Source organism: Triticum urartu, unplaced genomic scaffold (assembly GCF_003073215.2).
Source record: "Triticum urartu cultivar G1812 unplaced genomic scaffold, Tu2.1 TuUngrouped_contig_1676, whole genome shotgun sequence".
Lineage (NCBI taxonomy): Eukaryota > Viridiplantae > Streptophyta > Magnoliopsida > Poales > Poaceae > Triticum > Triticum urartu.
Window position 1 is genome coordinate 10,207 of NW_024112123.1, and position 65,843 is coordinate 76,049.

Genomic DNA, 65,843 nt, shown 5'->3' on the forward strand with positions numbered 1-65,843 from the left:
TGTTCCTCCGGCAAACGGGAGTTGCATAATCTCATAGTCATAGGAACATGTATAAGTCATGAAGAAAGCAATAGCAACATACTAAACAATCGTGTGCTAAGCTAATGGAATGGTTCATGTCAATCAGATCATTCTCTTAATGATGTGATCCCGTTAATCAAATAACAACTCATTGTTCATGGTTAGGAAACATAACCATCTTTGATTAACGAGCTAGTCAAGTAGAGGCATACTAGTGACACTTTGTTTGTCTATGTATTCACACATGTATTATGTTTCCGGTTAATACAATTCTAGCATGAATAATAAACATTTATCATGATTATAAGGAAATAAATAATAACTTTATTATTGCCTCTACGGCATATTTCCTTCACTAGGCACAACAGAGAGGCCAGCACGCCGGTCTAAATCCTATGGCGTAGGGGTCTGGGCCCATCGCCCTTTGCACACCTGCACGTTGCGAACGCGGCCGGAAGCAGACCTAGCCTAGCAGGCGTTCCAGTCCAATCCGGCGCGCGCCGCTCAGTCGCTGACGTCACGAAGGCTTCGGCTGATACCACGACGTCGAGTGCCCATAACTGTCCCCGCGTAGATGGTTAGTGCGTATAGGCCAGTAGCCGAACTCAGATCAAATACCAAGATCTCGTTAAACGTGTTATCTTGAAATAACCGCGAACGCCGACCAGGGCCAGGCCCACCTCTCTCCTAGGTGGTCTCAACCTACCCTGTCGCTTCGCCACAAAGATCCACTCAGAGGGCCGTCGGGACAAACGTCCTTTCGGACCCAATCCGTGAATCACTCGTGGGTACTCCTACGAGCCGACACGTCTTTAGTCATCACAAGTATCATATATTATGTATAGGTATATATCCGTGATCAACTCCCGAGTGATCACGGCCCGATAGTATAGCATGGCAAACAGACACGAATGTATGGCCATTGATGGTAAACTAGCATCCTATACTAAGCATTAGGATTGCAGGTAAGGTATCAACAGTTGTAGAAACAATGACAGGCTATGCATCAGAATAGGAGTAACGAAAAGCAGTAACAGGCTACACTACTCTAATGCAAGCAGTATAGAGGAGAGTAGGCGATATCTGGTGATCAAGGGGGGGGCTTGCCTGGTTGCTCTGGCAAGAGAGAGGGGTAGTCAACACCGTAGTCGTACTGGGTAGCAGCGGCGTCCGTCTCGGTGTCTAGCGAGAGAAGAGGGGGAAGAAACAATAAATATTTAAGCAAACAGATGCATAGCGATGCATGACATGACAAGTATCGGTGCTAGGGGTGCCCTAACGCGGTATGAGGTGATACCGGCGAAGGGGGGGAAACATCCGGGAAAGTATCCCCGGTGTTTCGCGTTTTCGGGCAAAGGAGCCGGAGGGGGAAAGTTGCGAATTCGATAGGTTAGGGATGTGTGGCGGACGAACGGGCTGCGTATCTGGGTTCGTCTCGTCGTTCTGAGCAACTTTCATGTACAAAGTTTTTCCATACGAGCTACGGTTCATTTTATATTAATTTTAAAAGGTTTAAATAGCATTTATTTAATTAACTTAATTCAACATTATCCAGAACAGTGCACGCTGACGTCAGCATGACGTCAACCTGACGTGTGGGTCCAGTGGGACCCACCTGTCATACACTGTTAGGTTGATTAGGGTTTAGGTTAAAGTAACTACTGCTTAATTAAACTAACAGGTTAATTAGATTAATTAAATATGATTAATTAACTTAATGAGTTCATTAATTAATTATTTCATTAATTATTTTATTCATTTATGTATTTATATATTCATTTATTTATTTTTATTTTTTTCTTTCATTTTCGTTCTCAAGGGGGTGGGCCCCGTTTGTCATAGGGCCAGGGGCCTTAACGGGTTCTGGCGCTCGGGTGCCGGTGTCACCCGAGCGGGCGCTGGGCAGCGGGCGCCATTGCAGGCGAGGCGCCCATCGGGCGGACGAGCGCGGGGCGGCAGTGAGCCGCAGCGGCATAGCGGCAGGGGGGGCGCCGCGGTGGGGCAGAGCGGGCCGGCGGTGTGCGCGTGAGAAGGAGGGCGCGGGCAGCGTGGTCAGAGAAGCGGGGCTGGCGCGCGACGAGGAAGATCCGGGGCGCGGGCGACGCATGAGTACGCGCGTGCGCAGTGCGGGGCGAGCGGCGGCGCTTCGGGTGGAGGACGCGGGCAGGTACGGGGCGCGGCCAGCGCGCGCAGCCGTGGCGAGGGCGCTCTCGGGCGCGGCAGCAGCGAGCAGAGGGCATGCCGCGCGCAGGGGGAGGGCGCGGTGGTGAGGGCGACCACGGCGGGGTGGGCACGCGGTCGACGTGAGGCTAGTTGAGTGGCGGCGAGCGCGGGTACGCCGGACGAGGCATGGTCCATGGCGCAGCGATTGCGAGCGTGGCCGCGGGCGACGTCGAGCAGTGCGTGGGTGAGGGACAGAGGGGAGAGGAGGAGCGGGAGGTGCTCACGACGGCCGTAGGGGATGGGCAGCGGGGCGTGGGGAGGACGACGGGGGAAGCAATCCCGCGAAGGCGTCCGGCGAGGTGGCGTTGGCGACGGCGGAGCGGTCCTCACGCGGCGACGGTGTCCTGTGGTGGCTTCAGGGAGGACTGCGCGGTGTAGGAGGGAGAGGAAGGAGACCGGGAGGGGCGGCGCCTGGTGACCAAGCTCAGCGGCGGGGCACGGGGCTGGGTGCCGGAGACGACGAGCGGCGTGGGGAAGGGGGGTTGGGGCCCTCTGCCCCGATCCAGACGGGGAAGGGGAGAGAGGCGTGTGGGAGGGAACGAGTGGGGGAAGTGGGGTGGGTGGTTAGGGTTTCCCCTAGTGGGGTGGATATAGGGGGTGTGGGGTGCAACCGGGCCGGCCTGGCGGCCCGATGACCTGCTGGGCCGTGGCCCAGCGGGGGGGGGGGGGGTTCTTCTATTTCCTTTTTTATTCTTTGTTAGTTTTGTTTTCTGTTTTTTATATTTTCTTTTCTTTTTTGTAGTTTCTTTTAGTTTTAGTTTTATAAAAATTACCACTAGTGCCTAAATTTGTATTTATCAACAAACTACTGTAAGATTAATTCTTAACCCATAATAAAATAGTTTTAGCATTTTATAAATTCAATAGACATCTGTTTAATTGTTTTCACTACTGTTTTAATTGTTTTAGAGCCTTTAAACATTTTATCAAAGTTTGGTTTCTCCACCATAATTACGTACGATTTATTTGACACAACCCGAACATTTCAGTTTTGATATTTGAAAATTTTACTATTTACCTTTAATTGAATTTGAATTTGAATCGGTTTCGAACTAACATGAGATTAGCGATAGTAACCGAAGTGACGTGGCATCATTAGCAGAGAATTACTGTAGCTTAATTATCCGGGCGTCACAATTCTCCTCCACTACAAGAAATCTTGTCCCAAGATTTAAGAGGGGAGTAAGGGGGAAGAATAGGTTACGAAATTCTAACGGTTCTTCTAGGTCTTAGTTGCTCTTCTCGAAGAGGTCGATCCATTACGTTTATGTCTTTGTCCACTGCTTCAGGTCATCATTATGAAGTCGTAATCCTTTCTTCAGGGGTTCCTTTGTACTTACGAATAGGTAATGGGGCAGATCGACAATGACAGAATGCCATAAGGGTAATAATCTGGGATTAACCCATGAATGGGCATATGAGAACCTCTCGAGATGAACAATTAAAACACATCGAGAGTAAAGTTCGAATGTACAATAAGAAGTTTCAAGCAGCCAGGCAATCGTTCGATGCCCAGAAAGAAGGTGAAAGGGGTTCAGAGCAACGAGAACAAGTATTGCGTCTGATACCAGAATAGATCACTAGGCAGGTGGCCCGTGAATTACATATGAAGTCAAGCGCGAGGAATAACTTTGACAACAGGATGCACAGAAGAGTCAGGTTTCGATCCTGTGGAACTGTGGGTTATGGGCCCACCATGTGGTTAAAGAAGGAAGGGCATGGACATCTTGCACGGTCATGATAGCAAGGCATGTCAGTGAATAACCGGTCAGTTATGCTGGTAGCATCATTGGTACCAAGGGCGAGGGACAAAGAGAACCATTTTCCTGCTCGTTGAACAAGGCGGACCATTAGGCAAAGTTCTCATCCATCGGTGGATACCAGAATGTCATCAACAATAGTATCAGGGTCTTACTGAGAGAGTTATACACTGAGGTGCTTATAAAAGCAGTGACGTATTGCTGCTTAGATCATATAAACCTCAAGAAGGTTAAACAGAACAATGGAAAGGAAAAATGTGATTAACAGATTAAACAGAACAATGGAAAGGAAAATGTGTTTAAACACATATTTCAGGGGTATATCCTTCCCAAGAACAAGCAGAGTATGATATCCAAGACCGGATAGAAGGTAGAAAACCACTTAAGTAAGGGGGAGGAAGCTCATGATATTACACATACAACGGTGTTTGGATAATTGAGCAGGAAACATTTAGCATTAGCTTCAATGTTCTTGTTCAAAATCGGAGTACCATGGACATGCTTCGAGATAGCATTGACATGGTCATCCGGTGAAGATCAGACTTTGGAAACAAAAAGGATCCATCTGGAACAACTTATAGGATAACTCTTACAATTTCCACACGGAATAATGACTAACCTTGCCAAAAAGGAAACTATAACAATAGGTCCTCAAGCCAGGTGTGCTAGGCATGACATCACCTTACCGGGTCATATAAGGATCAATGTTATAACTCCTGGAATTATGTTCTAACCATCATATCTGACCGAGATTCAGATCTGATTGGTGTCAGGATAACTCAGACTCAGGATGCCCGAGAAGAAAAGATGCAACACAAATTAATGCAAGCACATCCTAAGATTCTCGGGAAATGAACCATGGAAGCAAGTTCCGAAACCAGAGTTCATCATTAAACCAAGGAGAGGATGAGGAAGTGGCTGACGGACTCAGCGATAATTCAACGAGGTATCCAAAAAGATGCATCTCCTCAATTATGTGGATAAGGAGATAGCATTTGTCAGATCAAATGATATAATGAAGCATGTTTGAGGAAAACATACACAATTAAACATTGGTAGAAGGTGCGCCCGAAATATGGGTTGGGCTGCACAACCAATGTCAGAATGGTGATTCAATAATCAATAGTCTAAGAATGAATGGCCGACCATTAACTTCAAAGCAATAGGGTTGCTAGAAAGGCAGAATCCAAACAGCACCGTTCACTTGTTGGTACCCCGGTTGGAATCAACGCGAGGACCAAGAAAGAATGGTGATGATGAGAAGTATCACTATACCAAGAATTCTTAAGAGGTGGAGCAATCCTCACAACATCCTTGATATTAAAAGATGGTAATACTCCAAGGTAAAGAAGAACAAATGATGGATAGCAAGGAACTCAAGGTATAACACAAAACACGAACAAGTTTGTCTTGAACGGAAGGCAATAAAGTGGTCGAAGATATCACAAATCATCGGGGGCAGGGATAGTATTTCTCATCATGAACTCAATTGATATCCTGGGAGAGCTCATAAGGTCGATGATGACATTTGTCGAGAGATTTCATGAAGATGTAATCAATCAACGACGACATCAGGTCAAAGGAATGATGAAGCGGAAGGTTATTGGAACCATGGGTAGGACACAAACTTGAAATCAAGCTTGTTGTTCAAGGCGAACTGATATGATGAGGAAGATCGACGTAAGCTTAGCTCATCATCGAAAGTTGTGCTCCAGGATTAAGGACCAGGTAGCACAGTTAAAGTTTAGCATGATAATGATATAGCCGAGCAGGCCAGGACTTACGTGATCGAGTTCAAATTCGTAAGTAATGAAGGTTACCAAGAGTTGTTTAATCGCGGTGCGAACTCGATTCAGTTATCGGTGTCTTTGAGTGTCTAATAACTCAAGCCCGTGGAAAAAAAAGGAATCAGTGAGAATGTAGTACTTGATGAAGAACTCATAAGAAGTTATGCAGTTCCGTGATAATCTCCAGATACCAAGGGGGTAATACTCGACGACAGATCAAAGTAAAGGTTGGTCCGGGGTATTGCTCTACAGAAGACAAGTGCTTATACTTGCATGAGAAATGGTATTTAAAGGAGAACATAGTCGAAACCACGCTTGCAAAGGCCAGATCCCAGATATAAGAAGAACTTATTCCCGGGGAATAATTAACTTAAAGAGAAGCTTCCACGATAAGATCTACATCGTGTCCATGGGCATGAACACAAAGTTCAAGGTCGACTCCCACTTTTCCAATGCATAAACTTTCATTCACTTCTCGTTTTCGACGAAGTTGCGGTGTTGAAATTTTACCTGGCATAACACCAGTACAGTATGACCTGTAGAAGTTTCTGGGTTTACACAGGTTAGAAAAGGTATAGGTTCAACACATCGGTGCATCTTAGAATCATATACCACAATCTTTAGGAGTAATTTAACTCAAGCTCGAAGGCAGAGCATGGTCGAGAAAGCAGAGGATACAATTTACCAAAGGCATTATGTATCCGAGAATAGGCTCGCATGGTTATTGAATATGAAGGGCGTTGTCAGATAAAATCCAACAAAGGATCTGGTGGTCCATAAGGGATCTGATGTGAGCATCGGTACTCAACCAGAAGTAGAAAGAATGCAAGGAGATCATATGATAGAAACAACTGACTAATTCAAAGCTCAATCACAAAGGATTTATGATTTCCAATTCAAGTGATCAGAAGCAAATGCTCTGATTAAGGAGGGAATAGTTGAATAGACTTAGGGGTACAACCGACGACAATTTAATTGGTTGAGAACCAGCTCATGTTCAAACTGACACTGAGCCGGAAGGATGAATTCTAGGATTCAGTTGAGGGATGCGAGCATCCTCAACATATTGAATCAATGGACTTAAAATGATAAAGACAAGGGATGCCAATAAGATTACTAGACTTATGGGATTAACCATAATGCAAGTAAGCAAGAATTTCAAGAGCAAAAGGCCCCTCAGGATTTTCGGAAGATCGAATGGTATTTTGAAGACTTATGTGAATTGCTTGAATCAACTGGGGATGAGCGGATACTCGACAAGTGTGAGGATTTATCCGTAGGGGTATTCACGTGACAAAGAACTGCAAGTCGGTAGGCACCAAGTATTCATCTAGAGTAAGGGGCTCTCCGGGAGAAAGTGTTTTCGAGAACCTAAAGTTAGATTTTAGAAATTCATTTAACCCGAACAGAAGAGAGATCAGAGTGCTAGAGTATAGACGAGGAATAAAAGATCCTAATACCACCCAATGGCGACGTGGGCCCATGGGCCGCGCAACCATGTTAGTCAAAACCTTTTCAATGACTAGACTCAACTTCGGCCAAGGAGTTGTAAAGGGGGGTTCCTACAGGCAGTCGGCTCTGATACCAACTTGTGACGCCCCCGATTCAATCGTACACTAATCATACACGCAAACGTGTACGATCAAGATCAGGGACTCACGGAAAGATATCACAACACAACTCTACAAATAAAATAAGTCATACACGCATCATATTACAAGCCAGGGGCCTCGAGGGCTCGAATACAAGAGCTCGATCATAGACGAGTCAGCCGAAGCAACAATATCTGAGTACAGACATAAGTTAAACAAGTTTGCCTTAAGAAGGCTAGCACAAACTGGGATACAGATCAAAAGAGGCGCAGGCCTCCTGCCTGGCATCCTCCTAAACTACTGGTCGCCGTCAGCGGGCTGCACGTAGTAGTAGGCACCTCCCGAGTAGTAGTAGTCGTCGTCGACGGTGGCGTCTGGCTCCTGGGCTCCAACGTCTGGTCGCAGCAATCAGGTATAGAAAGGGGGAAAAGAGGGAGCAAAGCAACCGTGAGTACTCATCCAAAGTACTCGCAAGCAAGGAGCTACCCTACATATGTATGCATTGGTATCAAATGGAATAAGGATATCATATGAGGACTGAACTGCAGAATGCCGGAATAAGAGGGGGATAGCTAGTCCTCCGAAGACTACGCTTCTGGCAGCCTTCGTCTTGCAGCATGTAGAAGAGAGTAGACTGAAGTCCTCCAAGTAGCATCGCATAGCATAATCCTACCCGGCGATCCTCTCCTCGTCGCCCTGTTAGAGAGCGATCACCGGTTGTATCTGGGACTTGGAAGGGTGTGTTTTATTAAGTATCTGGTTCTAGTTGTCATAAGGTCAAGGTACAACTCCAAGTCGTCCTGTTACCGAAGATCGCGGCTATTCGAATAGATTAATTTCCCTGCAGGGGTGCACCACATAACCCAACACGCTCGATCCCATTTGGCCAGACACACTTTCCTGGGTAATGCCCGGCCTCGGAAGATCAACACGTCGCAGCCCTACCTAGGTGTTGGGTTTCGTAGTAATTTCAAAAAAATTCCTACGCACACGCAAGATCATGTGATGCATAGCAACGAGAGGGGAGAGTGTTGTCTACGTACCCACGCAGACCGACTGCGGAAGCGTTGATGCAACGTAGAGGAAGTTGTCGTACGTCTTCACGATCCAACCGATCAAGCACCGAAACTACGGCACCTCCGAGTTCGAGCACACGTTTAGCTCGATGACGATCCCCGGACTCCGATCCAGCAAAGTGTCGGGGAAGAGCTCCGTCAGCACGACGGCGTGGTGACGATCTTGATGCACTACAGCAGCAGGGCTTCGCCTAAACTCCGCTACAGTATTATCGAGGACTATAGTGGCTGGGGGCACCGCACACGGCTAAGGAATAGATCACGTGGATCAACTTCTGTGTTTCTGGGGTGCCTCTGCCTCAGTATATAAAGGAGCCAAGGGGGAGGGGGGCGCCGGCCAGGAGGAGGGCGCAGGAGGAGTCCTACTCCTTCCGGGAGTAGGACTCCCCCCCCAATCCTAGTTGGACTAGGATTCCCCGAGGGGGAAAGAGGGAGAGGGGGGCCGGCCACCTCTCCTAGTCCTAATAGGACTAGGGGAGGGGGAGGCACGCGGCCACCTTGGGCTGCCCCTTTCTCCTTTCCACTAAAGCCCATTAAGGCCCATATGGCTCCCGGGGGGTTCCGGTAACCTCCCGGTACTCTGGTAAAATCCCGATTTCACCCGGAACACTTCCGATGTCCAAATATAGGCTTCCAATATATCAATCTTTATGTCTCGACCATTTCGAGACTCCTCGTCATGTCCGTGATCACATCCGGGACTCTGAACAACCTTCGGTACATCAAAATGCATAAACTCATAATATAACTGTCATCGTAACCTTAAGCGTGCGGACCCTACAGGTTCGAGAACAATGTAGACATGACCGAGACACGTCTCTGGTCAATAACCAATAGCGGGACCTGGATGCCCATATTGGCTCCTACATATTCTACGAAGATCTTTATCGGTCAGACCGCATAACAACATACGTTGTTCCCTTTGTCATCGGTATGTTACTTGCCCGAGATTCGATCATCGGTATTCCAATACCTAGTTCAATCTCGTTACTGGCAAGTCTCTTTACTCGTTCTATAATACATCATCCCGCAACTAACTCATTTAGTTTCAATGCTTGCAAGGCTTAAGTGATGTGCATTACCGAGAGGGTCCAGAGATACCTCTCCGACAATCGGAGTGACAAATCCTAATCTCGAAATACGCCAACCCAACATCTACCTTTGGAGACACCTGTAATGCTCCTTTATAATCACCCAGTTACGTTGTGACGTTTGGTAGCACCCAAAGTGTTCCTCCGGCAAACGGGAGTTGCATAATCTCATAGTCATAGGAACATGTATAAGTCATGAAGAAAGCAATAGCAACATACTAAATGATCGTGTGGTAAGCTAATGGAATGGGTCATGTCAATCAGATCATTCTCTTAATGATGTGATCCCGTTAATCAAATAACAACTCATTGTTCATGGTTAGGAAACATAACCATCTTTGATTAACGAGCTAGTCAAGTAGAGGCATACTAGTGACACTTTGTTTGTCTATGTATTCACACATGTATTATGTTTCCGGTTAATACAATTCTAGCATGAATAATAAACATTTATCATGATTATAAGGAAATAAATAATAACTTTATTATTGCCTCTAGGGCATATTTCCTTCAGTCTCCCACTTGCACTAGAGTCAATAATCTAGATTAACACTATAATGATTCTAACACCCATGGAGCTTTGGTGTTGATCATGTTTTGCTCGTGGAAGAAGCTTAGTCAACGGGTCTGCAACATTCAGATCCGTATGTATCTTGCAAATCTCTATGTCTCCCACCTGGACTAGATGCCGGATGGAGTTGAAGCGTCTCTTGATGTGTTTGGTTCTCTTGTGAAATCTGGATTCCTTTGCCAGGGCAATTGCACCAGTATTGTCACAAAAGATTTTCATTGGACCCGATGCATTAGGTATGACACCTAGATCGGATATGAACTCCTTCATCCAGACTCCTTCGTTCGCTGCTTCCGAAGCAGCTATGTACTCCGCTTCACATGTAGATCCCGCTACGACGCTTTGTTTAGAACTGCACCAACTGACAGCTCCACCGTTTAATGTAAACACGTATCCGGTTTGCGATTTAGAATCGTCCGGATCAGTGTCAAAGCTTGCATCAACGTAACCTTTTACGACGAGCTCTTTGTCACCTCCATATACGAGAAACATATCCTTAGTCCTTTTCAGGTATTTCAGGATGTTCTTGACCGCTGTCCAGTGATCCATTCCTGGATTACTTTGGTACCTCCCTGCTAGACTTATAGCAAGGCACACATCAGGTCTGGTACACAGCATTGCATACATGATAGATCCTATGGCTGATGCATAGGGAACATCTTTCATATTCTCTCTATCTTCTGCAGTGGTCGGGCATTGAGTCTTACTCAATTTCACACCTTGTAACACAGGCAAGAACCCTTTCTTTGCTTGATCCATTTTGAACTTCTTCAAAATTTTGTCAAGGTATGTGCTTTGTGAAAGTCCAATTAAGCGTCTTGATCTATATATATAGATCTTAATGCCTAATATGTAAGCAGCTTCACCGAGGTCTTTCATTGAAAAACTCTTATTCAAGTATCCCTTTATGCTATCCAGAAATTCTATATCATTTCCGATCAGTAATATGTCATCCACATATAATATTAGAAATGCTACAGAGCTCCCACTCACTTTCTTGTAAATACAGGCTTCTCCGAATGTCTGTATAAAACCAAATGCTTTGATCACACTATCAAAGCGTTTATTCCAACTCCGAGAGGCTTGCACTAGTCCATAAATGGATCGCTGGAGCTTGCACACTTTGTTAGTTCCCTTTGGATCGACAAAACCTTCCGGTTGCATCATATACAACTCTTCTTCCAGAAATCCATTCAGGAATGCAGTTTTGACATCCATCTGCCAAATTTCATAATCATAAAATGCGGCAATTGCTAACATGATTTGGACGGACTTAAGCATCGCTACGGGTGAGAAGGTCTCATCGTAGTCAATCCCTTGAACTTGTCGAAAACCTTTCGCAACAAGTCGAGCTTTGTAGACAGTAACATTACCATCAGCGTCAGTCTTCTTCTTAAAGATCCATTTATTTTCAATTGCTTGCCGATCATCGGGCAAGTCAACCAAAGTCCATACTTTGTTCTCATACATGGATCCCATCTCAGATTTCATGGCTTCAAGCCACTTTGCGGAATCTGGGCTCACCATCGCTTCTTCATAGTTCGTAGGTTCATCATGATCTAGTAGCATGACTTCCAGAACTGGATTACCGTACCACTCTGGTGCGGATCTTACTCTGGTTGATCTACGAGGTTCAGTAGTATCTTGTTCTGAAGTTTCATGATCATTATCATTAACTTCCTCACTTATTGGTGTAGGTGTCGCAGAAACAATTTTCTGTGATGTACTACTTTCCAACAAGGGAGCAGGTACAGTTACCTCATCAAGTTCCACTTTCCTCCCACTCACTTCTTTCGAGAGAAACTCCTTCTCTAAAAAGGATCCATTCTTGGCAACGAATGTTTTGCCTTCGGATCTGTGATAGAAGGTGCATCCAATAGTCTCCTTTGGATATCCTATGAAGACACATTTCTCCGATTTGGGTTCGAGCTTATCAGGTTGAAGCTTTTTCACATAAGCATCGCAGCCCCAAACTTTCAGAAACGACAACTTTGGTTTCTTGCCAAACCATAGTTCATAAGGCGTCGTCTCAACGGATTTTGATGGTGCCCTGTTTAACATGAATGCGGCCGTCTCTAGAGCGTATACCCAAAATGATAGCGGTAAATCAGTAAGAGACATCATAGATCGCACCATATCTAGTAAAGTACGATTACGACGTTCGGACACACCATTACGCTGTGGTGTTCCGGGTGGCGTGAGTTGCGAAACTATTCCGCATTTTTTCAAATGTACACCAAACTCGTAACTCAAATATTCTCCTCCACGATCAGATCGTAGAAACTTTATTTTCTTGTTACGATGATTTTCAACTTCACTCTGAAATTCTTTGAACTTTTCAAATGTTTCAGACTTATGTTTCATTAAGTAGATATACCCATATCTGCTTAAGTCATCTGTGAAGGTGAGAAAATAATGATATCCGCCACGAGCCTCAATATTCATCGGACCACATACATCTGTATGTATGATTTCCAACAAATCTGTTGCTCTCTCCGTAGTACCGGAGAACGGTGTTTTAGTCATCTTGCCCATGAGGCACGGTTCGCAAGTACCAAGTGATTCATAATCAAGTGGTTCCAAAAGTCCATCAGTATGGAGTTTCTTCATGCGCTTTATATCGATATGACCTAAACGACAGTGCCACAAATAAGTTGCACTTTCATTATCAACTCTGCATCTTTTGGCTTCAACATTATGAATATGTGTATTACTACTATCGAGATTCAATAGGAATAGACCACTCTTCAAGGGTGCATGACCATAAAAGATATTACTCATATAAATAGAACAACCATTATTCTCTGATTTAAATGAATAACCGTCTCGCATTAAACAAGATCCAGATATAATGTTCATGCTTAACGCTGGCACCACATAACAATTATTTAGTTCTAATATTAATCCCGAAGGTAGATGTAGAGGTAGCGTGCCGACCGCGATCACATCGACTTTGGAACCGTTTCCCACGCGCATCGTTACCTCGTCCTTTGCCAGTGCCCGCTTATTCCGTAGTCCCTGTTTCGAGTTGCAAATATTAGCAACAGAACCAGTATCAAATACCCAGGTGCTACTGCGAGCTTTAGTAAGGTACACATCAATAACATGTATATCACATATACCTTTGTTCACCTTGCCATCCTTCTTATCCGCCAAATACTTGGGGCAGTTCCGCTTCCAGTGACCAGTCTGCTTGCAGTAGAAGCACTCAGTTTCAGGCTTAGGTCCAGACTTGGGTTTCTTCTCTTGAGCAGCAACTTGCTTGCTGTTCTTCTTGAAGTTCCCCTTCTTCTTCCCTTTGCCCTTTTTCTTGAAACTAGTGGTCTTGTTGACCATCAACACTTGATGCTCCTTTTTGATTTCTACCTCCGCAGCTTTCAGCATTGCGAAGAGCTCGGGAATAGTCTTGTTCATCCCTTGCATATTATAGTTCATCACGAAGCTCTTGTAGCTTGGTGGCAGTGATTGGAGAATTCTGTCAATGACGCAATCATCTGGAAGATTAACTCCCATTTGAATCAAGTGATTATTATACCCAGACATTTTGAGTATATGCTCACTGACAGAACTGTTCTCCTCCATCTTGCAGCTATATAACTTATTGGAGACTTCATATCTCTCAATCCGGGCATTTGCTTGAAATATTAACTTCAACTCTTGGAACATCTCATATGCTCCATGACATTCAAAACGTCGTTGAAGTCCCGGTTCTAAGTCGTAAAGCATGGCACACTGAACTATCGAGTATCGTCAGCTTTGCTCTGCCAGACATTCACAACATCTGGTGTTGCTCCAGCAGCAGGCCTGGCACCCAGCGGTGCTTCCAGGACGTAATTCTTCTGTGCAGCAATGAGGATAATCCTCAAGTTACGGACCCAGTCCGTGTAATTGCTACCATCATCTTTCAACTTTGCTTTCTCAAGGAACGCATTAAAATTCAACGGAACAACAGCACGGGCCATTTATCTACAATCAACATAAACAAGCAAGATACTATCAGGTACTAAGTTCATGATAAATTTAGGTTCAGTTAATCATATTACTTAAGAGCTCCCACTTAGATAGACATCCCTCTAATCCTCTAAGTGATTACGTGATCCAAATCAACTAAACCATGTCCGATCATCACGTGAGATGGAGTAGTTTCATTGGTGAACATCTTTATGTTGATCATATCTACTATATGATTCACGCTCGACCTTTCGGTCTCCGTGTTCCGAGGCCATATCTGTATATGCTTGGCTCGTCAAGTATAACCTGGGTATTCTGCGTGTGCAACTGTTTTGCACCTGTTGTATTTGAACGTAGAGCCTATCACACCCGATCATCACGTGGTGTCTCAGCACGAAGAACTTTCGCAACGGTGCATACTCAGGGAGAACACTCTTGATAATTTAGTGAGAGATCATCTTATAATGCTACCGTCAATCAAAGCAAGATAAGATGCATAAAAGATAAACATCACATGCAATCAATATAAGTGATATGATATGGCCATCATCATCTTGTGCTTGTGATCTCCATCTCCGAAGCACCGTCATGATCACCATCGTCACCGGCGCGACACCTTGATCTCCATCGTAGCATCGTTGTCGTCTCGCCAATCTTATGCTTCCACGACTATCGCTACTGTTTAGTGATAAAGTAAAGCATTACATTGTGATTGCATTGCATACAATAAAGCGACAACCATATGGCTCCTGCCAGTTGCCGATAACTCGGTTACAAAACATGATCATCTCATACAATAAAATTTAGTATCATGTCTTGACCATATCACATCACAACATGCCCTGCAAAAACAAGTTAGACGTCCTCTACTTTGTTGTTGCATGTTTTACGTGGCTGCTACGGTCTTAAGTAAGAACCAATCTTACCTACGCATCAAAACCACAACGATAGTTTGTCAAGTTGGTTCTGTTTTAACCTTCGCAAGGATCGGGCGTAGCCACACTCGGTTCAACTAAAGTTGGAGAGACTGTCGCCCGCAAGCCATCTATGTGCAAAGCACGTCGGGGGAACCGGTCTCGCGTAAGCGTATGCGTAATGTTGGTCCGGGTCGCTCGTCCAACAATACCGCCGAACCAAAGTATGACATGTTGGTAGGCAGTATGACTTGTATCGTCCACAACTCACTTGTGTTCTACTCGTGCATATAACATCAACATATATAACCTAGGCTCTGATGCCACTGTTGGGTTTCGTAGTAATTTTAAAAAATTTCCTACGCTCACGCAAGATCATGTGATGCATAGCAATGAGAGGGGAGAGTGTTGTCTACGTACCCTTGTAGATCGACTGTGGAAGCGTTTGGTTGATGTAGTCGTACGTCTCCATGGCCCGACCGATCAAGCACCGAAACTACGGCACCTCCGAGTTCTAGCACACGTTCAGCTCGATGACGATCCCCGGACTCTGATCCAGCAAAGTGTCAGGGAAGAGTTCCGTCAGCACGACGGCGTGGTGATGATCTTGATGTACTACTGTCGCAGGGCTTCGCCTAAGCACCGCTACAATATTATCGAGGACTACGGTGGAAGGGGGCACCGCACACGGCTAAGAATATGATCACGTGGATCAACTTGTGTTTCTAGGGGTGCCCCTGCCTCCGTATATAAAGGTTCAAGGGAGGGGGCCGGCCGGCCAGGAGAGGCGCGCCAAGAGGAGTCCTACTCCCTCTGGGAGTAAGACTCCCCCCCTTTCCTAGTTGGAATAGGATTCGTGAGGTGGGAAAAGAGAGAGAGAGAGAGAAGGAGGGGGGTGCCGGCCCCCTCTCTCCTTGTCCTATTCGGACTAGGGGTGGAGGGGCGCGCGGCCCAGCCCTGGCTGCCTCTTCTCTTCTTCCACTAAGGCCCACTAAGGCCCATATACCTCCCGGGGGGGTTCCGGTAACCTCCCAGTACTCCGGTAAAATCCCGATTTCACCCGGAACACTTCCGATATCCAAACATAGGCTTCCAATATATCAATCTTTATGTCTCGACCATTTCGAGACTCCTCGTCATGTCCATGATCACATCCTGGACTCCGAACAACCTTCGGTACATCAAAATGCATAAACTCATAATATAACTGTCATCGTAACCTTAAGCGTGCGGACCCTACGGGTTCGAGAACAATGTAGACATGACCGAGACACGTCTCCGGTCAATAACCAATAGCGGAACCTGGATGCTCATATTGGCTCCTACATATTCTACGAAGATCTTTTATCGGTCAGACCGCATAACAACATACGTTGTTCCCTTTGTCATCGGTATGTTACTTGCCCGAGATTCGATCGTCGGTATCCTATACCTAGTTCAATCTCGTTACCGGCAAGTCTCTTTACTCATTCTGTAATACATCATCCCGCAACTAACTCATTAGTTGCAATGCTTGCAAGGCTTAAGTGATGTGCATTACCGAGAGGGCCCAGAGATACCTCTCCGACAATCGGAGTGACAAATCCTAATCTCGAAATACGCCAACCCAACATGTACCTTTGGAGACACCTGTAGAGCTCCTTTATAATCACCCAGTTACGTTGTGACGTTTGGTAGCACACAAAGTGTTCCTCTGGCAAACGGGAGTTGCATAATCTCATAGTCATAGGAACATGTATAAGTCACGAAGAAAGCAATAGCAACATACTAGACGATCGGGTGCTAAGATAATGGAATGGGTCATGTCAATCAGATCATTCAACTAATGATATGATCCCGTTAATCAAATAACAACTCTTTGTCCATGGTTAGGAAACATAACCATCTCTGATTAACGAGCTAGTCAAGTAGAGGCATACTAGTGACACTCTGTTTGTCTATGTATTCACACATGTATTATGTTTCCGGTTAATACAATTCTAGCATGAATAATAAACTTTTATCATGATATAAGGAAATAAATAATAACTTTATTATTGCCTCTAGGGCATATTTCTCTTCAGTCTCCCACTTGCACTAGAGTCAATAATCTAGATTACACTATAATGATTCTAACACCCATGGAGCTTTGGTGTTGATCATGTTTTGCTCGTGGAAGAAGCTTAGTCAACGGGTCTGCAACATTCAGATCCGTATGTATCTTGCAAATCTCTATGTATCATGATTATAAGGAAATAAATAATAACTTTATTATTGCCTCTAGGGCATATTTCCTTCAGTAAATCCCATATACAAGCTTCTGGTAATGGGGATATCTTTGCTTCGAAGGAGTCAAAACTTCAGACACGTAATATACTGGGCGCTGAACTCTGAAGGCCTTTCCTTCTTCTTCCCGCTCGACCGTAAGTACTGTACTGACAACTTGTCCCGTGGCCGCAATGTAAAGCAGCAGAGGCTCTTTACTGATTGGGGCAGCAAGCACCGGCTGGGTGGAGAGCAGAGCTTTGAGCTCTGCGAACGCTGCATCAGCTTCTGGAGTCCACTCGAACTTGTCAGACTTCTTCATCAGTCGGTAAAGAGGCAACGCCTTTTCACCGAGATGAGAAATGAATCGACTTAGAGCGGCCAAGCAACCTGTAAGCTTCTGGACATCGTGTACACGCACAGGGCACTTCATCCGGAGTATGGTGCCAACTTTCTCGGGATTGGCGTCGATTCCTTGTTCGGAAACGAGGAAACCGAGTAACTTTTCACCTGGAACTCCGAATGTGCACTTTGATGGATTGAGCTTGATATCATATCTCCTGAGGTTAGCAAAGGTTTCGGCAAGGTCAGTCAGTAGGTCGGAACCTTTCCGTGACTTAACCACAATACCATCCATGTATGCTTCTACGTTCCGACTGATCTGAGTGAGCAAACATTTCTGAATCATCCTCATGAACGTGGCTCCAGCATTCTTGAGGTCGAAGGGCATGGTGATGTAACAGAAGCACCCGAATGGGGTGATGAAAGCCGTTTTGATCTCGTCGGGTCCATACAGACGGATCTGATGGTACCCTGAATAAGCATCTAGAAAAGACAAACGCTCACACCCCGCGGTCGAGTCGACTACCTGGTCGATGCGGGGGAGAGGGAAATGATCTTTCGGGCAGGCCCGATTGATATGTTTAAAGTCAATGCACATGCGAAGTGACTTGTCCTTCTTGGGGACCATGACAACATTGGCGAGCCACTCGGAGTGGTAAATCTCTCGGATGAACTCCGCTGCTAAGAGCCGAGCCACCTCCTCGCCAATAGCTTTCCTCTTCTGGACGGCGGACCGTCGAAGATGTTCTTTCATAGGCTTGAACTTCGGGTCGACTCGTAGACGGTGCTCAGCCAGCCCCCTGGGAACTCCAGGCATGTCAGAAGGCTTCCATGCGAAGATGTCCCAGTTCTCACGGAGGAACTGGATGAGCGCTTCTTCCTATTTGGAGTCGAGCGTCGTTGAGATGTGAGTCGGGGCAGCATCGGGGTCGGTCGGGTGAATGTGGGCTGGCTTTGTTTCACCGGACGACTGAAAAGCAGATTCTGAAGCAGGCTTCTTGGCTCGTAGCAATTCACTCGGATCAGCAGTCTTCTGGTACTCTTGCAGCTCAACAACTGCCATCTGAGCGTCAGCAATCTTTGAGCCTTTCTGAAAACACTCTTCTGCCTTCTTCCGATTGCCTGTAACAGTGATCACACCTTTGGGACCAGGCATCTTCAATTTGAGATACACATAACATGGTCAAGCCATGAAGCGTGCGTAAGCTGGCCTGCCCAAAATGGCATGATAAGCACTTTGGAAATCCACAACCTCGAATGTCAACTTTTCCTGGCGGTAATTCTTTGAATTACCAAAAACCACATCAAGAGCGATCTGGCCGAGTGATTCGGCTTTCTTCCCAGGAATGACTCCGTGGAAGCTCATCTTACTGGTACTGAGCCTGGACATCGGAATGCCCATTCCTTTTAATGTTTCAGCATACAATATGTTCAGGCCACTGCCACCATCCATCAGGACTTTGGTCAGTCGAGTGCCTTCGACAACTGGGTCGACCACCAAAGCTTGCCTCCCAGGGGTGGCAATGTGCGTAGGGTGATCAGACTGGTCGAATGTGATGGCAGTCTGAGACCACTTCAGATAACTAGGTGTTGCCGGAGCAACCATATTCACCTCACGGTTAATGACTTTCAGTTGACTTTTGCTTTCGACATCAGCAAAAATCATCAGGGTGGAATTGATTTGGGGGTATCCATCGTCACTATCTTCCTTGTCCTCAACTCTGTCCGACTCTTTTTCCTTATCATTGGACTGTTTTCCCTGAAACTGCTGGATCAGGAGCCGGCACTGTCGAGTGGTATGCTTCGGGTAAATAAAATTATCCTCTTCATCTTTCTTGGTGTGGATGTGACATGGCAGATCCAAAACATCATTTCCATCTTGATCCTTGACTTTCTTGGGCTTCCAGGAGCCTTTGGGTTTTCCCTTGAAATTTCCCTGGGTTACGGCCAGGCCTCCCCAGGGGCGGCTGGCTCGGCCTTCCGCTTCTATTTCCGACTGGAGTTTCCTCCGGTTTCTTGGGCGACTGCCTTGTGCTTGCCACTCCGGAGTCGATCTTCGTCTTCACCATTAGCGTATTTGGTGGCAATCTCCATCATCCGGTTCAGAGACATCTCTCCAGTTCGACCGAACTTCAGATTCAATTCTTTGTATTTAACGCCTTCTTTAAAGGCACAAACTGCTTGATGGTCAGGCACATTCTCAACTGTGTGATGCAACGTGATCCACCTCTGGATGTAATCCCTCAGAGTTTCATTCGATTTCTGTACGCAAGAACGCAATTCTGTAAGGCCTGCGGGTCGCTTGCATGTTCCCTCAAAGGTTGTGACAAACACTCGGGAGAGGTCCTCCCAAGTGTAGATGCTGCTGGGTGCCAACTGATTTAGCCACGCTCTGGCTGAGCCCTCTAACATGAGAGGCAAATGCTTCATGACCACCTCATCATTGCCACCGCCAATCTATACAGCCACTCGGTAATCTTCGAGCCAAGTGTCAGGCTTAGACTCACCGGTGAACTTGCTGACTCCAGTCGCCAACCTGAAGTTGGGAGGAATCACTGCGGCTCTGATGGCTCGACTGAAACACTCTGGCCCCGAAACATGTACTCTGCTGCGGGCAGGCGCATCTCTGTTGTGGCCTTCCCGATGAGCTCTGTTCCTGTCAACCAAACCTTGAACGAGGATAGATCTCGCGTCAAAGCCTGGGTCCCTGGGGTCGACTGGAATCCTCTGCCCAACACTATGAGGGCGCCTGTCATCTCGATGTCGAGGCGCATATGACCCACTCCTCAGGGGAGGGGTTGGCACTCGACGTCGATCATCACGATCGGATCGGTGATCATACTGCTCATTCCTTCTGTACTGATCATGCCGGTCACCACGTCCCTCACGCCTCGGGGGCGATCTCGGGCTGTGAGCCGACTGGACTGTATCTGTTGCAAAGGATCGACTGTGGATCCTATTCCACGACTGAGAAACAACGGAATTCTGGTTTCCCGCCGCCCGGAGCAACGCTCTGATCTACAACAAGCCCCTGCCAGCCTCCGACTGGGAGGGCTGAATCGATTCTGCTATACGGGCTGCGGCGGCCAAATTCTGAACTGGGGTTCGGTATACCTGCGTCGGCGGGAAGAGCTGACGTCGACTAGACTCGGGAGCCCGCCGACGCACTTGCTTGTCGAGTGCTCGCTGGAGATTCTCCAGTCGAGTGCGCTCGGCCAAGTTAGCCAAGCGCGCGTCCTCCAAGGCCCGGGCCTCGGGGGTCTCTCCGACGATAGGAGTGTGGAGTGCGTCCATGTTCCGGCGGCGAAGCTCCTCTCGCTGTAATGACGTGAGAGGTTCGGGGAGATACTCATCGTGGGGATGCGACGGGTCGCCCCCACCCGCGCCTCCATCAGCGCGAGGGAAACCGGGAGGACTGTGCGTTCCATCGACCGCCAGAACCTCGCCGCTGGGTCGCTGCTGTCGCACTCGGATGCGGTCTCCGCGGAGCCAGTCGAACAGGCCGCAGAGGGATTCGTTGGGCTCGATTGCCGCGACTTGTGGGGCGGCCGACTGGCGAGCCACGGCATGCCTCACCCACCTCTGAAGTCTCGACCGACCGGAGCGCTTGCACCGGTGGGAGACAGAGCGGGGAGATGACACGGGGGCCGACCGATACTGGGTCGACGGCTGCCGCAGGAGGACGCCACGAACGCATGCGCGGAAGTGCGTCGCACCGTGGACGGGGAGCGCGTCGATGTCGAGTGGTGCCTCCTGAAGCCAGGCGGAGTCGTCGGCGATGAACGTGAGCGCGTCGAGGCGGATCTCGCGGCCCTCCACCAAAACTCCGCACGAAACCATGATCAAAGGGATCGGAAAAATCGCAACTTCTCCAATCAGGCGCTAAGATTCCTGCCCCACGGTGGGCGCCAACTGTCGTGGTTCTAACTCTGACAGTGATGTAGAGGGGTGTGTATGGAGAGGCTAGATCTCAGCTATTGGGAAGTTGTAAACACACGGGGATTACGAGTTCAGGCCCTTCTCGGAGGAAGTAACAGCCCTACGTCTCGGTGCCCGGAGGCGGTCGATTGGATTATGTGTGTATGAATAACAGGGGTGCGAACTCTTCATACTGAGGAGGGGGTGGCTTATATAGAGTTCGCCGGTCCTCTCCTGCCCTCGGTAATGCAGGGTTTAAGGTACATTTAAGGTTGGGCGTTACTGGTAACGCCCCTGATAAAGTGCCATAATGACCATAAAGACTACTTAATAGCCGATCGTTTGCCTGCGGAGTGACTTTAAGCCTCCTAGCAGTCGAGTGGTTGGCTTCATGGTCGAGTGATAGCTTCTTGGTCGAGTGTCTTGAATCCGTCGAGTGGGATACCTTCAAGTCGATTGAAAGGTGACTTCTTCTAGGGATGTCCTTGGATAGGGCTCTTTTGGACAGGTCCGTGCCCGTACCCTAGGTACATAGCTTCATCACGTGTGACCTAGGTCACATAGGATTTTCTTCCCATTTAGTGTCCACGGTTGCATGGCTGGGACTGCTGTCCACAGATATTTGGTGTCATCGAATGCCCTAAGCCGATTGAGAGGTTAGCGGACTACACCTAGACGAAAGCATCCAATTTGGCGCCGCTCAGCCTTCTCAGAACCAACATTTTGAACCTCCTTAGAATCGGTGACTACTTATAATGGTTAGGAATGCCCAAAAAACAGAACATGAAACTACACGTGTCGATCACACCTGACAAGCTATCTATATCAGACCTGTACTTTTGTACAATTAACAGAGCAGATGAATTAGCTATTGTGAAATTTTACCTCTCTAGGCGGCCGTTCTAAGGCGCAAGGGGACAAGCTTTTATGTTGCTGTTCGGCCTAACTCTAATTGCTTTTAGAGAGTGACTACATGACTAACTACTGACCATGGCCGTAAGATCAAGATTTTCTCATCACTTTTGCAGCTAGCCTTAAAGTCTTCTCGGACGGTTTCTCGGAAGTGATTTAGAAATCGTTATCTCTCTCTCTCTCTTCTTCTTCTTCTTTCGAGTTACTGTAAAACTTGTTGGTGGTTTTCAATGGGAAGGCTCATTGTTTCAAAAAAAATATGCCTCGTCTTAGAAATGGCTAATTAAACAGATAAAAAGACAACAATATGGTTAACATTTCTGTTCCTTTTTCTTTCAAAATAGCAATTATCATGCATTCATTAAAAAAACAGTTGCCCCATTAACTAAGAAAACCAGGCGAAAACCAAATTGCCCAGTTGATCATGGAAAAAACCATCACAACCACTGAGCGGCACACACAAGATACCCCATACACACCACTTCAAAGAGGGCCTCGTCGAGACAGTTTCTGCCTCCCGTCGGCGGTGCCGCCGAACAGGTGGATCCCTATTCTTGCCGGCGGGAGGGCTCATTTTTATATGTTTCCTTGAGTTCTGCTAGGGTTTGTGTTATGTTCAGGAGGGCGAGACGACGGCGGCTCCTTGAAGATGGAATAAGTTTCTTCCTGCCTAGCCACCATCTCAGTGGTGCGTCTAGCATCGTCGGAGGGCGTGTGAAGGTGTGTCTCTGGTGGACCTCGCGGGATTTAGTTGGTGGTTGTTTGGTGGATCCGTTCGGATTCAGTCTTTGTTCGTCTACGTCAATGTGTCTTCAGGTTGAATCCTTCCGATCTACGCTTCTCTTCATCGGCGACGTTTGTTGTTCTGGTGTGCTCGTCCTATGAGGCCTTAGCACGACGACTTTCCAATTGTCTAATACAAAAGGTTTTGCATGGCTCCGGCGAGGCAGAGGTGATGATGGCAGTATGCCTTCGACTCACTTCAGTGCTTGTAATCGTCGCTATGTCGTCTATGGGTCTAGATATAATTATTTTTTTATTTCTTGTGTTCGTTCTACTGCCATGATGATGAATAGTCAGGAAGTTTTCCCCAAAAAATATTTTCAAGATAACCTTTTGTGCTTAATTAAAGATACGCATATGGTCAACAGACTGAGAATCTGCTGACGCAAGCACTGACGAACATCAAATAATTTGGTGCACCCCTTCAAATACGCTCACGTGATGGGCCTGTGAACACCTCTTCAAATAGTGTCTAATACAAAAAAATTGTCTAGCTTCGGTGAGGGAGGAGTAATATGACAGCACGCTTTTGACTCACTTCAGTGCTTGTAGTCATTGCTAGATTATCTACGAATCTAGATGTAATTTTTATTATTTTTAATGTTTGTTCTATAGCTATGATCGATGATGAATAGATTACAAGTTTTGCCGTGAAACAAAACCCAAGATAACCTCTGCTTAATTAAAGATAAATATATGGTCATCAGACTGGGAATCTGCTGACGCAAGCACTGACGATCATCAAATAATTGTGTGCACCCCTTCAAATACGCTCACGTGATGGGTTATCTCTTTTCACACGGAGTGTCAAGCTTTGAACTTAGTGCAAATGTTTTGAGCTCACACACTATTCTAGATAGACAACCTCCATGGCTGCTTCTGCTACGCAACCTCGTGTCATGGTGCTACCCTTCCCCGCGCAGGGCCATGTCATCCCGCTCATGGAGCTGTCTCGCAAGCTCGCCGGGCACGGCCTCGCGGTAGACTTCGTGAACACCGAGTTCAACCACGACCTCGTCATGGAAGCAATGGCAGAGAAGGGAGCAATTCCTGATGGGATCCACATGCTCACCGTTCCGGACGGCCTGGGCCCCGGAGACGACCACGCGGACATCGGCAAGTTTGTCAAGGACCTGCCGGCCGCCATGTCCGGCCGCCTCGAGGAGATGATCCGATCCAGGAAGATTAGGTGGGTGATTGCAGATGTATCCATGAGCTGGGCACTCGAGGTGGCCACCAAGGCGGGTGCCCGTGTTGCCTCGTTCTCGACCTACTCCGCGGCCGTGTTTGCTCTGAGGATAAACCTCCCCAAACTGATAGAGGATGGCGTTCTTGATGAAAATGGTAAGAACAAATCAAACATTTTCATTCTTGGTATGGTTAAGATCGACTGAGAATATGGAGCATATTTAGGAAATGTGAAGGGGCAGGGGAAGATCCAAATGGTGCCGCCCATCGACGCGTCGGAGATCCCCTGGGTCAGCCTGGCCAGCACCAGCGCCCCTGAGAGGCGCAGAAACAACATCCAGAACGTCCTCAAGACCAACATGTCGATGCCACTGGCCGAGGTGGTCATCTGCAACACTTCCATGGAGTTGGAGCCCGACGCTCTGGCTCTGCTCCCCAACGCGCTGCCTCTCGGCCCGCTGGTGGCACCCACGTCGAGGCCGGCCGGGCACTTCTTGCCCGAAGACCTCGCCAGCCTCACCTGGCTCGACGCGCAGCCCGCCGGCTCCGTCGTCTACGTGGCCTTCGGGAGCTCCGGCTTCCTGGACGCGACGCAGTTCCAAGAGCTCGCCGACGGGCTCGCGCTCTCCGGCCGGCCGTTCCTGTGGGTGGTCCGCCCAAAGTTCACGACCGGACCCGGGCAGGATCGGTTCGACCTCAACGCGTTCAAGCGCCGCGTGGAGGGGCAGGGGCTGGTCGTGGGCTGGGCGCCGCAGCAGCGCGTGCTCTCGCACCCGGCCGTGGCCTGCTTCGTGTCGCACTGCGGGTGGAACTCGACCGTGGAGGGCGTGCTGCACGGCGTGTCGTTCCTGTGCTGGCCCTACTTCGCCGATCAGTTCTGCAACCAGAGCTATGTGTGCAACGTGTGGGGCACCGGCGCCAAGCTCCGGCGAGACGAGCGAGGGGTCGTCTCGAAGGAGGAGGTCCAGAGCAAGGTCGCGCGGCTGCTCGGAGACGGGGAGGTCAAGGCGAGGGCGGCGACGTGGAAGGAGGTCGCGTGTGGCAGCATTCGGGAGGGTGGGTCCTCGCATGGGAATTTGCTCAAGCTTGTCAGCTTGCTGAGACAACAATGATGGCACGGCCTACTTTGACAAAGGATCTCGCTGAGCGCGCGAGAGGCATTTTGACCGCGGCAGGCGGCACGCACGACGTCGGCCGGCCGGCCACCGCAAAAAATAAATAAAAGCATTCGGTTGACACTCGAGAAGTGCATCTACGAACCCAGATACATATGAATCTACTTCAGAAAAACATATATCTAAATGCCAAAAAATCCGAAAAAGGTTGCATGGATACGTCTTCTCGCAAAAAAAAAAGAACGTTTCATGAAAAAATAACTTTTTCTGTGCAAAAAAAGACAAAAAATTGTGTCGTAAAACACTATTTAGACGCACTGAAATTTGTCTTTTTTGCAGAGACAAAACGAGAAGACATTTTTTTCAAATAACTTATGCTGCGCACACACACCTGCGAACATGTATGTGTGAATTTTCCTTTTGAATTTTTTGACATTTTAAATCATGTTTAAAATGCATATTTTGACATCAAAATTCAATTTTTAATTCACAAATAAAGTCTTAATACATCATGTATATATAATTATAATACAAATAATAATTACTCCCTTCATTCCTTTATATAAGGTGTATAATTTATTAGCACACTGACCAAGGCACATAATTCTACACAGGATAGAACAAAATTAACCTTGGCTAAATCATTGATTAGTGGCAAGTAAATCATTTAGGCTAGGAAAGTAAGAGATACACACAATTAGGAAAGAGTCACTTTCCTTTTTTTCTTTATATTTACAAGGAGAAATCCATGCAGATATTTTTCTTTTTTTAAAGGGCTAGAAACGGAATTTTGAGGAATTGAAAGAAATGCATCTTACATTGTGGAATTTTGTAAAAAAACAAATACACCTTATATAAAGGAATGGAGGGAGTATAAGATACATGCACTCAATCTTAAACAACTACTTCCTCCGGTCCTTTTTACTCTGCATATTAGGTTTGTCCGAAGTCAATCTCATCCAACTTTGACCAAGTTTATATAAAAAATTATAGACATTCACATAACAACACCAATATCATTAGATTCATCTTGGAATATATTTTCATATTATATTTATTAGATATTATAGATGCTAATAATTTCTAATATAAATTTGGTCAAACTTAGCAAAGTTTGATTTTCGGCAAAACCAATGTGCAGAGTAAAAAGGACTGAAGGGAGTATTGAATAAATATAGTGCAGAGGGGGGGGGGGCAATGCCCCCTGCCTATCCATTTATTAGTGTTGATGTTAGGTTCTAAAATTATATTTATATAATTTATTTGCCCCTTATTTGAGATGGACCATGGCCTGTCAAGAGGAGCCCGCCGCACCATTTGTCGCTGGATGGCGGCAGCTTGATCACTCTCTTCCTCGAGCCAAGCATCCACATCGCGAGGGTGACGCTGCACGCCTGGACGGCGCAGGAGATCAGGGCCACGAAGCAGGAAAGGTACATCGCGTTGTAGTCGTCCATGCCAGCGACGCACAAGACCAGCAGAACGTAGGTTGACCGCCACGGCAGGTGCGTGATCCCGACCCTGCAGACCACGAGGCCTCCGAAGAAGGCCACCAGCCAAATCACCTGGCTCCCCACTGCAAGAAAGCTCCTTGAGATCAAACAAATTCCAGTGATTAGGAGATCAAACAACTCATCATATATTGCATTTAATAATAATTGAACATATGCAGTTCAAACAAAAGTAAAATTGGAAGAGGAACGACAACCAGTCAAAAAGGGACTAATCATCTTACGTAGACGTGTTTGGTTCATCAGATGTAATGTAAACATAAATTTCATGGAGTAACACTGTTATTGTAAAAAGAGAAGTCCATATTACAACCTCGAACTATCACCCAAGTCTAATAAACAACCCTAAACGATGGAATCATCTATCTTACAACTCTGAACTATCGAAACCAAACAAGAAACAACTCTGAATTGATTTTTTATTGGTTTTTGACTAGTCAACGGTCCGGTGGCAACTATCGCATTCTGCAGGTTCTTTTTTCTACAACGGGGGCAGATCAAACATAGAGACCGCAATAGTTGGTTGTCTAGGTAATCATTCAACTATCAATAATACACACCTATGAACAGTTACATGGAGTTTTACATAACTTTCCTTCACGCATTCCCCCCCCCCCTCTTGAATTTAAGTGGGGGTGGGCCCCTCCTTTCCCCTACTTCCAATTACAGATTGCCAAGTAGCTAATTACGTAAAACTGAACATAACTCTATGTATGTGTACCATTGCTTCGAAAGACTGAGTTGGCATATCATCCTGAAATTTATGAAGTCATCGTAGGCACCTCGTCATCGACGGGAAAGTTTCCTCCCACTGAATGCGCACCGCCGGAAATCCTGAAATAAATCCAGGAATAAATGCGAGCACCAGGACTTGAATCCTGGTGGGCTGGGGATACCACAGTCCCTCTAACCATCCAACCATAGATTGGTTCGCTCCAGTGGAGTTTGGATTGAAAGGCTAAAATCCATTTCTTGTCTGTCTCAGGCTCATGCCAGTTCATTGTTTTTAGAGGTACTCGTGTCAGTTCATATGTGAGCTATATCAGCCCAGCCCTAGAAGAAAATTGGGCCCAAAGGCATGCTTTTGAAACATTTTAGAGTTTTTTCAAACAAAAAAACAGGATTTTCCCTATTTGGCACTTAAGGCGCCGGTCACTACTGTTCATTACTAGTGTTGGGAGCTGCTAAGTATCGCTCGCAGTGTCAGTCGTGTCGCTGATGCCGCCTGCGCTACATGGTCCTAGCCCAGCGAGCACAGTCAGAGCTAGGGACAAAAGCTCATGCCTATTTTATTTTTGGGGTTTTTATTACGTTTTTATTTTTGTCTGTTTAATTTCAAGTTGAAAAAATACACAAATCAAAAAATGTTCATGAGCTTGAAAAAATTTTAAAAAAATTATAAAGTGTTCATGAATTTAAAAAATGTTCACGCATCCAAGAAATGCTCACAAATTTGAAAAGGTTCACAAATATAAAAAATGTTCAATAAATCAAAGCAATGTTCGTGAATTTGAAAAGTGTTCATGAATTTCAGAAAAAATCTTGAATTTCCAAGATTTCACGAATTTATAAAATATTCATGGATTTGAAAATCATTACAAGTTTATAAAATTTTCATTAATTTTAAAATAAAAATGAAAAAACTAACGAAAAAAGAATGAAAAACCAAGAGAAAACCAGAAAACTAGTAGATAACAAGGAATGAACAGAAAAAAAAACTATGGTAGGTTCCAACCATGGCCCCCACCCGTTTCCATGGGTGTTTGCGGAAACCAGTAACGGGTCGGCCCACGAGAAGCATACAACGGGCGAGCGTTATGGTTAGCGGTTTCTGTAAGCAATCTAAGCATTTGCGACTGGTGTTTCCTAACAAGCACCCACATTGGGAGGGTCGGGCTATTAGATGGGCCCGCCCATGTAGGCTTTTCTTTTGCACCGGTTTTAGGAAGCTTCAAAATGACAAGCGATAGGTGTAAGAGATCCATCCATTGGTATCCATTGTTCGTCCCATGCACCTCTCCCATTGCCGCTTCCATAGCTTTTGGATGCACCGCCCGCTAAAGAAAATTCTTTCATTGATAGTAAGACCGTGTCATAAGAAAAACAAAAGTTGGAAGAGCACTTTATCCCGATGGACATTGAGGTTATTTAGAAAATCCCACTCCCCATATGAAGGCAACATGACTTCTGGGCGTGGTACTTTGACAAACGTGATATTTTCTCAGTACAATTAGCCTACCACATCACACAGGAGAAAAGGCAGGCTTGTCTACAAGGCCGGGTGACGAGCTTTGGCATGAAACAAGTGGAGAAAAACTCGTGCTTGCACTAGAAGATATTGGTCCCTTCAGAAGTTCATGTGTTCTTGTGGTGTCTAGCTACACACTCACTCCCAACTATTGGTGTGCTAGCGCACAGGAACATGCACCGGAGAATAAGGGAAAAAATATGCGGACATTCTCACTATTAAAGGTATTTGTTCTTAGAGTGCACTATGTCAAAGTGTGTATGGGAGCTCTTCGATGATAAAGTTATGGTGTTACCGTACTCCACGCGGGAACCGCACGCTCGGGATTGGCTATTTGCTCTATTTGACCATTTGTAACATGATGAACTCATTAGAGTTCTAGTCCTTCTTTTGAGCAATATGGCACCATCGAAGGAAGGTGATGCATGAGGACATTATCCATAGTCCATTGTCAGTGAAGAGCTTCGCTGATCGCTTCCTTGTTGATTGGGAGATGACTGTGGCTTATAAGGCTCCTAACTACCCACAGCGGGGACGATGACACATCCTCGATGGATAGCGACCTATGTGGTTTCTTAAGATTAACGGAGATGTTGGAGTTGCGAAGAATAGTAGCACACGTGATGTTGTAGTGGTCACACGAGATATCAATGGTGAATACTTGGGCATGTCTGCTCTCCTTTTTGCAAGGCTAGATACCTCGGAGACCCTCGAAGCTCTGTCCTTCCAAAAACATGGCGAACATTTTCAACACATATATTCAACTTTTTTTGTAAAATATGATCATTTTCTTTAAATGTGATGACATTTTCAAGTGTTATGAACAATTTTATTATAACTATTCTTTTGAATAGTATGAAACATTTTTCAAAATTACGTGGACAAATTTTAGATTGTTTAAACATTGTTTAAAATGCCATGAACATATTATCGCGTGAACAATATCATGAACAATTTTTTACTTTGCCCGCTGGTGAAGGACTCCCTAGTTTGGTGACCTCTTGGGCTGTAATTTTCACGGGCATGGGTCTTTGGCTGCATCATACATATTCATGAGCCTACCCGTAGGTATTTCTTCGTCAAATGGTACAAACTTTTTTTACAAATTACCTGAACAAATTTTAAAATTTCATGAACATTTAAAAAAAATCTCATTAACATATTCTTAAATGTGTGAACATTTTTCTTCAATTGAATGAACAATTTTCAAATTTGCAAGAACAAGTTCTGACACGTGATGAACATTATTTTAATGGAGAGGACGTTTTTAAAAATTAAATAAATTGTTAATCTTTGACACAGAATATCTTGAAATACTATAAATGAAAGTAAAAAGGTTATAAAAGTTGAAAAAAGAACAAATCAGACAAAATTGGGCCCGCCCACCAGAGGCTTCCCTTGATGCGAGGCAAGCATTCGTCTCGCTAGAAGTGAGATAAAGAATGTTCATACTCCCAATCAACACCTTATGTAGAAAATTACTTGTAAATGCCTTACGCTTCCTGTGTGGATCGGCCACTAGCATGACCCAATAACTTCACAATATTTTCATATTTGGAAATATGTATAGTTCAAAAAATTGTTAAGTATGTTAATACAAAAAAATATTGCAAAAATAATAATTTCGTGTAACTCAATATGTAATTATATATATACAAAAAATGTTCATGCATTGTTTTAAAATATTGCCGCATACAAAATATATTCACGTAGCAAAAGATATGTTCATCTGTTTTAGAAAAGTGTCCATATATTTTAAGAAAAAATTGTGCATGTTTGAATGTGTGTCCATATAATTTGAAAAAGGGAATTTCCAAGCATTAGTCCATAAAACAAGGTACAGAAAACAAAATGTAAGAAATTAGTCTAAAAGATGAGAGGAGAAAACAATAAAGGGAAGATGAATGAAAGTAAAGGATAAAACTAAACACAAGCAAACGGCTCAAAAACACGAGGGAGTGCATGTTTGCACGACAATTAGTTGGAACGGGTGTAGAATATGAATTGGCCCAACCAAGGTAGTCAACATCGGATTGAACCTCCAATCATAGGATCGCAAATTGTAGACTCTTAAGTATCAGTGTCATAGAAATGAAGATTCTACTAACCAAAATCGTAGAATTAGAGTGGTTAGTTTGGATTGTAAAGTCGTAGAATCATGATTCTGACTACCTTAGCCCTGATCATGATAGTATGTTTTGGTGTCTATCGTTGTGAAATTGAGAAAGAAAAAAGTAGTTGTCACATTAATCATGTTGTGGTGTGCTTACAAACGTTATTGATCCAAATATCATAACTGTAAGCTCCAACCAATTCCTATGATGAGGACTACCGTTAGCCCCCGTAGTTACGGATGTTTAAATTCTACAAATATAAGATTCTGTCACAACAGCTTGCATAGCGGAACGGGTCAACTCAATTATCATGTACTTCCATTTATAAAATTTTCTTGTAATGTTCATGAGAATTTGGCCCTGCCTAGATCCGATGTTTTTGTATTAACGAGGTGAGGACTTGGTAGGACAAGAGGGGCAAGCATTAGGGGCATCATCAAGCATGGAGACGAAGGCAGCTGGGCAAGCGCATAACGAAAGATGATGAGGCTTCCAATGGAGATCTCGGGACTTTAAAATCATCGTGATGATGTCAAAGATATGAACAAAAAATGCAAGATTACACTTTATAGTTTATAGTTTCCTCATAGATATGTGTCACGTGTCCTTAGTATTGGGATAGGCCAGCATTTTGTCAATAATATGTTAAAGACAATTTTAAGTGGTTTTAAGAGTGTCGGTTCAGGGAGGACTTCACCCAAGAGATGGATTACCACCCCTATCTTGATGTTTGAATCCCCCTTTCGCCTCCTTAAATATCCCCTAATGTGTTGTTATATTTGTGTTTTGTTTTAGTTAAAAGTGCATTGTAGTTGCAAGTCCGCGCATATTATAAGTGTGCTCCTTCAGTTTGCTCGATTTTGATCCAGTCAAAAGCTGGAATTGTTTTTTAACAAAAGCTTGCTTGAGACCATAGCTTCAAGGGGGCCTTCCTCCCGTGGGTTCGATAACTCAAGGTCACCTCGGGGGAAATAGGCGAGAATCCTTTCTGGTCCATTTCCCGGTCACCAAAGGAAGTAATCAATACCGTCAACCAGATAGTAGCCCATGTTGTATTCATGCCCATTGATAGTATAGTGGCAAGGATGAGCTTTTCCTTCAGTCAACCTAGCAAACAATGGTGATCGCTACAACACATTGATGTCACTGTGAGACTCGGGTATGCCAAAGAAAGCATGCCAAATTCAAAGGTCCCGTGCTGCAACTACTTCAAGAATGATGGTGGGCTTCTTAACATGACCCTGATATTGCCATTGTAAAGTTTTTGGACAGTTCTTCTATTGCCAATGCATACAGTGTGATCCGAACAAACCTGGCCACCCTCTTGCTCCCGAGATTGCCAAGAGCCTCTCGTTGCCTGCCACAATTGGTTCTCACAGGTACTATGGTCGAAACACCATGATCATGGCAGTTGTAAACATCGCCATGGCATCTTCGCATGTGCTCTCGGACATCCGTAGGTACTCATCCCACGAATCAGTGGTCGTGCCACATGCAAGCACCCGTAGTGTGGCCGTGCACTTCTGGTAACCAGATAACCCAATCCTTCCCACAACATCTTTATTCAAGATCCCTGTTCAAGAATTCGTCCGATTAACCAGTTAACTTGCCGATTAATCCCTACTCGTAGGGTCACCGAGTAGCGGATAAACCGATAAATCGTCTGATTAATTGATTAAATGGCCGATTAACTTGTCGATTAGCCTATTAATCCCCTACTCGTCAGCCAACCGAGCAGCTAGCAGTTAACGATTTCCTCAACAATGTTCAAGATGAAGTAGTCATCAAAGGACCAGATGCACCATCACCGTCTCATCTGTGTAGTCCTCCTCGCCGGAGGAGCCGTCGGACAACTCAACATAGTGCTCGTATATGTATTCCATATCCGAATCCATTGCTTCAAATAAGAAGGGACAAAAGTATTTAGCTCGGGCAATTCACCGAGCAGTTGCCCGACATGGTGAGCATGATAGGAGTCAATGGTACCTACGCAGTAATCAGAGGAGAGGTGTGGAGCGGCGGCGGAGGAAAAGCGGCGTGGAGCCCGGGTGTATTGTTGGAGGTGACACACTCACCGAGTTCCGGCAGGGGTGGGGCGTGGCGGCGGGGGTCGTGGAGTGGCAGCGAAGTCAAAAGAGAAAGACGAAAGGAGAGAAAATGTGAGGATGCGCGGGGTCTAAGAGCGGTTTTGGGTGGGCCGGGGGTGTCGGAGCCCTGCATGGGCGCTGTCCAAACTCCTGCAAAGCACCCCCCCCCCCCCGGTCTCGTGTTTGCTGGAAAATGTACGTCCGGATCGCTCGGCGGACCGATATAGACCGACGTTGGATGCATGGCTCAACACGTCGAAACCGTGCAGTCTTAACGGTTGCAAGTGGTTTGAGAGTTCGCTTTGGAGGTGCCCCCAAGTCCTTTTGAGGCTTTGGCTAGAGATGCTCTAATATTTCGACATGTTTATTTTGGCTGATAAGAAGAGAAAAAAAAAGGGCTATCTGATTTATAAAACGAAACTGTTTTTCATTCGAGAAAACAAGTTAAAATGGAAGTTTTCTCATTGGAAAACATAGTTTGCCAACTGGAGTCTACTCTTTCCGATTGAACAATTGGAAAAGAAAAAACATGGTGCCGGGCTGCCGGGCGACGCGGCTGTCCCGATTGCAGCATGGTCGCACAGTCGGCGGTGGTGTCGGCCAGTCGGTGCGCACCCCACGCGAGCGAGGGAAGGTGCAACGCAACCGCGTACTGCATACAGAACGGCAAGGAAGACGTGTGGAGTCGCTCGTAACCCAGCAGGCACGCACGTCGACGTCGGAAAAAGTCAAATCCCGTTCGGCATGGGAAGATTCCCGCAGCCCGCCCCGCCCCGCCCCGCCCCATGTTACCGCTGCCACCGTCGCCTCCAGCTCACTGCAGAACCGAACCTAGTTTTGTCCCCCCGCGCCTCCCCTCACGGCCACGGGAGAAAGAGACGACCAAGGAAGACGCCGTCGACGCGTCCTCAGCCGGGCTCCCCGGTGTGTGTGATCGGGTCATCGGCGCCGCATGGACGCGCACGCACGCACGCCTGGCTGGCCTGGAGCGACCGGTGCGCGCGCGGAGCGCGGCAGCTTCCGCCCGGTGGCCTGCCCGTCCGTCTGTCTCTACGTGGTACGGCGGCCTCTGCTGACCTCTGTAACGAAAAACTCGTGCCGATACTGCATTCCACCTTCCACCCGTCCCGCAGCGCACACGTATACTATACGTACGTGGATCGGCCAACTGATTGCCCTCACTGTCAGTGTCAGGACAAGTAGCGTGAGTACAAAAGATTGGTTAATGATACGATGCTTGGCTGGGAAAGGGAAATAAACGAGGGAAAATAAATAAATGCCTGAACTAAAAGAGCGGTAGCGTGGAAGAGAACGTTGATCAAACAGCAGTAGCAGCAGAATATGTGAAGGACGACATCTCCGTCGGTGCAACTAATTGCCGATGGAGCACGAGGGGGTAAAGAAAGAGAAAAGAAGCTACGCTTTTGGCGCCAACAATGATTTTCTCACGGCCCCAACAGTTAGGTGCCCACATGCTCGCACGTAGTACTAGTAGGGTGCACAAAGCGGACGCAGGCCATGCTGATGGCCATTTTTGAAACAGGGTGCGCTGGGGATAACCATCATCACGAGATAAACTAAAAGGGAGGGAGAAGAAATGAGTGAACGAGCAGCGAATCCGTTGGTGCATGCCATTCACCTCTGCTCTGCTTCCGTCCATCCACCATGGCCATGGCATGCATCCTGGCCTAACCAAAGCTGTTATTTTCATCAGCCTCCTAACTCTGCCAAACCGAACCATCAGGAGGCCAGTCCAAGCGCGACTGACTTGCTGAAACCACGCGACAGGAGCGTGTGTGTCCCAAACCTTGACGAGATGGCCAGCCATTCTCGGCCCCAATCGCGCCGGAGCCGGGGGTCAAAGTTTAGGCGAGTGGGATCGCACTCGCACGGAGTCTCACCATGCGCAGTCGCAGTTCGGTACGGAGTTTGGACACGTACAGATACGTAGGTCCATGTTCAGGTCCTCCATAGAGCAGACTGCGACAGCGCAACGGCCTCGCCGAGCCATCTCCGTATACGTTTTCCTGGCTGACACTAATTGACACTGCATTTTTGGCAGCTAATTACCACACGCTTCCCTGAATGAAGATAAAAACTCCGTAATTAAATGAAAAATAAAGGCGTACTCTGTAACCGTTTGGTATATTCGTCATCACACACACACAAAACCTCCAAGCAAACCAGATCATAGAGAAGAGACGAGGGTAAACCGAGCGTCGCCCTCCGTCGCATCAAGCAAAGCCGCCCGAGGTTGAAGGTAACTAACGCACTCGTCGCTGTCCTCTTTGCGTGCTCGGGATGCTCGGGTCGCTAATTTTCCGGTGCTTTCGCGGTACAGTGGTCGGTAGGGGGGTTTATTGCGTCCGCTCGCTTTGCTCGCTTGAGCCGCACTCAAAGGCGGATCACCACCACCAGCTTTTCCTTCCGTTAGTTGCTCCTCCAACCGAATCGGGTGGGGGGGGCTCGCGGCTCCGATGTCGGTGGATCTGCTGCTTAGATTATGGTTGAGACTAGGGGTGGTTTGAGATGCAGATCCGGTGTTTGTTAAAATGTCTCTGAGCTAAGAGGTTCTCTATATTTTGTTGTTGATGTTGTTGGTGGAGGTTCTTTAATCATTATGGTCTGTTTTGTTATGCTTTTCTTACGACTTTCTTGATCTTGAAGAAACTGGCAGAGTGTTATGATTTTTCTTTTTGGTATAAGAGCGCAGATGGCTTGTATTTTGATGATTTGAATATATTTTCTTTATTTTGTTTCTTTCATGTGATGTGCAGAAATAATGCATTGTAGTAGTACTTGAGAAATTTGTCACATAACAAAAGGAAGTTCTGCTATTTGTTGACTTTGTTAGCTACAAGCATGTGACAACCCATGACCTTGGACTGTGTAAACAAGTGCCCTGCCTGTCAGTATCTTTCCTAAGTGATGCCTTCAAGAGAGAAGAAAGACGAGGAGTCTTTCTTAGTCTATTAGCTGCACTAATCAGATGACAGTGACTTGTTGTCAAAGAAAAATCAAATGACAGTGACTTAAGAGTAGGACCATAGAGAATTCTGTATTTTCGTGGCTGCACTCCTTTTTCTCTTGAAATAAGATATATATATATATATATATATATATATATATATATATATATATTCAGAGCTCAAATCTGAGAGTACTACCATGGATGCCGGAGCTTTCCTGTGGAAGGTTCAGCCACTGCATTTTAACCAGTAAAAAACTGCAAGTGGTTAATGGTGATTGGTGAGATTTGAGAGAGTAGAGTGTCGTTGGGGCAAGCAACGGCATCAACATCAGGCTCCTGATTTTGACCGTGTCTGGGCTTTGAAGGCTTCCATTGCATGCTCCCATTGGTTGGACACAGCAAGGCAGCATTTCTTACATCTCAACCGAACACTCTAACTTCAGCATCCTAAGGTGATTTTGTCCTCAAAATTACTCTGCTGCTGGCATAGTTGACCATCGATTAAAATAGTCCATGTGCTTGCCCCCAATTATTCTTCCACGCTATTCATGTCCTTGGTTCATGGGATACGAGTACACAGCCACTTCCTCTGTATTTATTTTGTATGCATACACTGAACTTCAGAGATAAGAATGAGAAAAAAAGGGCCCGGAACCTTCAGATCTGATCACACACTAATTAATTATTCCATAACAGCGTGGTATTTTTTTTTCTGATTGGTTAGAGTGAGGAGGTTGGTGGTGTGTCATGGACTCGTCTGAACCCTTTTCTATCAGCGCAAGTTTGGTGGGCTCATGGGTGGCATGAGAGCGGCACTTTGCCTTGCGAGACCAGCCCACACACACCTACTCAATTTATTCCGGCTTCTGAATTCTGACCGGTCTCCACACGGTTAATTTTCCACAGCGAGCAAAGGGGTAGATCCAACCTGGTGGCCTCGGGCAACGGGGTATATAAGGAGTTGCAGCCTCCTCTCTGCATACAACCCGTGGGCAGCAGCAGCTTCTTCTCTGCATACACCAAGAAGTCGCCTCCCTTGCTTTCCTTCCTCCAGCAGTGCGCGCCCCTCCTCTCGAGATCTTCCCCGAGTTCCTGAGATCTGGTGAGCGTCTTCCTCCCTGATCTGGTTAGGTTTGGTCTGTGGTTTGGTGCCTGATCTTTGCGAGGAGAGTGGCTTCCATGCTGTGGATGCTGTTCTTTTCTCGGCTTCTCTGAAGATGCTTGCTGCCTTCAGATCTGGCCGGTGGTTGGTTTGAGATTCATTGTCTTGATTTAGTTAGTGGTTTGGATAGTAGGTGCCCCGTGCTGTGATTTTCGTTTGGCCTGCTGTGTGTTGAAGCTGCCGGTGGATCGGATGATTGGTGTGATCTCCGTTCAGTCTGTCATGCTCCTCGTATGCAGTCTGCAGAAGTAGGCGCAGCGTTTTTTTACCCTCAAATTAGATCATGCTGTGATGTTGCTAGCATCTCATGCTTGTTTGCTGAATTAATTGGGTAGAAGATTTCTTATAACATATCTGTAGTTTTAACTCTGAGAGCATTTCTGTGACTTACTGTCTTTCTTAGATCTGAATCTCCATTGCTTCAGTTTTTCATCTCTGAGATGTGTGATAACTGATAAGAGCTGTCGATGCTCTGTTTTTCAGTCCTCTGAAGACGATTCTTTCCTGTCATCGCAGGTTGTAAGCAGCCAAGATGGTGAAGATCTGCTGCATCGGAGCTGGCTACGTGGGCGGCCCAACCATGGCCGTCATTGCCATCAAGTGCCCGGCGATCGAGGTTGTTGTCGTCGACATCTCCAAGCCCCGCATTGACGCCTGGAACAGCGACACCCTCCCCATCTACGAGCCCGGCCTCGACGACGTTGTCAAGGCCTGCAGGGGCAAGAACCTCTTCTTCAGCACTGATGTTGAGAAGCATGTCGCCGAGGCCGACATCATCTTCGTGTCCGTGAACACCCCCACCAAGACCCGCGGCCTGGGAGCCGGCAAGGCCGCCGACCTCACCTACTGGGAGAGCGCCGCCCGGATGATCGCCGACGTGTCCAAGTCGGACAAAATCGTCGTCGAGAAGTCCACCGTGCCTGTCAAGACCGCCGAGGCCATCGAGAAGATCCTGACCCACAACAGCAAGGGCATCAACTACCAGATCCTGTCCAACCCGGAGTTCCTCGCCGAGGGCACGGCGATCGAGGACCTGTTCAAGCCCGACAGGGTGCTCATCGGCGGCCGGGAGACCCCCGGGGGCCAGAAGGCCGTCCAGGCCCTCAAGGAGGTGTACGCCCACTGGGTGCCCGAGGCGAACATCATCACCACCAACCTGTGGTCGGCCGAGCTCTCCAAGCTGGCCGCCAACGCGTTCCTGGCGCAGAGGATCTCGTCCGTGAACGCCATGTCGGCGCTGTGCGAGGCCACCGGCGCCAACGTGTCGGAGGTGTCGTACGCCATCGGCAAGGACTCGCGGATCGGGCCCAAGTTCCTGAACGCCAGCGTGGGGTTCGGCGGGTCGTGCTTCCAGAAGGACATCCTGAACCTGGTGTACATCTGCGAGTGCAACGGCCTGCCGGAGGTGGCCAACTACTGGAAGCAGGTGATCAAGATCAACGACTACCAGAAGAGCCGGTTCGTGAACCGGGTGGTGTCGTCCATGTTCAACACGGTGTCCGGCAAGAAGATCGCGGTGCTCGGGTTCGCGTTCAAGAAGGACACGGGCGACACCCGGGAGACGCCGGCGATCGACGTGTGCAAGGGCCTGGTGGGCGACAAGGCCCAGGTGAGCATCTACGACCCGCAGGTGACGGAGGAGCAGATCCAGCGGGACCTGGCCATGAACAAGTTCGACTGGGACCACCCGATGCACCTGCAGCCGACCAGCCCCACGGCGGTGAAGCAGGTGAGCGTGGTGTGGGACGCGTACGAGGCCTGCAAGGGCGCCCACGGCGTGTGCATCCTCACCGAGTGGGACGAGTTCAAGAAGCTCGACTACCAGAAGATCTTCGACAACATGCAGAAGCCGGCCTTCGTGTTCGACGGCCGCAACGTGGTCGACGCCGAGAAGCTCAGGGAGATGGGCTTCATCGTCTACTCCATCGGCAAGCCGCTCGACGGCTGGCTCAAGGACATGCCCGCCGTGGCCTAAGTTCACCTCGTCGCCCCGCCGGATCGGAGGAAGAGCAAGAAGTGGTTTGACCATCATTCATTATTTATAGTTTGCATTTTGCAGGAGAAGCATCTACATTTTCTCTGTCGGCCATAAAATTTTAGTAAATCTTCATGTCTTGTCAAGTTTCGATTCGATACATGTTTGCGTCTGTAGATCTTACTTATAATCAAATCCTCGGGCCCCTGTGCTGCCTGAGGAGGTTTTCCGTTGTATCCCATGAACGAACTTTGTAGCCTGTTTTGCTGAAATCATTACAGAATCAATGTGTTTTTTCGCCAAGTTTGCAGCTGCTCCTCGTTTGCTCGTGTGTTTTGCTTCACTCTAGTAGCTTGTTGGCCAGTAGCGTAAAATCGACTAGTAGTCACATGATCCTCTCTGAACCAGAAGGACCCAGGAATGGAGTTTCAGTTTCCTCTGCCGCGGAATATGTTGCAGGGATCAGACAGAGACAGAGAGGCCTACCCATGGCGAGACAACCGGCATCGACGCGGCCCGGTGATGCGTGGGGCAGCAGGCCCGTCTCGCCGCCGGGTCGGCACGCATCTCTACCGGCCTACCGCACACGTCTTCCAGTTCCAGCTTCCATCTTTCCACGGTGTGGGATGCTATTCCCCATTCCGCGCCGGCCCGGCGCCCACGGCAAAGGCAAAGTCGTCGATCGACGCCTGTGAACAACAGGTGGAGTGCGCGTGGATGATGCCGGCCGGCGATCGCGTCAGACAAGTTTGATGATCGAATCCGCAGCGGTGCGGCGGCACGTGCTGGGTGCTGCAGGTCAAGGTCGATCGCCAAGTGGTGCGTGCAACGGCGCGGAGGCGCGGACGCGGCGTGCATGTGTGCCAGTCGACGACCAGACCTGGACCGCGTCGCCTAGGTGGGTGGAGCGGCGTTCGTCCCACTTTCCCACCGACGCCCACGTACATATACGTAGTAGTACGTGGTTGTGTGCGCGCGCGACACCTTTCTCCAGCTCCGGTTCACACACGTAAACACGCTCATTTCTCCAGCTCCCACACCTTTCTCGACGCCGATTGTTCCGGGAGCAACTATACAATAGAAAACAGGCTTATGGTAGAAAAATAGAAAAAATCGTCCTGGGTCGTCAGATCGAACTTGGATGGCCATATTCTACTGAAGAGATATGTGCGCTCTTCTTTGCCAAGTAGTCCCTCATTTTCAAGTTATTTTACTTCCGATCTCCGGTCATGTCCCTCTCCTTCCAATGCGAGCGGCGGCGGCTGAGGCCTGAAAAATCCCCAAGCCTAGCCCTAATGGTGTGCCCGTATCCCTCTAGCTTGTCGAAGATGGCGGCGGCGTAGATCCTGTACCTAGCTGGGCGACCTTGTCCACCGGAGGCGGCGTTCCATCTCCGCCCCCACGAATCCTGGTCGTCTCTGTGACGCCCCCGATTCAATCGTACACTAATCATACACGCAAACGTGTACGATCAAGATCAGGGACTCACGGGAAGATATCACAACACAACTTTACAAATAAAATAAGCCATACACGCATCATATTACAAGCCAGGGGCCTCGAGGGCTCGAATAGAAGAGCTCGATCATAGACGAGTCAGCTGAAGCAACAATATCTGAGTACAGACATAAGTTAAACAAGTTTGCCTTAAGAAGGCTAGCACAAACTGGGATACAGATCGAAAGAGGCGCAGGCCTCCTGCATGGGATCCTCCTAAACTACTCCTGGTCGCCGTCAGCGGGCTGCACGTAGTAGTAGGCACCTCCCGAGTAGTAGTAGTCGTCATCGACGGTGGCGTCTGGCTCCTGGGCTCCAACGTCTGGTCGCAGCAATCGGGTATAGAAAGGGGGAAAAGAGGGAGCAAAGCAACCGTGAGTACTCATCCAAAGGACTCGCAAGCAAGGAGCTACCCTACATATGTATGCATTGGTATCAAATGGAATAAGGATATCATATGAGGACTGAAATGCAGAATGTCGGAATAAGAGGGGGATAGCTAGTCCTCCGAAGACTACGCTTCTGGCAGCCTCCGTCTTGCAGCATGCAGAAGAGAGTAGACTGAAGTCTTCCAAGTAGCATCGCATAGCATAATCCTACCCGACAATCCTCTCCTCGTCGCCCTGTTAGAGAGCGATCACCGGTTGTATCTGGCACTTGGAAGGGTGTGTTTTATTAAGTATCCGGTTCTAGTTGTCATAAGGTCAAGGTACAACTCCAAGTCGTCCTGTTACCGAAGATCGCGGCTATTCGAATAGATTAACTTCCCTGCAGGGGTGCACCACATAACCCAACACACTCGATCCCATTTGGCCGGACACACTTTCCTGGGTCATGCCCGGCCTCGGAAGATCAACACGTCACAACCCTACCTAGGCACAACAGAGAGGCCAACACGCCGGTCTAAATCCTATGGCGCAGGGGTCTGGGCTCATCGCCCATTGCACACCTGCACGTTGCGAACGCGGCCGGAAGCAGACCTAGCCTAGCAGGCGTTCCAGTCCAATCCGGCGCGCGCCGCTCAGTCGCTGACGTCATGAAGGCTTCGGCTGATACCATGACGTCGAGTGCCCATAACTGTCCCCGCGTAGATGGTTAGTGCGTATAGGCCAGTAGCCGGACTCAGATCAAATACCAAGATCTCGTTAAACGTGTTATCTTGAAATAACCGCGAACGCCGACTAGGGCCAGGCCCACCTCTCTCATAGGTGGTCTCAACCTACCCTGTCGCTTCGCCACAAAGATCCACTCAGAGGGCCGTCGGGACAAACGTCCTTTCGGACCCAATCCGTGAATCACTCGCGGGTACTCCTACGAGCCGACCCGTCTTTAGTCACCACAAGTATCATATATTATGTATAGGTATATATCCGTGATCAACTCCCGAGTGATCACGGCCCGATAGTATAGCATGGCAAACAGACACGAATGTATGGCCATTGATGGTAAACTAGCATCCTATACTAAGCATTAGGATTGCAGGTAAGGTATCAACAGTTGTAGAAACAATGACAGGCTATGCATCAGAATAGGAGTAACGAAAAGCAGTAACAGGCTACACTACTCTAATGCAAGCAGTATAGAGGAGAGTAGGCGATATCTGGTGATCAAGGGGGGGGCTTGCCTGGTTGCTCTGGCAAGAGAGAGGGGTAGTCAACACCGTAGTCGTACTGGGTAGCAGCGGCGTCCGTCTCGGTGTCTAGCGAGAGAAGAGGGGGAAGAAACAATAAATATTTAAGCAAACAGATGCATAGCGATGCATGACATGACAAGTATCGGTGCTAGGGGTGCCCTAACGCGGTATGAGGTGATACCGGCGAAGGGGGGGAAACATCCGGGAAAGTATCCCCGGTGTTTCGCGTTTTCGGGCAGAGGAGCCGGAGGGGGAAAGTTGCGAGTTTGATAGGTTAGGGATGCGTGGCGGACGAACGGGCTGCGTATCCGGGTTTGTCTCGTCGTTCTGAGCAACTTTCATGTACAAAGTTTTTCCATACGAGCTACGGTTCATTTTATATTAATTTTAAAAGGTTTAAATCAATTTTAGCATTTATTTAATTAATTTAATTCAACATTATCCAGAACAGTGCACGCCGACGTCAGCATGACGTCAACCTGACGTGTGGGTCCAGTGGGACCCACCTGTCATACACTGTTAGGTTGATTAGGGTTTAGGTTAAAGTAACTACTGCTTAATTAAACTAACAGGTTAATTAGATTGATTAAATACGATTAATTAACTTAATGAGTTCATTAATTAATTGTTTAATTAAATATTTTAAATATTTTTTATTTATTTATATATTTATTTATTTTTTATATTTTTTTCTTTCATTTTCGTTCTCGAGGGGGTGGGCCCCGTTTGTCATAGGGCCAGGGGCCTTAACGGGTTTTGGCGCTCGGGTGCGGGTGTCACCCGAGGGGGCGCTGGGCAGCGGGCGCTGTTGCAGGCGAGGCGCCCATCGGGCGGACGAGCACGGGGCGGCAGTGAGCCGCAGCGGCATAGCGGCAGGGGGCGCCACGGTGGGGCAAAGCGGGCCCGCGACGTGCGCGTGAGAAGGAGGGCGCGGGCGGCGTGGTCAGAGAAGCGGGGCTGGCGCGCGACGAGGAAGATCCGGGGCGCGGGCGACGCACGAGTGCGCGCGTGCGCAGTGCGGGGCGAGCGGCGGCGCTTCGGGTGGAGGACGCGGGCAGGTACGGGGCGCGGCCAGCGCGCGCAGCCATGGCGAGGGCGCTCTCGGGCGCGGCAGCAGCGAGCAGAGGGCATGCCGCACGCAGGGGGAGGGCGCAGTGGTGAGCGCGACCACGGCGGGGTGGGCGCGCGGTCGACGCGAGGCTAGCTGAGTGGCAGCGAGCGCGGGTACGCTGGACGAGGCATGGTCCAGGGCGCAGCGATTGCGAGCATGGCCGCGGGCGACGTCGAGCAGTGCGTGGGTGAGGGACAGAGGGGAGAGGAGGAGCGGGAGGTGCTCACGGCGGCCGTAGGGGACGGGCAGTGGGGCGTGGGGAGGGCGACGGGATGACCGGGCGACGGGGGAAGCAGTCCCGCGAAGGCGTCCGGCGAGGTGGCGTTGGCGACGGCGGAGCGGTCCTCGGGCGGCGGCGGTGTCCTGTGGTGGCGTCGGGGAGGACTACACGGTGTAGGAGGGAGACGAAGGAGACCGGGAGGGGCGGCGCCCGGTGACCAAGCTCAGCGGCGGGGCACGGGGCCGGGTGCCGGAGACGACGAGCGGCGTGGGGAAGGGGGGTTGGGGCCCTCTGCCCCGATCCAGACGGGGAAGGGGAGAGAGGCGTGCGGAAGGGAACGAGTGAGGGAAGTGGGGTGGGTGGTTAGGGTTTCCCCCCAGTGGGGTGGATATGGGGGGTGTGGGGTACGGCTGGGCCGGCCTGGCGGCCCGATGGCCTGCTGGGCCGTGGCCCAGGGGGGGGGGGGGGGGGTTCTTCTATTTCCTTTTTTATTCTTTGTTAGTTTTGTTTTCTGTTTTTTATATTTTCTTTTCTTTTTTGTAGTTTCTTTTAGTTTTAGTTTTATAAAAATTACCACTAGTGCCTAAATTTGTATTTATCAACAAACTACTGTGAGATTAATTCATAACCCATAATAAAATAGTTTTAGCATTTTATAAATTCAATAGGCATTTGTTTAATTGTTTTCACTACTGTTTTAATTGTTTTAGAGCCTTTAAAGATTTTATCAAAGTTTGGTTTCTCCACCATAATTACTTACGATTTATTTGACACAATCCGAACATTTTAGTTTTGATATTTGAAAATTTTACTATTTGCCTTTAATTAAATTTGAATTTGAATTGGTTTCGAACTAACATGAGATTAGCGATAGTAATCGAAGTGACGTGGCATCATTAGCAGAGAATTACTCTAGCTTAATTATCCGGGCGTCACAGTCTCGTCGCCGGCGGCCGGGGTGCCCGAGAGGACCTCTCCTGTGCTCCGCTGTGACGTAGGCCGAGCAAATTTCCAGGTACCCTTCTCCAACGTCTAGAGGACGACTTCGATCCACCCATTCTCCACAGGTGGCTCCTTGATCTACTATTTGTCTTACCCCATCCAGCCATTCTCCACAGGTGGCTCCCCCTCCCCCTGCGTTCCTAGCTCCGACATCTGCTGGTGGCAGAGAAGAAACCTCGAGTCTTCAAGAATGCAGGTTTGCCATGCTCTAGATTGGTTCTGTCAATTTAGATGAAATTGGGAAAATAATACAATCAGCCATTCTTGTTCCATCATATAAGAATCTTGAGCTCTACTGCCCAACTTTTGTTAAACAAGGTATCCATTATAGTAGTATGAAATTGGTGCACAAGTCATTACTAACCATTCTAGTTTTTCTAATAGGAAAAATCACACATTTTTTTTCAGGATCTCTGGAGACCCCTGGTACATGTGATGGAATGTAGATCAAAAGAGCATGAAAAATAATAGAATGGAGTGTCATTTTTGGGCATAGAAGATCATTCAATGGGTAAGTATCTTCCAATTGGATCTGTGGGTGTTTTTTCTTATTCCCAGTCAGCTTGCTATAGTTTGCTTGGACTAGATTTTCAAACAATTCGGTATTGTGAAACTTTATTAACTTGCTAGAATTGTACATGAGAACAAACTAATCTCATCTACCTATTAAAGTACTTGAAAGTCAAGTGCTTGTCAGCACAAGACTGAAATTTACACTTGCAATATGTAGCACTTCACTGTTTTTTTAGAGTTTACTACTTCCTCTGTAAAGAAATATAAGAGCATGTAGATTACTTCTCTAGTGGTCTAAATGCTCTTATATTTCTTTACGGATGGAGTATCTATTTGTCCAGTAATGTTACTGAAACAAAACATCATGCTAGTTTTGCTGTTGTGAAACAATTGTGTTAGCTCTTTACTCTTCCTCATTCGGTTGTAATAAGTATAACACTCCGATTGTAAACTAAATGCAGCTTTGCTAGTTGTTCATTTGACTTTTTTGACTGTCATGTCGGCTATATGTGTAATGTGCTACTAAGAGATCGATGCTACTTAGGAGTTTCAAGTATGAAGGAGACATGTCTACTAGCGTATCAGGCATCCTGATCAAGTGGCTGAGCGAGTTTGTCTAGTACAAATTTTAGGTTAGTTTGCCCCTTGCAGAAATGAATTGCCCAGGCAAAAATTATCATGTTTGTTCTAGATAGTAACAATATCCAAATGATTTAGCATGGTTATATTGCATTGGAATGAGCTTTCCATTCACATATTCGAGAGAACGCTCTAAGAAATTTCATCTCCCCCTATGGCAGAAATTATACCTGATCAAATTGTTATTGCAAGTTTAGTGATGAAATTAAGTAAAGTGTACAAATGACTATATGCAGCATACAGTTCTCTTCCTCGATTCCCGCTAGTGAAATGGTATTGTTAATGCATACTCATTAGATTATCTCAGGAGCAAAATATTGAAGTATGGATGAGTGACACTCACACGGTCTTGTGCTCGAACTAATTCATATTTGTTTGGTGTCATCTTTCCAGCACATAAAGCTTGATGAACAAGAAGCACCAGCACCAGCACATAAATCAGGAACTTTTCTGTTATGTGCATTCACGATAGCAAATCACTGGGAATGCTCATGTGCAAGGGCAAAGCAGCCAAATTACGAGGAGAGAGCAAGTCTTGCTTGATGCCAAACCCCCTGTAATTGAGTGGTCTTTCCACTCTGCTTTGCACTTTGACTTTGTATAAGACTTGTAGATCATGGACCAGCCCTTGCTGTTTCGCTTCCGGAGAAATGAAATGAGAATAATGTAATTCTGCATATGGTAGTTGGTAACCTTCTGCAACATGATTTTGTATGCCGACTTGTTTTTATTGTCATGTGTGACCATTCTGATGCTTTTATTTCGCCTTTGTCTTTGCTTTTTGCTTAATTCTTCTTATAATAAGTGTAGATTAATGCCGGATCTTGGTTGCTTCGCTTCCTGCAAAGTTTTTGATGTTGGAAAGAAGTATTGTGTTCCTGCATATAGGAGCTTTGGATGATGCATGTTTTTTTAGCTTGGATGAGGCATGTGTCTACTTGCCTCAGTTTTGTTCATTTGGTTGCCGATTTTGCATTGGGTAGTTTTTTTTACAGTCAGTCACAAAAACATCTTATGAGTTGGGGCTCGGTCTGCAGGTAAGTTTGCTGAAATCTGAGCTACTACCAGCTTTTTTTTGAGAGAGAGAGAGAGCGAGAGGGAAGCTACTACTCTGGTTCTTGCTCAACGATTTGTGCCTGGGATGGTCCAATTGAATATATGCCTGAATGAGATGGCTTAAATTTCAAGTGTATACAAATATTGTGATAGATGTTGACAAAAAAAATTACAGGCCAAAATGTTCAATTTTTTTGGGTAATCAGTGATCTAGTAGAAGCCACTATTGTACTGTACTTAAGTATCATCAACGTTGAGAGGATTTGAAAGCTAGTGTTATTTACAGAGGACGAAACGACTGAATATGAGAAGGCTGAGGTGATTGCTATAAAAGTCATGTTTTACATATACATATTAGCAGGGGGGGTTTCCATAAAATGTCCATTATGTGGCCTGGGATGTCTCCACTAGAATCTGTACCATACATGTTCGATCCGGCGGTCCAGGATGATTTTTCTATTTTTCTTACCTAAGCCTGTTTTGTATTGTAGTTGCTCCCGATTGTTCCATACTATGATTTTATATCGGGCGTACACCAACTTGTGCGGCGAAAATATTTCTACTACACAAACTTACAATGTGAAATACTTTTTTTTGGCGGGTAATTTTTTCAAAATATTTTGAGCACACAAACTTGCAAAAAGCGATAAACCGGTGGGAAAACTTGCTAACCGGGTAGTACAAAACAGTCCAAATCACTATGAATCAATCATAATCGCACGCTTTTTTTTTGCTAAAAGGGACTAAGCTAAAAAATCACTAACAAGGTCCGCGATTAGGCCAATTAGAATTTTCTATTTATTACCCCTTGGTTTTTCGTAAATCTCGCTTCCGCATGAGGCATTCGCTAGCCAGGTTGCTAACGATCAAAATGTAGATTTATTGAAAACAAAAAGGGCCAGTTTCAAAAATAGAAATATACAGCTACATACAACACGAGGGGTCGGCCGGGGGTATCAAGATTTTCGTATGGAGAGCATTGCATCATGCAGTTCCGGTGAAACCCATCCTAGTTAACGAGGAAATCGATAATGACGGTCAGTGTTCGATGCTGATTGTTTCATATGATTTTATATACACATTTGTTCTGCGGTTGCGGTCTGACACGGGAACTAACTCCTCGAACTTGAACCACTCAATGCTACTGCCTCGGGTTCGATAGATCGGGGTAAGCTATTTTGGAGGCCCTAAGTGACTCGGCCTCTGGTTATTATCCAAGTTTGTCACTAGTGAGATTATCGGAAGTTATTGTTGTTTCTATATGGTACCTTCTGTGGATTAGATGAATGGTCACACATGAAGATGGTACCTTTTGTGGATTAGACGAATGGTCACACATGAAGATGGTACCTTTTGTGGATTAGATGAATGGTCACACATGAAGATGGTACCTATTGTGGATTAGACGAATGGTCAAAGATTAAGATGGTACCCCCTCCAGTAGGAAACTGGAAACTATTTATATGAGCTATGTGCACTGACTTTGCAAAGACTGCTCCGAGAGCTAACACATGGAGAATGTCAAATGGTGTAAACCGAGGGTTGATCTGCTGAAACTCAATGTTGATGCATCTTTTCACATAGATGAAGGACTTGGATCGACTGGTGCCGTGATCCGAGATAATCATGGAAATTTAGTGGTCGCATCTTGCTCTTTTTGTTCCTTATGCATCGAAAGCTTCTGCCATGTAGGCACTTGTAATAAAAGAGGGACTTTCTCCGATGGTGTCCCTGGTATCATCAAATTATTGCTTAATCCAACTGCTTTGAAGTTATTGAGATCTTTGGGGGGAATGACTAAACGGTGGACCGAGAGGGGCAACATTGTTTTCCAATGGCACAGAACATGAGATAGCTGATAATGTTATGAGAATCATATTTCATGTAATTGGGTAGATGATTCTCCCTCTTTTATTCTTGCATCTATGTTCTGTAACTGTTTTGTGTTGATCATAAAGCAAGCCCTGATGACGTTCTCATAAAAAAGAAGCTAAATAAAATAATCAGTTGCTTCCAATAAAATGTAGACTAATAAGAAATGATAGTGACACTAGACATGAAAGTGAACAAATCTGAACCTTTTTTGAAACTTTAGCACAAAATGAACCGGATCCAAAAAACATCACAAAATAAATCCATTTGCATGACGCAAAGTCAGGGCACCATGCTAGATAGCACGACGCCCTCAGTAGAGGTAGCCCCATCTAGCATGACTCCCCGGGCGTCGTGTAAATAGGTCATTTTGTTTTTTATGCCACTCATTTTATGCTAAAGTTTTAGAAAAAAAATGCTAGATTTGTTCATTTTCACACACGCTAGACAGGAACAAAGCGCAGGGAAAGGCTAAATGCCTCGTTCGGTCCTTCCCAACTAACTGAGCCTGACAGGCACGAGCATTGGAGATGCATGCACATCAACCCTTCGTAGGTCAGGTCGCCATTAAAAGGGATCTGGCTCTGGCCTGCACAGTGCACATTGCTCTCTGCATGTGAACACTGAAAACGATCGAATGTAGAGGCATATGGTTATGGTCGAACCGAAGGGAACATTCCATCCACCCCAAATTTAACCAAAAGTTGATAGCCGCACACTAGAAAGCAGGTGGTGCAGGCATCAGCTTTACAGCAAGCTAGCAGCATTTTTCTAAAGGGAGCACAGTACATTCCTAATTCCTTGTACTAGATGCACACATGATATAAAGCAATTTAAGAGCACACATTACTCCCTGTTCCACAATGTAGTGCATATAGATTTCTCTCAAAATTCAAACTTTACAAATTTTGATCAAGTTTGTGGTGAAAACATATATATCTAGAATACCAAATACATACCATTAGTTACATCGCAAGACGTACCTCCATATTGTACATATTTGGTATCGTAGAGATAAATAGTTTTATTTATAAACTTGATTAAAGTTTGCAAAGTTTGACTTTCCAGAAAAATCTATACGCACTACATTGTGGAACGGATGGAGTATTACATATAGGGCTCTTTTATGGTGCCAAGGAGTGAATATGGGCCTACTGTTTTTGTCAATTCGATGGATGATATTGAATGGTATCGATTTGCTCCAACACAAATAAGATGGAGTACCACCCCAAAAATAATAGGAGTACGTTGACTTTGGGGGTAAAAAAGGCAATTTCAATATTAAAAAGTGAAAAGCGAATCGGAATTAGTAAAAATATTTTGATATTTTATTATGCTCACATCACATTGCAATTAATTGAAAAAGTCCTCATGTCAAATCCCAAGAACCTATTTTAATCATGGATATCGATCTGCTCCGTCGGAAAGGAATGTCACTATTCTTTTCAGTTATTGCACATGGACAGCTGGCGACATCACCCAAGCCCATTTCGGCATGTGAGCGAATTTGGCACAAACCCACCCCATTTGTAAAGACTACCATTTATCATATATAGAAAGGTGGGGACGGGAGGGTGTTAATAGATGCTAACAAAGAGGAATTGGATGATGGCGGCGCCAATGGATAGAGAGGGGAAGACGAAGATCAATTCATCGATTCAAATGACTATCCCCCGACCACTTTCAATGGAGGCGACGGCGAGGACTCGCTCTGGATGGCAATGTAGATAGATAGATAGATAGATAGATAGATAGATAGAGATAGAGATAGAGATAGAGATAGATATTGGACAAAAGGAAGGGTGAGGCGATCCCAGCGCATTCCTTATCTGCAAGAATGAAGTACCTCGATTTCATGAATTGCGGCGATGGCGGATGGAGATGCAATCTCTGCGGAAGTTTTCGACTGTGCACTGCACGAGTTTGGCATGAAGCATATTGGTGGATAGGGCGGTGCACTGTGAACAATCTAGAATGGTTGGTGTCCAGTAAGGTGTCAAGCAAAGATGCGCCCGTGTGGGGAGGGGTAGGTAATTACCCCGGCAAGTGGGTCAAACCTGTTAGCATCGCACACGGGCCACGACCAGCCGTGCGATGAAGGCATATCACACACGGACCGCAGCCCACCGTGTTTTGCTGGGCCGTGCGCATAAGCAACACTTCCATAGTGACTGGCCCGATACCTGTGTAAAATTAGTGCTTTTGCCCTTGCACGATTAAGGTATTATAGTTATATACTAGTTATCTATAGTTCTATACTAGTGCTACCAAATTTTATCTAGAATGTTGTGACCCAGTAAAAGAAATCAGATTCGAAGTTGATTGGAGTAATAAAAAACAAAGAGTCGAATGAGCTAGCTGTATGATCACCCCGATACTCTGCATATGCAGAATCTCAAACATATATATACATCCACAACAAATTAACCCTGCTAGGCTGCTAGCTAGCTAGAAAGTCATAAAAGTTTAGGTTAATACAATACTACCACTATCAAATTGCTACAGTACATGCCAAGGGTCAAGTAGATCAAACAGATAGGCTGAAGTTAATTAGTTGGGCATAAATTTTTGCCATGAGATCGAGAATTGCACGGGCCTGTCCAATAATGAGGCGCAGTGCAAAATCAATAGCAAATCCTATCATCAGGAGAAAGCGTTGTACTCCATGCATGTCTTTGATCAATACCGGCCTCAGCCTGTAATAGGCTGAAGATCCAGCTCGGTCTCAAGGGACTCTGCAGGAGAGTATCGGTCAATCAGCTGGAAACCCTAGCTATGGGTAGCTGCTTGGTTATCTGCCTTCCCTGATCTGAGACATGTCATGACTTCAGAGTTCAGATATAGACAGTAGGGAGATAATTCTGCATAAACGGAAGTAAAAATGAAATCAGAGTAGGTTAATTACACCATAGAAACATGCATACATGTGCATGATATGCATGTCTGAGATAAGAGAGAGAGAGAGAGAGAGGGAGAGAGAGAGAGAGAGAGAAAGAGAGAACAAACAGATCTATAAAAAGGGTGTAATTAAACACCAGAAAAACATTGGTGAAAACTTGGGACAGGATATGTTGTGCTTTAGTACACGGTACAACAACTATATACTACCTAGTGCATGGAATGGATAGTACATGCATGTATTTATGTAGTACACTATATATTATACGAACTTGTTGTCCAATCAATTAATTCACATGTACTATACATATTGAAGATCTCCGTGTAAATTGGTTGCAGCTGTATGCATATATACGTATCATCCATAAATACATGGCATGCCATATTGATCTGACAATATGTACATAGCTGGTCCCAGCTAGCTAGCTAGATACTGGAGTACAGTAGTACTCGTGAAGTCGTGATATATGCAACCGCAAGGAATTAAAGCCCTACTACACAAATGTATAATTCTATATCCAACCAACTACTAGTATATATCCATACATAACACGTAACCAAAGCCCTATTGCACAATTTAGTTGTTGGATGGGAATATTTGGTTTTCAGTGTGAAACATCACTGTAAATTTTGTGCAATAGAAGATGAAGTGACTAGCAAAATCTGGGCAAACAATTAGCATATCAGGAAGTCAAAAAAGAATTGAGGGAAATAGCCAACTAATCATTCATGTGTTAACTCAACTGAAGTATGTGACGATAAATATTTTAAAGCCTCCACCATGGAAAAAATAAATTAAAACATGTGCTTATATACATAAACTATCTCACAAGGTTGCACATTTTTCAAAGTTATTTCGGAGGATCCATTATCAGCTTCCTGGATTTTTCTTAAATCTCAGTCTTCTAAAATTGTGTACTAATTATTTGGCCTAAAATTGCAGTGCTCAAAGTGCAAGATTTTAAGAGAATTGAAATTGCTATAAACTTTAGTCTGTAGATGGAGGAAATATGTTTGGATGATCCAACTATTTACAAAGCTTGTAAACTCTTAATAATTACCATTATAGGTCGTCATCCATTTCTTACTCCTGGAGGCACGATGTCGCCAAGCAGTCCCATGTCAAACGAAACATCTGGAGGCACCAACGAGGACGGTGTCTGCGTCGCGGAGGCCATGGGGCTATAGCTAGTCGACCTTCGCAGTTCGTCGCCGCCGTTGAGCTGCTGCAAAGACGGCGGCACGGAGCTAACGGCGGATTCCGACGATGCAGGATTCATCTGTTGTCGGCGCAGGGGCGGCAGGTTGTACAGCTGCTGAGTTGACACGAACGACATCTGCTCCGCGAGCGCGACGGTGGCGCCGCCGTGGAAGTGCATGCCACCGCGCTGGAAGGAGGTCTGGTGGTGGCAGTGCTGGCCCTCGTAGGTGGTGATCACCACGGAGGGGTCCTCCGACGACCGCTCCACCCGCTTCTTCACGGTGCACTTGCTGTTGGTGCACCGGTAGTAGCTCCTGCTCAAGATCGAAAGCCAGCTCGGTGAGAAGAGAAAAGATGGAAATGAACCACCACAAGAAGATTGCATGCTTCCTATGCCTCATCTCAAATATCCTCACTCCTCATTAGTCACCCGTATCTACTCTTCAGATTCTGTAGCTACATTGGGTAAGCTCTTTGCCCTGCGGATTCTAGAGCTACATGGGGTAAAGCTCAGTTGGGAAAAAAAACATTCCATAGCTGCTACATGGGTTGGGCAATCAGACCTCTTTCCAGTACGGTAATTAACTGAAAATCTTATATATACTGTCTATATGGAATAACTGATCAGAGACAAAAAAGTCCAAATTAATCGCCAACCGCATCTGATCAAACAGCAATTCCATGATCAGTCAAGGTCGATCGTTATAAATTGCTTGCGCATGATTTTCTCTTAGAAAATGCTTGTGGTTTTCTTTGAGAGAAAAAGGAAGTGCGCCGAAATAAGAAACCAAAAGCTTTACCCTTGCCCATGTGTGCAAATAACAAATACTATTAGAACACTATAAGCAACACAAGTGAAGTGATGGATAGATGTGGATCATGTACCTTGGGAAAGGGCTGTTCTTGACGGCTTTCTGCCCATACTTCCTCCATCTGTACCCATCCTCGAGGTGATCAACTTCGCTCTTGGTCACGAAGGCGAACCGCTGCTGCCGCGCCCGCTTCTGCCCCTTCTTCCCCGCCGTCGTCGGCTTCATGCTCCTGCGCGCACACATACATATCAACGCTTGATTTTTTAGGCAGAATTCTTCAAGATGGTTAGCTAGTACTCTCTCCGTAAAGAAATACCGGAATTACTGGCTAGCTAGCATGCTTTGCTCAACATGTATATTTCGAAATTAACATGTAGTAGTATGATCAAACGATCAGATCTAGAAGTGATGATGTATAGTACGCACGCGCAGTAATACATGCGTACGCGTATACGGATTGCGTACCAATACGTGAGGAAAGGGGACAGAAGAATAAACAAGGAACCAAGCGGCCGCTGTAGAGTAGAGAGTGTGGAGAGAGAGAGAGAAGAAAAAATAAAAGAGAAACCGCGTGAGAGTGAGACCGGGAACGATCTACTACGTAGTACGCACGCGAATCACGGCGGATCCGCGTGGACACGTCGCGGCCCGCCCGCGCTGCCGGAATTGCCCCTCGCGGACGCGCGATCCGCGTAACCATGTCGCAAGCAAAGATGAGAGGTGGACGGGCCGCTAGACTCACGCTGCGTCGGCGGCGCACTGCGGCTTGTCGGCGTTCTCCGCGGTGGCTGCGGCGCCGCCGTCGCCGCTGGAGCAGGAGGACGTGGCGCCGGCGGGCTCGCCTGACGCGGCCGGCATGATCTCGTCCGACGGCGCCAGCTGGACCTGCGCGGACGCGCTCGCCGCCGGCAGATCCAGCGGCGGCAGGTCCCCGGCGCCCGCGCCGAGGCCATCAGACCATCCGCCGAGCTCCGCGAACACCGACGACGAGTAATCCCCGAAGGCGTCGCCGGCGAACGGCGGCCAGTCCCCGCCTCCGCCCACCCCCTCCGGCCCGTCGCCCGCGGCGCCGGCCATGGCCCCCGACGACACCACGAGCACTCCGATCCGGCGGCGATCAAAGCTAGCTAGCTTCCGGGCTGTCGCTGCGAGAGAGAGAGAGACGAGCTACACTGGGTGTGCACTGCACCGGGGCTTGGGTTGGTTCTAGTTGTAGCGTGCGGCCGGGCCCTGGACGGTGGTGCGGCTGGCTGGGCTAGGACTAGGAGTAACAACTGGGGAGAGTAGGACTGGGGTCGCGCATCATTTTTGGTGCGGAGCGGAGCGGAGCAGACGCGTCGATAAGGAACGGATTTTTGGAACTTTCTCACGGTCTCGGTCTCCGTCGGTAACGTCTTGGTGGGTGGGTGACAGACGACTTGACGCTGGTGACCGCTGACAGAGAGAGCGCGCGCAAGTACCGGTACTTACTCAACGAATTACCGAAAATTACTGGATGGCATGGTAAAATCTCATGTAACAACCAATGGGATTGCACCAATCATCGGTGCAAGCCAGCCGTTGGTATCCCCGGACCCCGGACCACCTGGGTAAATATCCATGCCGGAGAAAGTTAGCACCCAGCAATGAAGTAGAGTCATATATACTACTCCCTCCGTTTTTAGTTAGTTTGTATATTAGCTTTGGTCAAAGTCAAGCTTTACAAACTTTGACCAAGTTTATATACAAAAATATTAAGATATACAATAACAAATCAACAACATTAGATTTATTATTAAATGTACTTTCACATCGTATAGATTTATTATGATAAATGTCTATATTGTTTTCTATAAACTTGGTCAAACTTTATGAAGCTTGACTTTAGTCAATTCTAATATGCAGAGTAAATAAAAACGAAGGGAGTACCTCTCTCTCAGTTTATAAGGCGTACGTGTGCTTCTAGGTCGTCAATTTGACCAACCTAATACAAGTCATATATTACAAAAAATATACCAATATAAACTTAAGATGTTCTATTTTCAAACCGTATAATTTTTGTGTTATATAGTTTATATGAAGGTGATAAAATTGGCAATCTAGGTATATGCGTAGGACTTGTAAACTGAAATGGAGGTAGTAGATTGCTCTCGATGTTTGGTTTAGTGTTTAAACTTTGATGAAAATATAAATTTGCGGTCACCTAACTTGACATTTACTTCGTAATACATATACGGTCAGAAAATGCGTATGTGGACATATCTGCCATGTCACGTGTGTATGGCCCCACTATCAGCCAATGGTGCTGCTTGACGTAACATATTTTTACAGAAAACATCCTCGTCCTTTTTTTTTCAGAAAAAGCCCTTGCGCATGGGAATCGGGTGGGATGAAAAAAAGAAAAATGTGCTTGACGGGCTCGATTTCCCAACCTCGCACATGGACGCACATGAGCTAACCACTGCACTATTTACTTCTTTTTTGTGGAAAGGTTATAATGACTAGCTTTATTAAATAAAACACGCATTACACCGTCCACGAGTTTTGCAGGGAAGACCATTTATTTGGTCATGTCTATAAAAAGGAAATATTAAATTTTATACTTTGGCAACGACGGCTGCTCGTATCTAAGCCAAGGTTTGTTTACTTGATTCTATTTTTTTTCTGTGAGGGACCGAAAAACCCGAGTTTCTGAAAATCTCGCTATTTTTCAAATTTCTTTGTTGAAAAATATTAAACAAATTTCAAATTCAAAAAGAATTAAGTAGTAAATATATTTGATCCAAGTGGTAGTTTAGCATGGAGAACTATCAGATAAAAACAATTTCCTCTTGTTTCCCCCTTAACCCAAGGCGGCTACGACAAACTCTTCCTTCAGACTTCACCAACTAGCCCGTGGATTCGCCTCCCCTCTGCCTGCCGCTCTGGTGGCCGGTGGCAAGGATGAGAATCCAGATGCCTTCGCTCTGGTTAGTAGATTAGGTTAAGATTTTGTTTAGTCCTCGCAGGTGGGGCACTCGGACAGATGGTGGCGCTTCTTCTTCGAGTTTTTCTTCTGGGCTCTAATCCTCCTTGGGTTCGTTCATCTGGACGTAGTCGATGGAGTTCCAACGTAGATTCCTACCGTCTCTTTGGGGCAGTAAGGTTAGGATTCTCTCATGTGACGAGATTTGATGTCAGGTGCTTCAGATCTATATATGCAAGGGTTCAACGGCGACGGCTGTGTCTCCAGGGCGTTGGTCCTTAGGGACACGTGTACGAAAATTTTTCGGCTGTCATCGACAAGGTGAAGCCGGCTCCGGTAGAGCAGTAGCGACAGGGGCGCGTCAGCGGCTCGTTCTGGCGGCAGTAGTGGTCGTTCGATGGTTTTGAAATCTTGATGTGATTTTTGTTATGTTTGATACGCTTTGTACTTTCGGGTCAGTTATCAGCGCATGTTCTAGCTAGCCACATACACCGAACCTGCAAAATTAGTTCCAGAAACTGTCCCATAAAGCAGTGGAAGTCAGTTAATCCCACTAATTCTCTAGCAATTTATCCGCGGGTAGCCGGGCCCAAGCTTTTAAAGCGCCCCCAAAATTAAACCTACCTCTGTCGGCTGTTAGTTTAGTTTGATTTGTACAATTATATGCTAGTCAAGGAGCATCTGCATCCATCTAGTGATCTAGTACTACTAAGAGTAGTATAGTAATATCTGAATGAAGATATCATCAACAACTAGTAGGTTTATTCGAATCAGAGATCAACAACTAGTAGCTGGGGCTCGCCCAACTCGACTGTGGCCTTGGAAGGGACAACAGTAAAAGGTTGAGGCGCGTGGGCCCAGTGAGAATCCTTTTGCACCTAACTTGGTCCGCACGAAACCACCATCCCTGTCCCTATGTAGTGTTGGCTTCATGTGAGGTACTCCTTCTGATTTTATTTACTCCTCATATTAGGTTTATCTAAAGTCAAACTTTATATACATTCGACAAGTTTGTAGAAAGATGTATTAACATGTCCGCCATCAAATATATATTATTAGATTCATCATTGCATATATTTTCACATTCATATAAATTTGTTATTGTATATGTTCATATTGTTTTCTACAAACTTAGTCAAACTTTATATAGTTTGACTTCAGTCAAAACTGATATGTGTAGTAAATAAAAACGGAGGAAGTGCTAGTAAATATTTATGAGAATGAGAAGTAATTTCACATCACATTGTTCCTATTTGTTTGGTTCTTGATCATGTTAGAGCATCTCCAGCCGTTGGTCCACCTAGGACGCATAAAAATCGCCCTCTGGGGGCGAGCCGGCGACACAATCGGCGCTGGGGGCGGTTTTGCACCCAGTCGTCGCCCCCAGGCGCCGAAATTGGCTCACTTTTCAGCCCAATTTTGGCGAATAAAGGGTCCATATGGGCAAGAATAGGTCCATATTCGGCATGGTTCGCCGTAGCTCGGCGTTCAATTATCAATGTAATTTTTTTTCTTATAACATATTTCATCACAAAAAATCAAATATTTCAACAAAATAGTACAACAACGAATAGTTCAATACAAATTATATAGTTCAACAAATAAAACTCATATTTCATCACACGTCGCGTCCGGCGTCCCCCTTGAGCCTCCATACGTGCTCAATCAGATCTTGCTGCAGTTGATGATGCACCTGTGGGTCTCGGATCTCCTGACGCATACTAAGATAGGCAGTCCAGGTTGTCGGGAGCTGGTGATCAACTTCGGCTAGAGGACCCTGCCTGTAGTATGGTTCAGTGTCAAACACTGGGTCTTCTTGCTCGCTCTCGATGATCATGTTGTGCAAGATGACACAGCAAGTCATAATCTCCCACATTTGGTCTTTCGACCAGGTCTGAGCGGGGGACTGGACAACAGCAAATCGAGATTGGAGCAAACCAAATGCTCGCTTGACATCCTTCCCGCAAGCCTCCTGAATCTTCGCAAACCGGGCGTTCTTGCCTCCTGGCACAGGGTTTGAGGTCGTCTTCACAAATGTCGACCATCTCGGATAGATGCCATCAGCTAGATAGTACCCCTTGTTGTAGTGCCGCCCATTGATCTCGAAGTTCACCGGAGGAGAATGACCTTCAACAAGCTTGGCAAAGACAGGAGAGTACTGCAGCACATTGATGTCATTGTGAGTTCCTGCCATACCAAAGGAGTGCCAAATCCAGAGGTCCTGTGTGGCCACCGCCTCAAGTACCACACTGCAACCGCCTTTGGCGCCTTTGTACATCCCCTGCCAAGCAAATGGGCAATTCTTGCATTTCCAATGCATGTAGTCGATGCTTCCAAGCATCCCAGGAAATCCTCTTGCTGCATTTTGTGCTAGGATCCGAGCAGTGTCTTCCGCATTGGGTGTTCTCAAGTATTGCGGTCCAAACACTGCCACCATTGCCCGACAGAACTTGTAGAAGCACTCTATGCTGGTGGACTCGGCCATGCGCCCATAGTCGTCAAGTGAATCACCGGGAGCTCTGTATGCAAGCATCCTCATCGCTGTCGTGCACTTCTGGATCGAGGTGAATCCAAGTTTGCCGGTGCAATCCATCTTGCACTTGAAGTAGTTGTCGAACTCCTGGATGGAATTCACAATTCCGAGGAAGAGCTTTCGGCTCATTCGATAACGGCGCCGAAATGTTTTGTCGCCGTGAAGTGGAGCATCGGCGAAGTAGTCGGAGTAGAGCATGCAGTAGCCTTCGAGATGATGCCGGTTTTTTGCTTTCACCCGCCCCGGCGCCGAGCCACCTCGCCGCGGCTTTTCATTGCTCGCCAGCAGCTGGGTGAGGGCGGCGAGCACCATCAGATGCTCTTCTTCCTGGACGTCGGCCTCGGCTTCCTCCTCCAGCAGCGCGGCGAGCGCTTCCTCGTCATCCGAGTCCATCGTCGAGGCAGGCAAATCGCCGAACACCTTACGCCCGGTGGGCGTGCACCCGCCGCTAAACTGCCCCTCTGCGGCCGGAAACGGCGGCCGGAAACGCCCAGCTGCTGTTGGAGGGGCTGTCGCGACGAACCTCTGCTAATTTTCCGGCGGGGAATGGCTATCTAGCGGTGAAGAGCGGCGGGCGTCGCCGGGATATAGCTAGTGGCAGCCGAGGGCGCGGGGGGTGGAAGGCGAGTCGCGGAAGAAAATCTTGACTTTTCACCTGAGGGTGTGGGCCAGCCGCGCTTTTCCCTTGCGTCGGAGCCCCCGATCGCCCCCCAGTGCGCCGGGTTCGGCCTGCTCGCGCTGGGCAGAAAAAAGTACCGAACCGGCGCTTTTCGTCGTCCTGGGGGCACGACTAGAGCGTTTTTTTGGCGCCGGCGCCGAAAAAGTGGCTTAAAGGGGCCTATTGAAGGCGCGGCTGGAGATGCTCTTACAGACAAGTATTGCAATGTGCAATATGATTGTCTATATCTTACCGAAGGAAGATAATGAATCGTATGATAAGGAAAATAAACAGTTACTTATATACTACTACTACTACTTAATTCGATGTCCCTCCTGACATTTTTTTTCCCGATGAAGATAGCTCCCTCTTCGGTTTCATTTATCAGAAATCAACAGATGGTTAGGTTCTTTATGATGGAACAACCCACCAGGTTTTGGTTCCAAACTTGGCATTGATGGTCGTATTTTATAGATTTATTTCAAGCCCTTCGGCACTGTGCATTCAAAATATGTTTCCGTGACTCCATCGACTACGAAAGCGTAGTGGTGACTTCGTCAGTATCAAGATGTTGTGTCGGCTTAGGATTAAGTATATGTTTATGTATGTGAGCATCCGCCTTTGTACTATATTAAAAAAAATCTATATCTCTCCTGAATTTATTTATTTTTGTTTTCGACAGAGAGAGCACCATCTTCGGTTTCATTTGTGAGAAACCAAATGACTTTTATAGCAACTACCTACAGCAAAAGCAAGAAAAACGAACAGCCATGACAGGAAAGGAGAATCCTTGGTGGCAAATAATAATTCTGATCTTTTCGTCCTCCCTGTAGCATGCGAAGTTATCCAAGCGTTAAAACAATGCAAAAAGAAAAAACATGCAAGATGGATCTCACGGCTCACATGCATGTGAGGCTAGTACGTGACGCCATCTCTCATTCAATGCCCACCTAATTAACTGTGCACTTACTCAATTTTGTATGGACAGAAGCTTGCTGGTTTGACATGATTTTTGTGGGGGTAAAAGAATTTTATTTCATAATTATAGGCTTACAGACGAGAAGGCAAAAGTGCATCAATACAAGGTGATACTCTCTGTAGTCATGCCGCAATGCTATAATCAGCACGATTGTATAATGCGAGATGATCTACTACCCTATTTTAATCTCTAGTAAGTTTCTGAGAAATTAAGCACCTGTCTTCTATCAACGATATATCTCCGTTGTAAGGGTATCTTCAATGGCAACCAAAAAAATTTCTTCTGTATCCATCCATGGGCAGAGGAGATCAGTCCGCGGATATGGATGTGGGCGGTCGCCATCCAAGTTTAGCAGCATATATTTCAAGCTCTTTTTTAACAAACCGGATGAATTTGTGCAAACAAGGCTGGATTTCATATAAACATAACGGATTTCATATAAACACGTCCGGATTTCATCATTTACATCAAGGGGTGATAGTCCGGCGCTAAAGATATAATTAATACCTAATCTAAATGGTCGCCGGTGCCCGTTCCTCGTGTCCGACCATCAGCCCTGAGAACTGAAACTTCACCGTCTCCACTTTCCCTCGGCGTTCTCTAGGTCCGCCTCCGTAACCTCCGCCGCCGGAGGCCTGGGAAGTGAAGTTGTCCGCCTCCACATTGCCACCAAGCTTGGCGTCGACGGGAGGGAAGGAGCGGTGGCCTTCCCGCTAGACGAGCGGCGGCGGCCTACCGTGCACTACTCTTCCTCGCTGCCGGCGACGCCCGCGGATGTGTCGGCTTCATGGTCGCGGTGGCGGGGCGCAGACTTGGTGATGTCCTCCTCCTCGCCATCGGTCACCGAACACCGCCTCGCCCGCGTCGTCGCTCTCCTTGTAGGCGGCCGCCACCTCCGCCACCTTCTGGCGGTACCGCCAGAGCGAGGCAGATCTCATGTGCGGAGCGGCTGGCGGCGAGCTGCTCCTCCGCCTGCACGCGCTCCTGCAGGAGGTGGTTGTTGTAGGAGGCGTCAGCCTGAGCCTTCCGGAACTGTTCCTCCCGCTCCTCCCACACCATGTCCATGTAATGGGCACGGGCCTCGCCGATGGTCAAGGTGTAATGCACCGACGAGGATGGCATGGAGGATGGTGGCAAGGAGGAAGGCTGCGTCGGTTCGTCGTCAGCAGCGTCCTCCATTGGATGTTGTCGTCCTCCGACTGCCTGCCGGCCAGCCAGCCGACGGCAATGGCGGCCATTTCCTTCTTCTGATCCGATGTCAACCCGTCCTAGAGAGCTTTGGCGAGGAAGGGATCCATGGTGGGAGTGGTGCGGAGATGGATCGGAGGTGGATGGTTGTGATTATGGCTGGGGTAGCGGTTTATATAGCAATGGCGGGCGCCAGAGGGACAGATGGGTGGCGCCGGAGAATATGCCTCGGCAACTGCGTGCCATCAATGTGGGCGGCAGGCGGATGGAGAGGTAGCCATCGTGTCATTTGAGAGCGCGGCAGTCGCCTGCACCGGGAAGCGGCACGGGCGACGCTTTCTAGGCCGGCGCGTCACTTTAATACCGGCGCCAGTGAGCAGTCGCGTCTGCTCTGGCCGAGCATTAATGCGGACGCTGATGCTGTGGAGCAGCGCTGACCGAAAACGTGCGGGACGGGAAAGGGGTTTTTTGTGGGCCAACGCGGCCAGAAACGGACTTGGGAGCGGTCCGGACTTCCGCAAACCTCTCCCACATTTGTCTCTGATTTGCGAGAGAAAAACACGTCCGGACCGCGTCACGGACTAATACAGGCCCGTGTTGAATGGCTTTTATGATTTAAACGGTTGTAGGAGGTTTGAGAGTCGGTATTGAAGATGTCCTAAACTGATCATACGTGGAGCGAGATAAGCCATCACTAAATAAAATTACCAACGCCTTAGAGGAGTCTAACTGGACAATGACCGGGTCATCTGGATAGCCAGAGCCATCCTTGCATCAATGAATTTGTAAGAATGTCATGTGGATACGATAGTGCAATTCTTTTTTTTTGGAATATTTCAAATCTATTCGTCTTCAATCATGATAATACAACGAACAGAAAAAATAATAAAAATTATATCTAGATCTGTAGACTACTTAACTACGATTACAAACACTGAAGCAAGCCGAAGACGTGCCACCATCATCGTCCCTTCGTCGCTAGAGCCATGAAAAACTTGTTGTAGTAAAGAGTTGGAAAGTCGTTGTGTTAAGGTCCCATAGGATCAGCGCACCAAAACAGCAACCACCGCCGTTGAAGAGTAGCGTAGATCAAAAGGATCCACCCTGAAGACACACAAACGTAGATGAATTACGATCAGATCTGAGCAAATTCATCAAGGACAGATCTGTCGGAGACACACATTTACACACTTCCCGACGATGTTGGATGCATCACCGAGACAGAGGCTAAGCAAAGATAACTTTATTCCATACGCAGGGAGCCATCACTGTCTCATCTTATCAAATTAATATGGCACAAACCCTAACAAAACTTGAAGAAACATATAAAAACGAAGTCCTCCTACTGGTAAGGGACTTGATCCACCAGGCCACCGTAGGCCCCGAAGCCACCAGAAACGAGACGGACGCTTGCTGTCTTTGGTTAGTACGCACTGCCGCTGTGATAGTATGAATTAATGAAGTACAAGCACTCCGATCAATTATTAACCTTGTGTAGCTCGTTATCAAAAATAAAATTAACCTTGTGTACGACAGTACGAGTAGCTTATAAACATTGATGGGTAACATGGCTGACGAGCCAGATTCCCAGCCGTTCGTTCGTCGGTTCTTGCTCTTACCAGTTACCACACATGGCGCGCGCTACATCTATCAACTATCATCGATCACCAACTTGCGACTGCTACGTGCTAGGAGCTAGCTAGCGATGCTACGTACGGCGATGGACAACAGTCCGGATCGACGGTGACGGAGACGTGCCACGCTCAGGAAAATCATGGGGTCGAGTTCTCAGATTTGGGGCAGTGAAATCGCTGAGGCATGCAAACGACACATACGCCAAGTTTTCTTAGGATAGATAGAGTGGGCACGAGAGCAGACAAATCCAAGCCCAATTAAGGGCCCTTTTCCGCTTTTCGCTCCTAAAAAAGCCGGAGACGGCGTACGTCGTCGGCAGATCCACCGGTGGTCCATAGGTGTCGATCGACCGACCGATCGGCCTCGTTATCACCCTATCCCTAATCCAAATCATCTTGCTTTTTTGGCCTATTATATATGTGAATGCGTTTGTCTACTCTATCCTATGCTATCTTTGACCGTGTCCATCATGCGTTTCTGTTTATATATTTATATGCCTTGCTTGTGATGTTGGAGAGAACATGGCTGTGTGATCTTGGAGGATTAGAAGATGTCGCGTGACTGGCTACACGACCCGGCACGTCGGTTGATGATCTCTTGACGGTAGTGGAGAATCTTGAGTTACATGTCATGCTAGCACTTTCCTCCCTTTTTCCTGAAAGATAAACCGAGGAGTGATGAGTGCTCATGAATAAAAAGAAAGATGACTGTTCAGACTTTTTTTTGGATTTCTTTTAGATATTTTCTATGTCTTCTTTTAGATAGCATATTACTATGTATGCCATGAGGTATTGTTGCGCGGCTCTTTTTGTTTGACAAATTGCTTTTTAAAATCTTTTTTTACAAATTATTTTTTGACAAATTGTTGCATGGCACTTATTTATCGTGTGCGTTGACGGTTAGCTATGTAACGTGTTGCGGGTAGGTATGGGCCGGCCCAGCCCATATTAGAAAAATTCACGTGCCTCCTTTTTCATTTTAAAATTGGAACCATTTTTAAAATTGGAACCATTTTTAAAATTTGAAACATTTTATGAAATTCACGAATAACTTTTGAATTCAGGAATATTTTATGTACCGATGATTTTTCTAAAAAAAGGGAACAACTTTTGTAATGCACAATTTGTTTTTGAAAGGCCGAACTTTTTTGAATTTTGGCACATTGTTTAATTTGTGCACATTTTTTGAATCAACGGACTGAAATTTGTGAACATTTTTTTGAATCAACGGACTGAAATTTGTGAACTTTTTTTGAAATGTAGGAACAATTTTTTTATCGAGATTTTTTTTCATAATTTCAAATGATTTTTAAATTCGTCAAGATTTTTTGAATTCATGAACTTTTTTGAATTCCTGAATATTTTTAATTGCATGAACTTTTTAAAGGTTGGAACATTTAAAAAATGAATATTTTCTAAATTTCATGAATATTTTCTAAATTTCTAAAATTTTAAAAATGATGAACATTTTTTGAAATCCCAAGCATTTTTAAGGAAGCAATAATAACCTAAAATAAAAATGATAGAAAAAAGAAGCAAAAAAACAGGGGAGCCCCGCTCCGCGCATGGGCTGGCCCAAAATCACGCGGGGAGGGGGCTGGGGCATGGGTGTGGGTAGCTCGCTTTCCACCCTCCCTTTATGTGGTATTGCACTGACCTTGCAAAGTCAAAACCTACAAATTTCACTAAAATTTGCCCAAGCAATGCCTAGCCCAAAGTTCAGGCGAGATAGCAGTTCCAATTTGGAAACTAGCCTAGCCCACACGCTCCACCCACACGGGCAAGGCCTGTCCCATCGAACCAAACATGAAAATATTTGACCTAAAATCCTTTGTAAGTCGTTTCAAAAGGTACTTTGGTTCTAGGGTGAGTCAATTGTATGTGTTGCAGGTTTGTT

The 65,843-nt window shown here is 46.6% G+C and overlaps 3 protein-coding genes across 3 annotated transcripts; 2 read left to right on the forward strand and 1 right to left on the reverse strand.

The window, feature by feature from the left end:
- Positions 1–23,971: 23,971 nt before the first annotated feature.
- On the forward strand, positions 23,972–25,632 carry LOC125526753 (UDP-glycosyltransferase 83A1-like). The gene is made up of 2 exons (XM_048691392.1): positions 23,972–24,529; positions 24,599–25,632. Exons 1-2 carry the CDS (start codon positions 24,055–24,057, stop codon positions 25,483–25,485), a joined length of 1,362 nt encoding a protein of 453 aa, XP_048547349.1. The 5' UTR covers positions 23,972–24,054; the 3' UTR covers positions 25,486–25,632.
- An 11,706-nt stretch (positions 25,633–37,338) lies between these two features.
- LOC125526750 (UDP-glucose 6-dehydrogenase 4) lies at positions 37,339–39,859 on the forward strand. The gene is made up of 2 exons (XM_048691390.1): positions 37,339–37,521; positions 38,098–39,859. The coding sequence occupies exon 2, from the start codon at positions 38,114–38,116 to the stop codon at positions 39,554–39,556; it is 1,443 nt and encodes a 480-aa protein (XP_048547347.1). The 5' UTR covers positions 37,339–37,521; positions 38,098–38,113; the 3' UTR covers positions 39,557–39,859.
- Positions 39,860–51,462: 11,603 nt separating this feature from the next.
- On the reverse strand, positions 51,463–55,305 carry LOC125526752 (probable WRKY transcription factor 57). Its single transcript, XM_048691391.1, has 4 exons — positions 54,753–55,305; positions 54,084–54,239; positions 53,059–53,512; positions 51,463–51,960 (listed from the first exon to the last, which is right to left on the reverse strand). Exons 1-3 carry the CDS (start codon positions 55,085–55,087, stop codon positions 53,071–53,073), a joined length of 933 nt encoding a protein of 310 aa, XP_048547348.1. The 5' UTR covers positions 55,088–55,305; the 3' UTR covers positions 51,463–51,960; positions 53,059–53,070.
- Positions 55,306–65,843: the final 10,538 nt, after the last annotated feature.

Coding starts and splice junctions, on each gene's coding strand:
- LOC125526753 (XM_048691392.1), top strand. CDS start 24,055: ATGGCTGCTTCTGCTACGCAACCTCGTGTCATGGTGCTACCCTTCCCC. Junction 24,530..24,598: donor TGGCGTTCTTGATGAAAATG/GTAAGAACAAAT, acceptor GAGCATATTTAG/GAAATGTGAAGGGGCAGGGG.
- LOC125526750 (XM_048691390.1), top strand. CDS start 38,114: ATGGTGAAGATCTGCTGCATCGGAGCTGGCTACGTGGGCGGCCCAACC.
- LOC125526752 (XM_048691391.1), bottom strand. CDS start 55,087: ATGGCCGGCGCCGCGGGCGACGGGCCGGAGGGGGTGGGCGGAGGCGGG. Junction 54,240..54,752: donor CAGTGCGCCGCCGACGCAGC/GTGAGTCTAGCG, acceptor GTGTGCGCGCAG/GAGCATGAAGCCGACGACGG. Junction 53,513..54,083: donor AAGAACAGCCCTTTCCCAAG/GTACATGATCCA, acceptor GATCTTGAGCAG/GAGCTACTACCGGTGCACCA.